This window comes from Sturnira hondurensis, unplaced genomic scaffold (genome assembly GCF_014824575.4).
Source record: "Sturnira hondurensis isolate 20B ecotype Veracruz unplaced genomic scaffold, ASM1482457v3 Scaffold0004338, whole genome shotgun sequence".
Lineage (NCBI taxonomy): Eukaryota > Metazoa > Chordata > Mammalia > Chiroptera > Phyllostomidae > Sturnira > Sturnira hondurensis.
In genome coordinates, this window is record NW_028076969.1 from 4,102,207 (window position 1) to 4,173,580 (window position 71,374).

The following is a 71,374-nucleotide window of genomic DNA, read 5'->3' on the forward strand; positions in this document are numbered from 1 at the left end:
TTAGCATAATGCTCTCCAGTTCCATCCACGCTGTTGCAAAGGGTAGGGGCTCCTTCTTTCTTTTTGCTGCATAGAATTCCATTGTGTAAACGTACCATAGTTTTTTGATACATTCATTTACTGATGGGCCCTCAGGTTGCTTCCAACACTTGACCATTGTAAATTGTGCTACCATGAACATTGGTGCCCATGGGTTCTTTTGGATTGGTGTTTCAGGATTCTTAGGTGACCCAGCAATGGAATCACTAGGTCAAAAGGCAGTTCAATTTTTAGTTTTTTGAGGAAATTCCGTACTGTTTTAACTTCGTACTCAGGAAATTTTGCGATAAGTCCCTTGGGCACATGAAACTCAATCTTTTCAGGCTCCTTCTGTTCTTCCTAAAGCTGTCTGTCTTCCTTTCCTGAAAAGTCTGTATCTCGATTGATGGGGTTGGCGTCTCCCAAGCTAGAAATACTCATAGCCTTCTACTCGAGTCTTTATTTTCATCAGCTAATCTTTCACTAAGCTTTTTCTGTTGTTTCAGGTTGGGTTCCCCCCAAAGTGGACTCTGAGACAAAGATTTGAGTACAAGTCATTTATTTGAGAGGTGATTCCAGGGAGCACTGGTAGGACTGTGGGGAAGTGAGACAGGGAAGGGAGGGGAGACAGTATGAGCAGGTTATTACTATCAACAAGTGAAACTCAGTCCATTTGGCTTCTCTTTGTAAGACACTCCTCACAGTGGTACCACCTGAGGTACCAGCAAACCTGGGTTTGCTTATTTGTCCACCGACTTCCGTCTGACATTGGTCATCCTCATTGCTAAGTTCCTGGTGCTTCTAAGCCTGCCTCTTGTGTAAGCCAAACGTGAATGTCTCAGGTAAAGATCAGAGATGCTTGCAGTGGCAAGCTGTAAGGTGCATGGGAACAGCAAGCAGTATATGTAGGATCCTAACAGAATCTGCTAGATGGTTCTGTCTTCTGAATATCCTTTAAACCTACCACCTCTTTTACCTTCTTGCACCAAGTATTTTTCACTTGGATTTCGGAAATCCAGGCCACTCAGGTATGGGGAGATTCTGCTTCTGGCTATTGTTTGAATTTCCTGGGCATGGCGCTTAACATGTTATTAGTTTGCTGTTGCCTGTTTACTTGCTTTATTCTCTTGAAAGAACTTAGCACACAGAAATATGTAATCAATATATTTTAAATGAGTGTTGTTAATTAGCCTCCTATCTCCAGTCTTGCTTTCTTTGTTACCCCATAGAGTTATCTTTACAAATAACAAATCGGTCATGCTGAACTTCGAAACATGTTCAATGACCACATCGTCCCCTCTCTTAATTTCCTGATGCTCTTTCTTCTCTTTTCTTACTTGGCAAGTTCATACTGATCCTTCCCGCCTCAGCTCGGGTAGACCCTCCTGGGTGAAACCTGCTCTGGTTATTCAGGCTTGTGGCAGCTTTCTCTTTGCTGCACGCACCGCCTTCTGTCCCTACTTCACCACATTGATTCTACTGTGTGGCAATTGTCTTCTAGGGCAACTTCAGGGCTCCTTATGAGGGATTGTGTCTTACTCTCTTTGTGGCCTCTCTGCCTCTCTGTCTCTCCCTGAGAGACATTCAACAAATCTTTAGTCTGGAAGTTCGAGATCTGTTGATGTGAATGTGTTCTACATGCATATCTACCTCTGTTTCCTGTGCCTTCTGCTTCATGATTGCCAGGAGTGACCTGGCCAGGATACGCTGAGAGAGACTGAGAGACTGATGCTTTAGTCATGCCTACGTGCTGGCATGAATGGGACAAGGCTCTCAACTCTGTATTTGAAGCAGGATTCCAGCAAAGGCTTGGGATTTCTCGTTCTTTTATACATAAAGGGAGAAGGAAATCCTGAAGCTCTTTTTCTGGCTCAGAAAACTCTCACACGTATTTATGTATTTCAGAAAAAAAGATGTGTTTTAAGTATTACAAGAAGGATAGCGTGTGCTTCAGCAGGACAAACCAATCAGAATTACAGACTTTTAGGCATGGTGGGTTACAATTCACAGGACATAGTAATAATAATCTGTCAAAATTCAGGTGTCTTAAAAGACTCTTTTGTATTAATATTTTGAGGACAGTTTTAGAATAATAGAAAACAGTATATACATTTTTATATAAGATTCCTGAGCAGACAATTAAGATGGAGACTCTTGGGTCTATTTTCAGTTTCCGACTTGATTAAAGCTGACTTCGTAATGCAGAACACTGTGTTTACCTGTAGCTGTAGAAGAGAAAGCATTTACTTGAGTGTGGGACTTGTTGAGGTGGTTGGATGGTGGTGCTTTGATGTGGTCTGAAAGTGTCCACTGCCAGTGCTGGCTCTATGTCCTCCTGTGAGGTGCAGCCCAAGGTCAGCCACTGCTTGCGGTCTGCCTGGGGCCTCCCGGCATGAGCTACAGAACTATCTGCTGATGGCCACTACTTGTGCTGGGCATGGAGGTGCCCAGGAGAGGCCAAGCTGTGAGCCAAGGCCAGCTACCACTAGCTAAGCCTGGGGCCACTTAGCAAGAGGTCCAGGGCATGCTGAGGACACATGCTGCTTGTTTGAGAGATTTTAGGAATGTCTGAAGCATGAACCAAGATAGGATATTTGCATGGAAAAGCCACTGGAACAGCATATTGGGTGGCGTGGGGCCTTAGGGACTCACCAGGGATGGGGCAACAGTGTGAGAGACTCAGACATGGCACCTGCCCACTACCTCTGTGGAGAAGGCTCAGCAAAGGAACTGTGGACAAAAAGGGGCCACTTGCTAAACCTGACAAGCTTGGGGGAGGCCTGCATTGCTCTCTTACAAACTCGGGGACCTAAAGTCACCACATGGGATGGTCTGAAATTAAACTTTCTAACTAAAAGAAGGTCATGACAGTTAGTCATGTCATAGGCTAAAATCTTCCCTGACAGAAGTCAGTCTGTACCTTAACTGTGCCTGTCTGCTGTGTTTTTGCATCTGTGAGAACATACCTCTGGAATGTCAAGTTTCCTTTTTCTTCTTCTTTTTTATTGTTGTTCAAGTACCGTTGTCTCCATTTTCTCACCACTTTTCCCCATCCCACCCAGCCCTCCCTTCCACCCTCAATCCCACCCACTTTTGGCTTTGTCCGTGGGTCCCTTGTACATGTTCCTTGACGATCCTTTCCCTTCTTTCCACCATTATCCCCTCCCTGCTCCCCCTGGATACTGTCAGTTTGTTTTTTATTTAAATGTCTCTGGGTATATTTTGCTTGCTTGTTTGTTTTGTTGATTAGGTCCCACTTATAGGTGAGGTCATATGGTATTTGCCTTTCACCACCTGGCTTATTTCACATAATGCTCTCTAGTTCCATCCATGCTGTCACAAAGGGTAGAAACTCCTTTCTTTCTGCTGCATAGAATTCCATTGTGTAACTGTACCACAGTTTTTTGATCCAGTCATATACTGATGGGCACTTAGGTTCCTTCCAGCACTTGGCTATTGTACATTGTGCTGCTGTGAACATTAGGGTTCAAATTTCCTTTTTCCAGATTCCTCAAAGCACAGGTACCTCACCAGAGGCAGACCGCATAGATCCTCTCACTGTTACCGTTATCATGTTAATTATTGACTGTTAATGATCCTGTACTTACCTATGTAAAAGAGATATGTGTCTCTCATTTTACTTTTTATCCAATTCCTGATGTTTCCCCATTTTGCTTTTTCCCACCTCCCTAATCTATCACCAATGGATTTCACGTAACCTACTTATGTCTTTTCTTTTGATTGTAATGTATAAAATAGGATGCAAAACTGCCATTTTTCAGAGCATTTTCTCAATCCATTGAGGTTGTTTCCCAGCGATTGTCATCAGTTTAGCTCAAATAAACTCATAAAAATTCTTACACGTTTGAGTATTTCTTATATTGACAGAATAATAACATTTGCCAGCACTTCTGTCTGGGAGAAAGCTACCCGTCCAGCCCTTGCCCTGATGTCAGACATTTCAGTTTCTCCCTGTGTGTCCCTGGTGCCTTTCAAGCTGCGCCCCTGGAGCTTGGGCTCAGAGGGCATCAGTCCGAGTAAGTCCATGACTGGGCCCTTGAAGAGGGACACCTGGGACTCCTGCAGCCCATTGTCTCACTCAGCCACAGTCCCTGCTGGTTTTTACATGGTGGGGCCGTCTCCTCCTGGCACTGAAACCCTGGGGAGCCTGGTGTGGGGCTTGGACCCCTCTCATTTTCAGGGACCTCTGCAGCGGACATATCCCCCTACAGTTTTCATTCACCACGTATGGGTATGGGGTGAATTCTGCATTTCCACCCTCCCTCTCAGTCTGATGTGGCTTCTCCTTTCAGGCAGTTGTAAATGGTGGTTGTACTGTAGTTTAGTTGTAATTGTGATGTGGTTGTGGTACTGCAAGATGTGAGTACTGCGTTTACCTATGCCACCATCTTAACCGGAAGCCCCTTTCTGAGGTTTCTCTTACCAGGAGTTAGCAAAGCCTGCATTTGCAAGGTGGAGCATTTGCCCTTTTCTTTTAGCACAGACCAAGCAGCAGACCCGAGATGCTGAAATTTTACAGTACAGAAAAGGGGAGAGGGTATATTTAACAACTGGAATAGGAGGCATGGCCTGTTTTGTAACTGGTTTGGCAAATGGTCTGATAGGAAGCAAACATGAAGTTATTTTATTTTTCTCCAACTATCACCTTCATGCATACTCTTGAAGCTGCTTTTTCTGTTCCTTGGCATTGTCATGGGAGAAACTCCCAGAAACTCAGTTCTCACTGACACAGTAAAGAACTACACATCAGCAAGCCTACTAGTGTGTAAGCAACGTTTATTAGTGCTAAGTTCTAATGGAAAAGCAACAGCAAGGGCGGCAAGAGTAGGATGGCCAGAGCCCCAGTGGCCAGCACCTGGGTGGCCCAACCCCCATCCCCAGTGTGGCAAAAAGGGCCACGAGAGCAAGTCCTTTGTTCTGAGGACTTATGTGATTGACAGGTAAAGGTGGTGCCAGCTTCCCCCAGGCAGATGTGACTTCCCAAGTATAGGTGTGTTTGGGGTTCTGTTAGCCTGAATTCTTATCTTGCTCTAGACTCTATTCGTTCATTTTGTATACATAATAGGTGGCAGACAGTTAACCAAAGTTGTTTAAAGGCTTTTCTTTGGGCACTGGAGTCCCCCTCTACTTCTCCCTTCCAGGCCTTGGGATGAATACACGGTCTCAAGGTTCTCCTTTTCCCAGCTAGTGGAGATGATACACACTGACTTTCAAGGGCTTCCCCGCTTCCTACACTATCCTGGTGTTTGGAGTGCATGGCAACCTTATTGAACCAGGCTCAGGACAACTGGGTCATGGTAACCTTTTGCTTTTAGCCTCTTGTATTAAGTTCTAGTTAGATTGCAATGGCGAGGGCCCTGCCTTTGTTTCCCCTCTGATCGCTCACTCTACCGTAACAGCATCATCTTGGGTAGATCACACAGTTTTGGGGTTTGGGGCTGGGGGTGAGTATTAGAAACTCAATCTGGTCCATCCCAGTCCAGTATTTTTTTTAAATTTCAGCTTTATTGAGGTATAATTGACATACAAAAATTGTAAGATATTTAGAGTACACCTTGTAGTGATTGGATAGGTGTGTACATTGTGAAAGGATTTCCTCCATCTAATTAATCAACGTGCTCATCGCCTCACATATTTATCCTTCGTGTGTGTGAGAACATTTAAGTTCTACTCTCTCAGCAAATTTCAACTATACGACACAGTGTTATTGATTATGGTCACCTCGTTTTAAGTCAGATCCCTATACCTTGTTTATATTATAGCTGAGAGTTTACCCTTTTGCAAAGTCCTTCCTATTTCCCTGCTCCCCCATGGAAATAATCCATGGATTATTTCACTTAGTATGATGCCCTGAGGTCCATTCATGTTGAAATGTCAGTCTTTCCTTCTTTGTCATGGATGAATTATACACACACACGACAGAGAAATAAAATGTGAGATTATTTTCTTTATCCATTCACCTGTCTAAAACACTGAGGTTTTTTCCATATCTGGGCTACCGTGCGTAATGCTGCAGTGAACGTGGGAGGGCAGATATGTCTTCAAGATCCTGTTTCCATTGCCTTTGGATATACACCCAGAAGTGGGAGTCCCAGTCCTGTTTAATCAGTTCTAAAACTTTAATGTCTTGTCCTCTTTTCTCCCCACCGCAGTCAGTCCTGGGGCCCAGAGATTTAGAGAACAATGGAGACTTGGATGCCTCTTCAATGCCTCTCCTCCCTCTTCTGGGGCTTCTTGCTCCTCTCCATGTTGCCTTGAGTCTGGTCTCATGGGTGGAGGGCTGGTTTGGAAGGCTCAAAGGGGTCCACTCCCCGTGAGGGAACTCATCCTTCCTGGTCACATCCACCTGTGGGAGTGCAGGCTGCCACCTGCCGCTGTCTTTACATTCCTCTCATCCTGCTCACATAGGCCCAGAGGACAGGTCTGGCTGCCCAGTAGATAGCTAACTTGGAAACAGATGCCACCGTCACCTTCACGTGGTCACCCTCAGTCTCAGCTGGCATGCCCTCCCTCATTTGGCTTGAGGGGTAAGAAAGAGCACCACTGTGGACAAAAAGGGGCCACATACTAACCCTGGACAAGCTCGGGGGAGGCCTGTGTAGTGGTGTTACAAACTCAGAGACAGAAAGTAACCACAAAGGATGATCTGAAATGAAAAGCTTTTTAACTAAAAGCATTTTATGGTGGGCAGTCATATCCTCGGCTACAATCTTTCCTGACAAAAGTCAGTCTTGACCTTAATCGAGGCTGTCTCTTGTCTTTTTCATCTATGATAACATACCTTTGGAATATCAAGGTAGCTTCCTTTTTCCAAACTCCTCAGGTGCAACCACCAGAGGAAAGACCACAAAGCCCATCATTGTTATTGTGTTAATAGTTGGTTGATAACTATCCTGCACCCACCTATGTAAAAGAAGTGTGTCTATCATTTTACTTCTTATCCAATTCCAGAGGTCCCCAACCTTTGCTTTCTCCTGCCTCCCTTACCCCTTACACCTCCTCTTTCGACTGAAATGTATAAAACAAGGTACAAAACTGCCATTTCTCATGGCATTTTCTCAACTTGTTGAGGTTTTGCTTCCCAGCAATGGTTGTCAGTTTGGCTCTAATAAACTTGCAAAAATCCTTCAAGTTTGGACTGTTCTTATGTTGACTCCACCTTCCCTACCCATTCAGGGAGGGAAAGGAAAATGCCCCACACAACTGTGACTCAGGAATTTTCTTCCAAATCTGTGGTTTTCAGCTGGTGGGGGTCGGAGGGAGGGAGGTCTAATCACAGAGCAGTTCTGCTTACCTCTAAGTCCTACAGGGATTTGGCTTTCCAAATCCTTCAGTCTTTTCAAAACTTGGTGGGGAATGGGGGCAGGAGGGTCAGGGACTTAGAATTTGTTGTTTTAAGGTGTCAGACTTTAACCATAATTGGAGACTACAGAGAAAGACTCTTTAGAGATCTTACTGTGTTTGCTTTGCAGATTCTCACTCTTCATCACAGGCACACTTCAAAACAAGTTTAGGCTTTCAGACTCCATTTTCTCAAACCTTAAAATTTCTTCCCCCAACTCAACTTGAGCCCTTGTTTCCTATTTCTCTGAGAAAAAGAAAGAAGCAGTCAGAATTGCATGCTCCCATCACCACCTCTGCCCATTCACCTGCCCCTAAGCTCATGGCCTCTGGTTTCTTTCCTGACTGTGAGTGCTGGTGTATGGTATGTGAGTGTGTGGGGGGGGGGGAGGGGAGAAAAGATGGAAAGGGAAAGTAGGAGGGAGGGAGACAAGGTGAAAGGATGAGAATGAACAAGGTGAAAGGATGAGAAGGAGCAGGTAATAAACTTAATTATAAGCACAGTGTGACAAATCAATAAAAATCTGATGCAGAGTATGAATTTATCATGCTTATCAACGTAATATATATAAAGTGAAAAACAGATTAGGTCATGTGTAACATTATGGAGATTAATATTTTTTGATCTGCTATGTGATGATGCTTTATTTGCTCTCTTTGTTACCTGAGATTGTTAGATGTTGTCTAGAAGTCTTGGTAATATATATCCTTTTAAGATCTGCAAAGTTAACTTTGGCCTCATCCACCCTTCTCCAGGCTTCTTCCACCACCATGTTCTCCATTTAGTCTTTTTTTTTTTTAAATCTCTCTAGGGCAAGTAAATGTGCATTTTTTTCTTTTAACAGCCACAGAGCTCCTAGGAGGGTGAGGGAAGGAATGGAGACACTGTTGATTTGCAGCTGATCCAGCCTATAGGGTTAACTCCCAAAGGAGTGGCTGCTGGGGTCTGGTTAGAGATCCAGGGCTCGTCCAGACAGGGCATGGGGGCCCACCTTGCCATCAGGTTTTTCATCTTCGGGGTTTGGTGGTTGGGAAACTGACATCCAGAGAGAAGGTGAGACTCTTTCCATTCAGAGAAGGAAAAAGAAGAGGAGGAAGAAGAGTTGTGTGTCTGGCACTTCAGTAGAAGAAATGTCACCAGTTGTCCACAGTCACTCAGCTGGGATGAGATGGAGCTGGGATCTAAACCCAGGACTGTACATCTCCAAAGGCTTTTTTCTTTGCACACCCTCTACTACCCTCCAGTTAGCTATAATTTGAAACTTTTCCTTAGACAAAGCCAAAATAAAACCCAGGAGTGAGATGATGAAGGCAGCAGCCTGTGCCCTCTTCACACCTTCCCACAACAATGAGGCAAGTTCAAGAGGAAAGCTAGCTGTGGGTTTGAGATCCATGTTTGGGACAAGGGTAGGGAGGGGGCAGAGCTGAGCCCAGGTACAATGGAAACAGACAGAACGTCTTCATTCTCTTCTCCTCTCAAAGAGCCTCCTCTCTCTCTGCCACCAAGGGGACCCCATCCAATGCCTGGGTCATGATGTAGACTTCTCTCCCCACTCTGCTCCATCACACTTGCCTGACTTAAGGTTCCTACTGAAACTGAAAGAGCCTGCATTCATGCTGCCTGTGACCTCTCAGAACCAATAAGCGGAGATAGGGATTGTTTTTTTAAAATATATTTTATTGATTATGCTGTTGCAGTTGTCCCATTTCCCTCCCTTCACTCCTCTCCACCCTGTACACCCCCTCCCACCCATGTTCCCCCCTTTAGTTCATGTCCATGTGTCATAAGTTCTTTAGCTTCTACATTTCCCATACTATTCTTACCCTCCCCCTGTCTATTTTCTACCCACCGTCTATGCTACTTATTCTCTGTACCTTCCTCCCCCTCTCTCCCCCTTCCACTCCCCTGTTGCTAACCCTCCATGTGATCTCCATTTCTATGATTCTGTTCCTGTTCTAGCTGTTTGCTTAGTTTGTTTTTGTTTTATGTGTGGTTGTTAATAATTGTGAGTTTGTGGTCATTTTACTGTACATGTTTTTTATCTTCTTTTTCTTAGATAAGTCTCTCTAACATTTCATGTAATAAGGGCTTGGTGATGATGAACTCCTTTAACTTGACTTTATCTGCCCTTCCATTGTAAATGAAAGCTTTGCTGGATAGAGCAATCTTGGATATAAGTCCTTGCCTTTCATGACTCGAAATACTTATTTCCAGCCCCTTCTTGCCTGTAAGGTTTCTTTTGAGAAATCAGCTGTCAGTCTTATGGGCACTACTTTGTAGGTAACTGCCTCCTTTCCTCTTGCTGCTTCTATGATTCTCTCCTTCTCTTTAATCTTGGTTAATGTAATGATGATGTGCCTTGGTGTGTTCCTCGTTGGGTCCAATTTCTTTGGGACTCTCTGAGCTTCCTGGACTTCCTGAAAGTCTATTTCCTTTTCCAGACTGAGGAAGTTCTCTTTTATTATTTGTTCAAATAACTTTTCCACTTGTTGCTCTTCCTCTTCTCCTCTGGTACTCCTATGATTTGGATGTTGGAACGTTTAAAGATGTCCTGGAGGTTCCTAAGCCTCTCCTCATTTTTTTGAATTTTTGTTTCTTCATTCTGTTCTGGTTGGATGTTTCTTTCTTCCTTCTGGTCCACTCCATTGATTTGAGTCCAAGTTTCCTTCTCATCACTATTGGTTTCCTGTACCAATTTTCCTTTATTTCACTTAGCATAGTCTTCATTTCTTCATCCAATTTGTGACCAAATTCAACCAATTCTGTGAGCATCCTGATGACCAGTGCTTTGAACTGTGTATCTGATAGGTTGGCTATCTCTTCATTGCTTGGTTGTATTTTTTCTGGAGGTTTGATCTGTTCTTTCATTTGGGTCATTTTTTTTTGTCTTGCTATGCCTGTTACATAGTGAGGGTCAGAGCCTTAGGTGTTCACCAGGGCAGGGTAACCCGCATTGCTGTGCTGTGATGCTGTATGTGGGGGCAGGGTCAGAGAGGAAACAATGGCACTTGCTCCTCTTTCTGCCAGATTTAAGTCCCTTCTGCTGCTTCCCCCAAGCAAACTGGGCCTTTCTGGTGCTGATTCCCATATGAATGGGCTTGTGTACATACTAGGACCCTGTGGGTCTCTCTGACGAAATCTCCTGTGAGGCTTGGGGTCTCTCCCGGCACCTCAACCCCCACAGGTGTTTTCAATTGGTGTTTTGAGGCTTCATTTCCCTGTGCTGGGACCCTGTTGTGTGGTCTGTCTCACCCCCAATTCCGCCTGGTTTATCCGCACACAAACGTGGAACTGCCGGTTTCGCAAGCCACCTTGCCTGGCAAGCCCCTCCACAATCCTCCACCTTGCTGGGTCTGGGTCTGCCAGCTGCTGCTTTTTTTTTTTTTCCCCATGACTCCTCTCTGCCTTGACTGCCCCCCTTCTACTGGTCTGGATGAATGCACCTACTTTAACTCCTTGGTTGTCGGACTTCTATACAGTTCAATTTTGTTTATTCTGTTTCTAAAGTTTTGTTGTTTTTATTTTGGTTGTGTGAGGAGGCGCAGTGTGTCTACCTATGCCTCCATCTTGGCCGGAAGTCTGGGATTTAATCTTTATGGGCACTTTATTCAGATGGCTAGTGAAGGTGGCGGGTTATAAACCCTAACAGACCATCTTAAATTCCATTTTAAACTGACCCATTTTATAAGGAGAAGAAAAGTGTAGGTAAAGGGTTTGGAATTCAGCAAAAATGTTAACTAGATAAAAAGCTGTAGTGTTCTTTCATTTGTGTCCTGCGAGATGGTCTTTATCTTTGTCCTGGGTGGTGGGCATCTCACCCTGGAGCACGATGGTTCTGATGGAGTCCACCTGAGGCACAAAGGTGGTGCTGGTCCTGGAGTCAGGGTGGGCCATACTTTCAGTTTCTGAAACAATAGCTTTTTACGTACATTGATTACTAAGCTTACTAGCTATTACCTAAAACGAACATTTTCCAACAATTAAGTCCCCCACCCCATCCCTACTACACCTTTTGGGGCCTCGGTGTCATTATCATCTGTACTAGCTAGGTGGTCTTTGGCTAGTGCCCCCTCTCAGGGTCTCTGGGCTTGGAGCCCCTGGACTTTCCCCTCTCACATCCAAAGAGCAGGAGCCTTAAACGAGGTTGTCTGGAGATTGGGGACAGAGTCAGAAAAAGAACCTTGGGGTTCCCCTGATTTATAGAGCTGCAGATACAGGCTTGTACTTCACTAGTGTTTCCTGTCATTTTGGATGATATGTGGGCAACCACCTCCCATTGTCAGTGCCCCCAGGTGGAAGTCATGTAAATGAAAACTTGGAATATGGATTAGCACAGGTGGTAAGTGGATGTGGCAGGAGTAGGGAAGGTAGAACCTGAATGAATGAAATCGGGAAGCATGACCGTGAGCAAACAGGTGCCTCTCCAGCAGGGTGATTTCCATTGGAGACCACTCTAGTGGAGGCAATATTTGGGCTGAGATGGGATTTCTGCTGTTTGCTATTCCACACCAGCCCTGAATCTAGGAGACTGATGTGCCAAGCCTTCTCTGAGCAAATATTTATTGAGCAACAGCTATGTGGCAGACACTGTGCTAGCCGCTGGGGATACTACAGTGAGAAAATCATCCCAGACTTTTGCCCCCCTGAGGCTGACATTTTCCTTGGGGGAGACAGCATATACACTGAAAATCAATTGGTGTTGTCCTCAGTGTCTGCTGGTAGAAAGGTCTCTATCCTTGAATCCTAAAATATGTCACCCCATTTCCTGTGTTACCCAACTAGAGTGGTTCATTCACCTGTGCGTCTCAAAGTCCAATCAAACACAAACAGGAGTTTGCAGCAAAGAAAGTAAAGGTTTATTTAAAGAAATGGCTCCCAACCTGGAAGTACAGGTGAACAACTGCTCTAAGACCTGCCTGGCTCCCCAATGGCTTCTAAGGAATGAGTTATATAGGGAAGAAATCACTGGTCATGGTAACTAACAGAGTTGGGGTTGTGGTCTTTACTTACTGGCTGGCCCTAGGGTAGGGGTGGTTCATCATTGCCTCTGGTCCTGAAGTCAGCCATGGCATCGCTCTGTCCAGGTTTTCAAGGGTGTGGTCAGTGAGGCCACTCTGCTTTTCTAGGTCTGGACCTGAAACACAAACTGAAGTCTAGGAGTTATCTCAAGTTTGACTGAAACTCTGTCTCTGTGGTCAACAGCCCCAAGGCTTTGTTCCTAAGATTGTTTGATTCTGAACAGAACCTCATTATCCCAAGAGCTTTATGATTAAGGGAGTGGACATGCAAGGGAGAGGGAGGTGGGTGAGTCAGGGTTCTGGACAAGGCCAGTCTGATTCAAAAGGAAAGGAAGGAGAAAAGGTCATATTGGAGAAATGAAGTGCCTGTGTGGTTACACTTGGCTCGCAAGCAGTGTTGCCCAGGCCTCGGGCCTTTCTGAACCCGTTTCCTCACTGGTGAAATGGAAATGGCTACAGTAAGAATTAACAGAAGATGATTGGTCCTAGCATGCATATAATTCTTTGAGGAAGCCTCTGGAACTGCAGAGTCCTGGGCCCAACTCTGAAGATTCTCTTTGGGGATGGATCCAGCAAAGTATTCCAAGCTCCTGGGGGATTCTGAGGCAGGTGGTCATGGATGGGACCACTCCATCCCCAGTTGGAGAGCACGGTAGTAGATGATGAATGTAAAAGAGAAAGTGCTCTCTAAAAGGTCACTGGTATTAATGCCACAGATAAGCAATTGCTAGAATAACTGGCCTGACCTACCAGTTCTGGCCTTGCTGTAGGTGGCCATGAAAATGGCCAGCCCTCAGTCTCCTGCAGTGGGGAGCCTAATCTGGGATGGTCCCAGTTGCTGCTTTTCTGGACTCCCCCGACCCCACCACCCTCATCTTTGTGCTGAAGCTGACCTCTGCTAATGACTCCGTGGGGTGGGGCTGCAAATACAGGCTCATTACTGTAGGACACTAGACAGCTGTAGCAGGAGACTTCAGCTTGAGGATTCCCTGTTGCTGTGGCTGGAACATTCTAGGCACTTTGGGGCAATCTAAGACTCTTTCTGTGTAATTTTCTTTCCTTCCCCCTCTCCTACATCAGGGTCTAAAGGCTCTCCCTGTCTTCTTCACTTCCCTCATGCTTCGCAAGTGTTATCCAATAATTCTCTGGCCCATCTAGTCCTATCTTGGCATCTTCTGCTCTGAGTACCTGAATGAATACACCTGACTTGGTCTCCGACATCAGAACAGCCTCCAGTAGAGCCCCATTTATTGCCATGCTCCTTCCCGGTGATCAGCGGGATCATATGTATGAAGGGAAGCAAGGGCCAGCCCCTCCCAAATCATCTTATTCCCATCTTTGGCAGGCCTGGCACAACCATGCTGGCACAGTGCCAAAGCCTCTTCAGGGACTGTAGCTGTCTGGTACAGTGTTTCAGAGCATGGCCCCCGGGGCTAGCTTGTCCTACTTCACATCTCAAGTCTGCATGACCCTGTGCAGGTTACTTAACTTCTCTGTGCCCTCAGACTGTGTGAAGCATGTTTGTGGACAGGACTCGCTTCATAGAGCTGTTGCCCAGAAACTTTGATGTTGGCCCTGTGGGCAGGTTCTCTGCATCCTATTGCAGTGTTACAATTTAAGGAGCTGGGCAAGTGCCCTGCCCTTCCCCTTCCCCAGGCATGCCTGAACTAGCTGCTTGTGGTTTCTGCCGGTCCTTTGGGTGGGAGAAGCCACAAGGAACACTGGAAATGCCCTGGTTTCAGGCCAGCTCTACGACTTATTGCAATAGGGCCTCTAAAAGGTCATTTTCTTTTTCTACTATTCATTTTATTTGTGAATTCAAGAAGTTGAATGTTTCTTCCTAAATGGTTGAATTTCACTTCTAGCCCCAAGACTCTCTGAAAGACAAGTATCCTCTAGAGGCAAACTTCATCTTCTTTCATTACGCCCATTAAATGTAGCACGCTGAACAGGTGTCATTAGCTCAGCTTGTGGTAGGCGCCGGGGATTCAAAAATGTAAAGAGAAGAGCTTTGCCCTCAAATTGCTTAGAATCTCCTTAAGGAGACAAACACATCCACAGATAATTCCAGTACAATGAGGGTTTTGTAGTTACTTAGAGATGAAAGACTTCTGCTTTGGTTTTTGCTAATGTTTTATAATGGGAAGTGGGAGAGGTGCAGGAAATAGTTTCCTGATGATGTTTGGCTCAGAGAGGAAGGACAATGCGTTTCAATGTCCCTTGCTTTAAAAAAAAAGAAAAGAAAATGAAAAGTGTATTTATTTTTACTGAGAAGAAGAAACAAAAAAACTGTGGTGGTTAAACAATTAGGCAGTTTATTTATTTCTTTTACAGGCCAGAAGGCTGGTTAATTATTAATGAGACCCGAGGAGGTGTTTGGTGTTCAAGAGTGTGAACGTCTGGGCTACGTGATGTCACCCCAGCTCTGAGACTTTCAGCTCAGCCATGTGCCCAGGCCTCTGGGACAGAAGCTTCTTCTGGTCGTGGGGGCTCCTTCTGTGGTTCAGCGTTGGAAATGCAGGTAAATCGGGCTGGGGCGATGGGTGGAATGATTCTGTTTCTCAAAGCACTGCATATGCGGTGCTAACCCTTGGAAGAACCCCTGAAAGCCCTCCCTCCAGAGATGAAGTTACAAGAGGGAGAGCAAGCCCTGCAATCATAATGGCAACGGTGGTAATCAGGGCACTTTCTCAAGTCAGGAAAGTTGAACGTCCCCTAGTTGTTTTACTAATTGTTCTAAAACCCTCCTTATTCATTTTCACCTTGCACAGGTCAGGATGATTGTAAAAAAAATAAAATGTAATTAATTCCAAGATGTTATTCATTTTTACCCGATAAATGTTCACCATTCCAAGATATATCTAATATTAAAACTGAAATTTTCCAAACTAAAGATTTTGTCACTGAGCTTGTCAGAGATCCTTTTTCATATCACTGACTCAACTCAAACTCAGGTTTATCATCCTTCCTGGCAGAACACTGATAACTCACCTCTGCCAATGTTGGGTGATGGTTAAGAGACAACTCCCCTCAGATGCCATTTGCATTCTACGTTTCCCATTAAAAACCCCACCCACTGTGTGCTTGATATAGCAAATCGAAACTCTCCTGTGGCATGGAGATTCTCCAACTAGTGGAAGGCCTTGCGGGTCCTCAGCAGCGGCAACACCCTTGCAAAGCTCCCTTCCCCCTGGTCCCAACTGGGGACTGCTTTTCTGTCATCTCCACAAGACATTTAGTTCTCTTTTCCTGGTTTTAGACTATGGTCTTCCTTCTGCCTGGAGTTTCTCCTCCTAGCTTTTCATTCATTGCAGCCCTTCACAGCTTCCGAGATGCGTATCTCCCTGCAGCACTTCATCCCTCTGCTCAGCACCCCTTCCCTGCTCCAGAGTTCGGTTTGCAGGAGTGTATTTACTATCTGCAACAGTGGGGCACTTTGAAAAGGTGCTGCTGAGTTTCATGTGTCGTTTATTTGTGTATGTGTATAAAATGACCTCCATATATACATATTTGTGTGTGTGTATGTGCATATGTGTGTGTGTGTGTGTGAGAGAGAGATCCTTCCATATAAACACCCACTATCTTGCTTTTTAAAAAATGGCTGTTTATATACTTTATTCTAGATCTGAAAGGACTTACATCTTGTACATTTTTGATAGATGTGAGAAAAACTGCCCTGTAAAGAAGTTATAACTACTTATTAGTATGTGAACATAGCCTTTTCCCTACCTCTCTGCCAGTACTTTGTAATATCAATTGTTTTTCACATCGTTCATCTGGTAGGATAAATACTGTTACATTGCTGCCTTGATTCTTATTATGATTTCTGCTTCTGTTGTCTTGCTTAAGCAATCGTCCTATAAAGATAATCTCTCATATTTTTTCTAAATTCTATGGACTAGTCCAACTAGAGTAACATCACCAGGGTCAAATCCTTTGGTCATGGCATATTTTAAAAATTTTTTAATTTAATTTTTTTGTTTTTTATTTTTTAAAAGATTTTACTTATTTAGTTTTCAGAGAGAGGGGAAGGGAGAGAGAGGGAGAGAAACACCAATGTGAGAGAGAAACATCAGTTGGCTACCTTTTGCATGCCCCCAACCAGGGACCTGGCCCACAACCCAGGCATGTGCCCTGACTGGGAATCAAACCAGTGACCCTTTGGTTCACAGGCTGGCATTCAGTCCACTGAGCCACACCAGCCAGGGCTATTTTATTTATTTATTTATTTATTTATTTATTTATTTATTTATATTTCAAACCATGCTTTTTATTTTTATTTTTTCATTGACTTTATTAGGATGACATTGGTTAATAAAATTATACAGGTTTCAAGTATACAACCCTGTAATACATCATCTGTATATTGCATTGTGTGTTCACCACCCAAAGCAAGTCTCTTTCCATTTTATTTTTTTAATACAATGTTGAATTTGATTTTCCAAAATTTATTTTTATTTTTGTACATATTTATTATTTTTCATATACTTTAACAAAGTATATGAAAATTATGAAATTAACCTATTATTTTCTTTCTTGTATTTCACTTGTTGGTGTTGATACTAAGATTCTTATAACCTCATAAAATAAGTTTCTATTCTATGAAACAGTTTTTTAAAAAAGATTTTATTTATTTATTTTAAGAGAGAGGAGAAGGGAGGGAAACATCAATGTGTGGTGGCCTTTTGCGTGTCCCCCACCATGGACCTGGCCCAAACCCAGGCATGTGCCCTGACCGGGAATCCAACTGGCAACCCTTTGATTCACAGGCCAGTGCTCAGTCCACTGAGCCACACCAGCCAGGGTGAAACAGTTTTTATAAAATAAAGATTATCTGTACTTTAAAGGCTTGGTGGAGTTCTCAAATTAAACCATCTGACACTGGTAGATTTTAGGGTCATAGAAGACTCTTGCTTGCCAATTCCATTTTTTTTAAAAAATTTTATTTATTTATCTTTAGAGGGGAAAGGAAGGAGAGAGGAAGGAAACATCAATGTATGGTTGCTTCTCGTGCATCCCCTGCAGGGAACTGGCCCCTGCCGGAAACTGGCCTGCAACCCAAGCATGTGCCCTGACTGGGAATCGAACCGCGATTGTCTGGTTCGGAGGCCCGCGCTCAATCCACTGAGCTACACCAGCCAGGGCTCCAATTCCATTTTTTTGATGCTAATAGTTTTATTTGGGTTTTCTCTTTCTTAAATAATTTTCAGTAAATTATATTTTTCTAGAAAATTATCCATCTCTTTTTAGTTTCCAAGTGCATTTGTCTGGTAATTTTTAAGAATATCTTTTTATCATTAATGTTCTACAGTTTATACTATAGTCTGCCTAATATAGATTGATTTATTTTTTATCTTGCTCATGATCCTAAGAATAAGTTTTGATTAGTGAATTCATTCTTAGCGATTATCTTTTCAAAATATTGCTGCTTCTCCCATTCTCTTCCTTTAGAGAACAACTGCTAGGTAAATAAATAGTGTTGGAGCCTCTTCACTTATTGTGTACTTTTTAAGTACATTTTTATATTCAAAATGTTTCTTTTATTTCCGTACTGGACATCATAGGGCTGACTTATTTTTTCAATGACTTTCTTATTTATCTCCAATTTTCTAATTAACTTTTTCTTATAAATCTTATTCTATTATTTATGCCTATTTTTGCTTCCATAATTTATTATGCTCTGTATTTTTATTCTTGCATATTTTCAGCATACTTATTTTAAAATCTATGTCAAAGGTTTTTAAACTTTATTTCACCTGGAACAAATTCATGATCCACTTACTAGTTTTATTGACTGTTCTTGAAAACATTTGAACTCTTTGTGTATGTAAGCATTTTGTTTGTAGGCCATTTATTTATTTATTTAGTTGAAAAATCATTATTTTTATTTTTGTTAAATCCCTGAACTTTGACATCAAATGATTCCACTTTGATATGCTTACTCAAAAGTCTATCTATAACAACAAAAGCAGTAAACCATTTTTTAAAATATTTTATTTATTTATCTTTTTAGAGGGGAAGGGAAGGAGAGAGGAAAGAAACATCAATGTATGGTTGCTTCTTATGCATCCCCTGCAGGGAGCTGGCCCCTGCTGGAAACTGGCCTGCAACCCAGGCATGTGCCCTGACTGGGAATCGAACCACAGTCGTCTGGTTCGCAGGCCCACGCTCAATCTACTGAGCTACACCAGCCAGGGCAAGCAGTAAAACATTTTAAGAAAGAATAAGATAATAGTGATGTCAAACTGTCATTAATATACAATGTTTAATATTATTGATTTGATCTTCCCCCCATTACTTAACATAGATGAGAATAGTAGCTCAAAAGAGAAAAATAACACAATAAAACCAAACAAATAAAGCAAAAGACAACTTGCTCAAATTTTTCTTCTATGATTTTTAAGTACAACCATAATCATAATTGCCATTTCCTCAAAAGTTTTTAATGAATACAGAACACAGTTCAAACTGTAAGTATGTTACTCAGTGTTTTCTCTTCACTCGGATCTCAAATTGCCCCTTTAAAGCTTTCTCCTCATAGCCCCACCTGCGATCTCTGGCTGGGGAAACACTGTCTGCACCTGCACATCCGCTGCTGGACTTCGAACACCCTGAAAACCAGAACCACACACCGAACAGCTCTGGGTCCTCCTCAGAGACTGATACAGTGTTTGGCGCATAAGAGATACTGGAAAGGATTTATTAAATTAAAGTAATTTGAGCCATCCTGAAAAAAAGACCCGGAAAATTTTAGATACAAATCGTATAAAAATCAAGTTTTATGCCTTTTTGTGGTCATGACTTATTTTTTTATAAAAATGTAAATATAATTTCAAAACAAATTGAGTGTGCATTACCACTTATTTTCCAGAGTCAATTTTAAGAATAAAAACCTAGGACAGTTCCAGAAAATTAATAATGCTTATCTACTCTTTTAATATTTGGAGGGTTGTAAGAATTCTTTTTGGCTGGTACCATTTGCCTTGATTTTACCCCTATACAATAAAGTTGACCTCTGCTTTCCAGTCATTTCCAACATATAATTATCTCTGTTTCACTAGCCTTAGAAAATACATCATCTTTACACAGCCAGTATACATTTTTAAAAATCAAATTAATGAACACTTTGGGAAGGGAAATGTGGTTATGTTTATATTAACCTCATTTAGGTTCACAACACACCACTTAGACATTCTTTTTTACTTTTATTGTTTATATTATGAATACGCTATGGAACATAGGTCCTGGAGGAAACATCAGTTTAACTAAACAGACATCGGGAATATAAAAATCTGAGTTTGTGAAAAAGTTAGAACTAATGTTTAACAATGAAATAATATCCAAATTAACTCGCTAATATCTAATACTAGATTAGCAAACTAAATAATGGAATCTTAGCTCTGGTAAGAAATATAGACACTTTCAGAATAGAGGTATTGTCTTTACATTGGAAAGACTATAAAAGAACATAAGTTTTATATAAGTAAAGTAGTTATCAATAATGTTTAAAATAAATAAAAAGTAATATAACAGAAAATGTCTACTGAAATATCTGGAAACATTGATGTCTCTCAATGGTGATAAGTCCAGTTGATTACTGACATGAGAAGAACAGTTTTAAATTTCTTATTTTGTAAATTTTGAACATTAAACAATTTCTTCTTTTTAAAAAATTTAATTCTTATTCAAGTACAGTTTTCTGTTTTACATTCCCAGCCCTGTCCCCCCCAGTGCTCCCCACCTCCCTCCCATTTCCACCCCCACCTTAGTTATTGTCCATGTGTCCTTTATACTTGTTCATGTGAGTCCTTCCCCTTTTCCCCTATGATTCTCTCCCCTCTCCCCTCTGAAACAATTTCTTCTAATGTCTCTAATGAAATAATGAAGAAGGATGTTAAAAACTGATTTACCAGACAGAAGAAAAACCAAACAGTGATGGGCTGTGAGGGTAAAAAAATAATATTAATTTCTATGTATGGTTTGAGTAATCATTCTCATTATTTTAAAATGAAATTATTAAAATACAAATTATGGTGTGTGCATTCTTGGAGCTGTGTCAGTATTAGCTGCATATAAACAAAACTGCCAACTACATTATTTTGTAAATTTCCAATATATTTTGGAAGTCATGAATTCTATGATCATAATGACAATATCTACCCCTTTGCATTATTTACTGTTTGGCACACCCCTTTCTCTTTGAAATATTCTTGATCTTAATCAATGTAGATACCTTCTATACAGAGAGGTCAACAAACATTTTCTGTAAATTGACAGATAATAAATATTTTGAACTCTGTGGGCCATGCAGTTCTGTGGCAACTACTTAACTCTACCATCATAGCAGGAAACAGCCATAAAGAATTGGAAAACAAATTAGTGTTGCAATAAAAATGTTATTTATGGACATCCAAATTTGAGTGTCATAGAATTTTTGTGCAATGAGATATTATTGTTCTTTAGATTTTTAATCCATAAAAAATGTAAAAACTGCCCTGGCTGGTGTAGCTCAGTGGATTGAGCGCCAGCCTGCAAACCACATGATCGCGGTTCGATTCCCAGTCAGGGCACATGCCTGGATTGCAGGCCAGTTCCCAGCAGGGGACTCATGAGAGGCAACCATACATTGATGTTTCTCTCTCTCTCTCCTTCCCTTCCCCTCTAAAGATAAATAAAAAAAATCTTTTTAAAAAACCTGAAAAAATGTGAAAACCATTTTTAGCTCCTGAGTGCACAAAAATAAAGTGGCGGGCCTGATCTGGCCTGTGGCCGAGGTCGCCAGTTCCTGACACAGCGTGTAGAGGAGCCCCGCAGCCGTTTCTAGTAGCTGGGTAACAATTGGAAGCCCACTGGTGGTGATCAGACACAGAACAATAATCAGCCTAAGTACATTTCTATACTTAATGCATAAACCATAATAAGTTTTTATAAAGGTACATAGATGCAGTGACACCAACAAAGACAACCAGCCACATTTTTTTCTGAACAGAAAAAAAAAATAGGAAGATTGGGGCACAGAAAATAAAAAAATAAAATTCACAGAGCCACACAAAGTAATCTATCATACTATCTGATTTTCTGTGGGAGAACTATTATAATTGGTTAAATATAGGCACACTATTTTCTGTATTAAAACTACCTAAACCACAAAGCAGAGGCACGCTGGTCCCCTTTGAAAAGATGAAATTTTGATAGGCCACAAGGGGTTTGACAGTGCTTTTCCCTTCACTCCACAAACCTGGGTGACTGATCTCTTTGTGAAGGTAGAGAGAGCACAGCCCATGCAATATAGCTCTCAGAGAGTCTCACGAGAGAGACTGTGGGCAGCGTGGCAGGACGGTTCCAAAACTGAGACTAGCCCTTCGTTACCAAAAACATCAGAGGGAAGTAATAGGCCTGCTGGAGCCATCCTTTTTTATTTATTCATCTAAAAGTACAAGAACACTTGCTAGTGAAATGGATCACACAGGCATTTCTGCAGGCCACAGAGACCTAATGAAAACTGCAATGCTCTTTATGAAGAATTACAGCTTAGAAAGGGAGGCTTTGAGCTTCTTAAGGCTTGTAGCCTTTTGAAAATAAACTTCACTGAAATACAACACATGTCCAGAAAATTACACAGATTATTAATACCCAGATTAATGAATTTTCAGAGTGAATTCACCTGTGTGACCATCACCAAGGTCAACAATTAAACATTCATAGCACCCTAAATCCACTCTCTGTACCCCTTCTCAGTCCCTGCCACCACAAAATATAATGTTACCTTGACCACTAACAGTGAATTAATTTCATCTTACGTTTCAACGAAGAGCTCGTTTCTGGTCTCTGACCCTCCGTCTCACCCATCCTACCGTCGTCAGACATGCTCCTCCTGCCGGGTCCAGACTCAGCTTCCACTAATGGGGCCTTGTCTTTCCATCCTGCCTCCTGATGTAAAGCTAGAGCTGCAAGAAAAAAGTCAATAGCTATTACTTGTTTGTATTGACTTGGTTTTTAGCTTCCTTTCCTGAGCTGGGGAGACCCTTGCACCACTGGCTACCACGGGCGGGCCTGCCTGGAGCAGGTCTTCCACACCTGACGTGCAACGCTTGTGGACCTGACAGTTTGATGCCTACAGCCACCGCCTTCTCCCAGACCTGGCATCCAGGGCCATTTTGCATTTCCATGCTTGTTCTTGTATGGGGATGTTATTTTTATATTTCAGATTGTCTGAGACTTTTTTTTCTTTTGACATTCACCTGTCATTACTCTTTGGTCAGAGTGGTGGTTGGGGGAAGAGGTGGGTGAGCATGATTCAGTGCACCATGTTCCGTTCTCCTGAATGATCCACAGTTTTGTCCTCTGCAGATACTGGCAAATTTTTCTCCCCTTTTCCTTTATTTCTTAGGAAAGAAATTTCACCCCATTATAAATTCATCCCATTTTATTGTCTTGTTTCCCTTCCTAGGACAAGGACTTCCAGTACAATATGTACCAGAAGCAGTGATTGCAAACATGCTCATTTGTTACCAGATCTGAGTGGAATGCTTCTAATATTTCCAATAAGTGTATCAGTGTAGCAATGTGTCAATGTATCAATGTACCAGTAAGTGTAATCATGGCTGCGGGCTTTTGCTAGACATCCTTTTTTAGGTGAAGCACTGCTGGGTGCTGAATTTGGTCATGTTGTGTTTTTTTCCTACATCTGTTAAGATGAGCATATGGTTTTTTTCTTTCATTTACTTATATGTGGATTACATAACACATTTTCTAATGTTAAACCATCTTTTTGTTCCTTGAATTAAGCCTTTCTTGGCCATGATGTGTTTTTGTTCTGTTATCCTTGATCAATTTAGATTTGCTGATAGTTTATCTAGGGTTTTTATGTCTATGTTTAATAGTGAAATAGTGACCTTTAGTGTCTCTTTCTCTTTCTGTTTTTATCTTGCTGTTTTGGTTGGTTTTATAGAATGATTTTTGGATTCTCTCTCCCCCTGTCTATTTTCTGGAACAGTGCGTGTATAAAACAGAAATTAAACGATTGGAAGAATGTCTTTCTAAAACAGTCTGGCCTGGTAGAGTTTTTTTGATAAATAGACTTACAAGTACTGTTCCACTTCAGGCCAAGATGGAGGTGTAGATAGACACACTGTGCCTCCTCGCACAACCAAAAGGACAAAAACAATTTAAAACAAAGAACAGCCAGAACGGAGAGAAAACCAAACTGTATGGAAGTCCAACAACAAGGAGTTAAAGAAGACACATTCATCCAGACCTGTAGGAGGGGCAGAGATGGGCCGGGAGGAGAGGCGGTGCCTGGAGGACCAGGGCAGATGAGGTGGCAGCAGGCGGACCCAGTGAGGTGCTGGGTTGTGGAGCAGGGTGCACAAATCTGCAGCTGGCCAGCAAGGCAGCAGCAGGTGGACTGGCCAGTCAGCGGATTGTAGACCTGGCAGTTCCACATTCACGTGCAGATACATCAGCAGAAACAACTGGGGAGTAAGACAGACGGTGCAACCCAGGGCTCCTGCATGGGGAAATAAAGCCTCAAACCACGGACTGAAAACACCTGTGGGGATTGAGGCGCCAGCAAGAGAAACTCCCAGCCTCACAGGAGAGTTTGTTAAAGAGACCCACAGGGTCCTGGAACATATACAAACCCACCCACAAAAGAATCAGCATCAGAAGGGCCCAATTTGCTTGTAGGAAGTGGGGAAGTGACTGAAACCCAGCAGAGAGCAGAGCAAGCACCATTGTTCCCTGTCAGACCCCTCTCCCACATATAGCATCACAATACAGCAATGTGGGTTACCCTGCCCTGGTGAACACCTAAGGCTCTGCCCCTCACTATGTAACAGGCATAGCAAGACAAAAAAAAAAAGGCCCAAATGAAGAACAGATCAAACCTCCAGAAAAAATACAACCAAATGATGAAGAGATAGCCAACCTATCAGATACACAGTTCAAAGCACTGGTCATCAGGATGCTCACAGAATTGGTTGAATTTGGTCACAAATTAGATGAAGAAATGAAGACTACGCTGAGTGAAATAAAGGAAAATTGGTGCAGGGAACCAATAGTGATGAGAAGGAAACTTGGACTCAAATCAATGGAGTGGACCAGAAGGAAGAAAGAAACATCCAACCAGAACAGAATGAAGAAACAAAAATTCAAAAAAATGAGGAGAGGCTTAGGAACCTCCAGGACATCTTTAAACGTTCCAAAATCCGAATTATAGGGATACCAGAAGGAGAAAAGAAAGAGCAACAAGTGGAAAACTTATTTGAACAAATAATAAAAGAGAACTTCCTCAGTCTGGCAAAGGAAATAGACTTTCAGGAAGTCCAGGAAGCTAAGAGAGTCCCAAAGAAGTTGAACCCAAGGAGGAACACACCAAGGCACATCATAATTACATTAACCAAGATTAAAATGAAGGAGAGAATTGTAGAAGCAGCATGAGAAAAGGGGACAGTCACCTACAAAGGAGTGCCCATCAGACTGTCAGCTGATTTCTCAAAAGAGACCTTACAGGCAAGAAGGGGCTGAAAAGAAGTATTTCAAGTCATGAAAGACAAGGACCTACATCCAAGATTGCTCTATCCTGCAAAGCTTTCATTTACAATGGAAGGGCAGATAAAGTCAAGTTAAAGGAGTTCATCATCACGAATCCCTTAGTATATGAAATGTTAAAGGGACTTACCTAAGAAAAAAGATAAAAAATATGAACAGTAAAATGACCACAAACTCACAATTATTAGCAACCACACCTAATAACAACAACAACAACAAAAGCAAACTAAGCACAAAACTGGACCAGGAACAGAACCATAGAAATGGAGACCACATGGAGGGTTAGCAACAGGGGAGTGGGAGGAGAAGAAGGGGGGAAAAGGTACCGAGAATAGGTAACATAGATGGTAGGTAGAAAATAGACAGGGGGAGGGTAAGAATAGTATGGGAAAAGTAAAAGCTAAAGAACTTAAATGTATGACCCATGGACATGAACTAAAGCGGGGGGTGGGGAATGTGGGTGGGAGGGGGTGTACAGGACAGAGGGGAGTGAGGGGGGAAATGGGACAACTGTGATAGCAGAATCAATAAAATATTTTGATTGATATATTTTTTAAAAAGTATTCTTTCAGCCCTGGCTGGTGTAAGTCAGTGGATTGAGCGCGGGCCTGTGAACCAGATGATTGCGGTTCGATTCCCAGTCAGGGCACATGCCTGGGTTGCAGGCCAGTTCCCAGAAGGGGATGAACGAAAGGCACCATACATTGATATTTCTCTCCTTCTCTCCTTTCCTTCCCCTCTAAAGATTAAAAAAAAAGTACTCTTTCAATTCCTGTGTGCTACACTTTCACATTTGACTTGTAGTTCTTTCTTGAATATGCTTCAGTAAGCCATATTTTTAAGACATTATTCATTTTCTAGGAAAAAGTATTTTAAACTTTGGGGTGGGTATATAAACATGCTTTTTCATGGTTTCAAAGTCTAATGTATTTATATCCCATTTTTCTATGTTGTTTACTTGTGAATTTCCTTTTTTTCTTTGCCTTATCAAAAGTACATCTAGTTTATTATTCTTTTCAAAGAACTAGCTCTTGGTGTTTATTGTCTCTGGCAGGTACTATTCTAGGCAGTAGAGTGGAAAAAACATGGATAAGAATTTCTGCCTTTTCTGAAGGTATATCCTAATGTGGGGAAATCAGTATACAAAAGCTTAGCAGTAAACTAATACATTTCATAATATATTAGAAGGTGATTGTTACAATAAAAATAAATAAGTCAAGATAAGGAAAATTGAAAGAACTGGGTTGAAGCATATAGACAGATTGCAATTTAAATAGAGTGGTGGGAAGAGGTGAGATGCAGTTTGACATCAAAAACTTGGAGGAGAAAGAATTAGCCATGTGGATGTCTGCAGAGAGACACTTCAGGCTGGGAGGAAGAGCTAAGAAGACCTTTTAAGGCTTTAATCCTTAGTTACAGTTTTGGATTTCATTCTAAATGAAATGTCTTGGAGGTTTTGCACATAGATACGATACAATTTGACTTACTTTTTTGGCTACTGTGTTGCAAATAGTGAAGAGGGAAGAGGGCCCCGAGAGGGAAGGCAGGAAAAGCAGCTGCAGACCATGGCGGTAATTTCGAGATGATGGTGGCTTGGACCAAGGAGGTAACAGTGCGTGGGAGTCCCCCACTTATCCATGGTTTCACTGTCTGTAGTTTCAGCCAGTCTTTATCAACTGCAATTAGAAAATATCAAATGAAAAATTTCATAAATAAACAATTCATAAGTTTTAAATCGTCCCCCGTCTTGGCAGCTCACTTCATCTCATCCCACAGGCGTACCATCTCACATCCTCACAAGAAGGAGGGTGAGTAAAGGACAGGAAGACATTTTGAGAGAGAGAACATACTCACAGAACTTTTATTATGGCCTATTGTCAAAATTGTTCTATTTTATTATTGGTTGTTGTTGTTAATCTCTTACTCTGCTTGTAAACTAAGCTTTATTGTAAGTTAGAAACAAACACGTGTACGTAGTGGGCTTGGTACTGGCACGCGCTGGGGACCATGGTATTCCCCATGGATAAGGGGGGCTACTGCAGCCACTGAGAATGGTTTGACTCTGCATGTCTCCCTCCAGCAAGTGGGCAGTCGACAGGATTTATTCAGCATCTGCAGGGAGGTGTGGGACAGAGAGGTGTGGAACAGAGAGGTGTGAGACAGGGAGGTGTCAGACAGGGAGGGGTCAGACAGGGAGGGATCAGACAGGGAGGGATCAGACAGGGAGGGATCAGACAGGGAGGTGTGGGACAGGGAGGGGTCAGACAGGGAGGGATCAGACAGGGAGGTGTGGGACAGGGAGGAGTCAGACAGGGAGGGATCAGACAGGGAGGTGTGAGACAGGGAGGTGTCAGACAGGTGTGCAGGAGGTTTGGCTTGAGCAACTGTGATCTAATGTTATTTACATTCCAATGTTTTCTTTAATTTCAACTACTTCCTTCACAGTTCTTTTTCTATATTTTATTGGGAGTTGTTGTATTGTTCTTCTTCAACTTTCTGAGTTACTAAATTCAGTTACCTAATCCATGTCTTTCCCTTGATTCCCCTAAAATTTGCATTCAAGGCTCTGCATATCTCCCTTGAGCTCTTCACTCAAGTTTTTTTATATGTATTTGTTTTATTGTCATTTAGTTTGTAATGTTTTGTAGTCTCCATTGTGATTATTCTTCAACCCAAAGGGTTTTTTAAATCTCCAAATATATTTTAAAATAATTTTATTACATTTTATTTAGATAATCTCTGGATAATATTGATTCTTTGATGTTTGTTGGGCCTTGCTTCAAGATATACAATGTTCTTTTTTTTTAATGTTAGGGTTTAAAAAAAATATTTATTTATCTTTAGAGGGGAAGGGAAGGAGAGAAGGAGAGAAATATCAATGTATGGTTGCCCCTCATGAGTCCCCTGCTGGGAACTGGCCTGCAACCCAGGCATGTGCCCTGACTGGGAATCGAACCGAGATAGTGTGGTTCACAGGCCTGCGCTCAGTCCACTGAGCTACACCAGCCAGGGCTATACAATGTTCTTTTAATGGGACTCCTAATTCTCTGATGGAAGCGGGTTTCCCCATATGACCAATAGAGCAATTTATGCTGTTCGAGTCAAGTGCTCAAGCAGAGTCCTTTCATCTTTTCATTAAAAAGGCAGAGGCCAAGGAAGGTAGATGAAGTTGCAGAGGCAGGAAGGCATCTTCCTTGTTTACTGTGGGAACTCAAGTCGTGGGCTGAGGGGCATGGTGACCACAGGCCAGGGTATCCAAGAAGGGCCATGCAAGAGCTCGTGAAGACCAGGTCTGGGGCTGACACAGAGGTAGTGAAACCACTGGTGTCCCTCAGTGCCCTTTAAGGGTGGGGTTCCCACAATCCGCTCATGGTACCATATCCCAGTGTACCCCAGATCCACGTAATTCTTGAATATGTGCTCCCCAGTTATCTCAGAAGACAGATAACCGTTTCAGAAAACTGAAATTGCTGTCTTGTCCACGAAGGCGCATGCACAAACCCAGCTGCAGTCTGGCCTCTCTAATTCTGTAGATGCCTTTGTCCCAGGGCAGCAATGTGAGGTGGGCCCTAACAGTGCCCTGGCTGGGCCGGTGTGTGCCTGCTGCAACTGCTGGCCCATCCCTCTGAGCCGTGCTGGGAGCAGGGTGCCACACCTCTTCCCCTTAGACATGGGGCGGGATGCTGGGTATTGAAGATGGGCCAGATTTTCACCTTGCTGGGAAGGGAGAGATTCATGCTGCATTTTTTTCGTTTAGTATTTTAAAAGGCCCTTCAATAACCTTAACTGTAAAATATGCCATTTAAATGGATCTGTTGTGAGGTGCTGTAGAGTAGGTACAACTTGTTCAAGTTCTCCTCTGACACCTGGCTAGGAGCCACGGGCCAGGTGCAGGAGGCTCAGAGTGGCTGGGGATTGCTCTTAAGGGTGAGAAGTAATGAGGCTGCTCTGGGGTGTTGAGGCCAGACTGAGCCTAGTGCCAGTGCAACTGCTTATTTTGTTGCCCAGGGGTTCTGTTTTGTTTTATAAATCTCTGTTAGTTTGCTAGAGCTGCCATAACAAAATGCCACAGACTGGGTGGCTTAAACAACGGATGTTTATCAACACACTGTTCTGGAGGCTAGAAATCTGGGATCAAGGTGGCAGTGGGGTTTTTCCTTCTGGGGCTGTGAGGGAAGGATCTCTTCTTGGCCTCTCTCCTTGGCTTGTAAATGGCCATCGCTTCATGTGTCTTCTCACGGTCTTTGTTTTGTGCCTGAGTCCAAATTTCCTCTTTTTATAAGAAGAGCAGTCATGTTGGATTAGAGCCCACTCCAATGGTCTCCTTTACTTCTGTAAAGATCCTTTCTCCAAGTAGAGTCACAGTCTGAGGCACTGGATGGTAGGTCTCCTACATATGGACATGTAGGGGGACTCAGTGTAGTCTGCAATGGTATCCATCTCGCTGTGGCCTTTAATCTCCTATAGAAGAGCAATATTCACATTCACTTCTGGCACTTTATCTTTAGACATGAAAAATATTAACAGATTTTGATGTCAGAAATGATGAAGCTTTTAATAAATGAGTCTGATTATATGTAGAAATATATATATATAATATACTTGTATTATTTTGTTATACTTGTAATTACGTATAATATACAAGTATATTTAGCTGATATAAATGCTTGTAAGACCCTGTTTCTTTCTCCCTTTCAAAAACGTCACTCTTTCTTTTTCTCTTTTAAAATTATACATTATAGTTTATGCTATTACAGTTATTCCAATTTCCCCCCCTCTACTCCCTCAGGCAATCCTCACACTGTTGTCCACATCCATGGATAAGAATACCTTTCTTTCTTTTGAGAACAGATGACCTCACCTTGGATTGCTCCTGTTTTGTTTTGTTTGTTTTGTTTTCCTCCAGGAGATACACCTCCCACCCAACAACCAAAGTGCACTGACTTCCAAAATGCTGATCTCCTCCGAGGCACCAACCTCAGAGTCCAGTTCCTTCTCTTCACCCCTTCAGATCCCAGCTGTGGGAAGCTAGTTGAAGAAAGCAGAGACCTCCAAAACTCGGGGTTCAATGTCACTCTGGGAACCAAGCTACTTATCCATGGATTCAGGTGGGAGCAAACCAGTCACAGGATTGCTTGTGCTGAGAAGTAGAAAGTGACCACAGGAAGTAGTGGGGAGTGAGAAGAGAAGTAAATTTATTGGCAGTCACATGTCGATTCCTCACCCCCTGCTGTCTGTAAAGGTGTCTCATATCAATGTGAACACATAGTATGTTCCTCGTTCTCATTGGTCATATATGTTACTCCTTCCCTCGGTCCTTGTCTACACCCTATTGAACCATAAATATGTGTGATCTTGGACAGATCACTCCAGCACATGGAGCCTGGTTTCCATATGGAATAAAAGTAAGGCTATAGAGATGACCTCAGGGATCCTGTCCTCCCCGAGGCGTTGTTATGATTCACCTAACCCAGTGAAGTCATGGGATTCGTACAGTCACTCAGGGGTAACAGCTGGTTTTTGTTTCTGTTTTTGTCCAGAACTTTATTTTACTTCCTCCTTTCTCTCCTGGTTTTATGACCTAAGAAACTTTCCACCTATGGAGGCTACTTTTATCATACCCAGAAGCTAGACACTTCTTCGATTTCTTTGGTGACCTGCAGTCTAAATTTTGTTGTGATATATAGTCACTGAGTCTATTTGGTAGATAATTTTTCTACCCTGCCTTGGCCCCATGTCTAGGGCTTTAGGAACAAAGCCTTCCTGGATTGAGAAGTTCATCAGTGCCCTTCTGAGGGCAACAGACACGAACGTCATTGCCGTGGACTGGGTGTATGGCTCTACAGCTGTCTACTTCTCAGCTGTGGAAAATGTGGTTAAGCTGGGAATTGAGATCTCCCGTTTCCTCAGTAAACTCCTGGTAGGTGCAGAAGCACCTAGGGCTGCTTATGGAGGGCCGAGGGGTTAGAAGGGAAGAAGTAACAAACACATGAGGAGGAGCTCTAGGGTGGAAGCAGAACCACCTAGTGACTTATCAGTCTCTTCTGAGCCTCCTCTCCTCCTCTCTAAATTGGGTCCCTAAATTGATGTCCGAGAGGGGAGCTGGTGGCTGACTTTAGTCACCCCTCAGAGGAAATGGCCGAGGTCATGACTCACACTGGACACCAAAGAAAAAAGTAAGGAGATTGCTAATGTGGCGAGCCCAGGAAGAAGGCAAGGGATTCCTGGGGTGAGAATTCTGCCCTGCTCCCCAGACCACGTATGTGTGGTCTCTGTGTCATGCTCAGGGTCCTCTGCTGCTAAAGCCTCAGGGAAAGTATGACCCCGTGAGGCCAGGGGTTGCTGGGGCCCAGACGCAACTGTAAACGTCCGTTGTAGGTGCTGGGTGTGTCGAAGTCCTCCATCCACATCATTGGAGTCAGCCTGGGGGCCCATGTTGGGGGCATGGTGGGACATTTCTACAAAGGCCAGTTGGGACGGATCACAGGTAACATTCTTGCCCACCCATCCTCCCAGGTTTAAAGAAAGAGCGAGAGAATGTCCTGGAAATGACTTTGCCAAGGCAAGCAGAGGCGGGGGAGGGGGGGTGCTGAACCTTTCAGTATTATGATTAAGTCATCTATGACCAGTAAAATTCATTTATTGTAGCCCCTTTTGCATAAAATGGTGTTGTGTTATTATTGCATGATCTCTAACATCAGCGTTAGGAGTCGTGAGGTTCTTCCTAAGCCTCAGTTTCTACATCTGTAATGTAAAAAATTAGTAAATGGAGCCGTTTTAAAATGGAGCCAGAACTGATATCCCAGAAGACCTGCCTTGTACCTCTTATGCCCACAACCTTTGGAATGTTAAAACAGGGCAAAACAACCTTTGGACTGGGCCTAAAGCAACACTGTGTCCCAAAGAACTGTTTGTAAGGATAACAGGAAAGCGGATATTATGATTACCAGACTGATCACTACCCAACCGAAAATTAAAAACAGTGTTTAAAATTAGTGTCACAAGCCCTGACTGGTGTAGCTCAGTGGATTAAGCATGGGCCTTCGAACCAGATGATTGCGGTTCGATTCCCAGTCAGGGCACATGCCTGGGTTACAGGCCAGTTCCCGGCAGGGGACACACCAGAGGCAACCATACATTGATATTTCTCTGCCTCTCTCCTTCCCTTCCCCTCTAAAGTAAATAAAGTCTTTAAAATAATAATAAAAAATAATAATGTTTACAAAAATTAGTCTGACAATGTTAGCTCATCTGCACCAATAGACATGCCTTTTTTCTCCTGAGGTAATAGTTCCCTTTCCCTTTCCCATAAATGCCCTTTGCCTTTGTCTCCTAAGTGGAAGACGAATTGGGTTTCTGCCTGAATCAATGACTGGGTCAGTGCCTCTCACTTGGAAGGCCTTTTATTTTTCGGTTGATAGTAAGATGGTTTGTACAAACTCCTATTAGGATATCTTCTTGACCCACTGTGGAAATCACCTTTAAATGGTATGCTAAATACTTGCAAAACTGCGGTGTGCTTATGTTTTAGAAGCTATCCTCAGTTAATCAGGGGCTACAGTTGTGTGGCAATTACCCTGCAATAGGACACCCCTGAGTTATGTTCCCAGAGCCCCTCAGAGGAGTCCCAGCGGGGTGGGACCTGCTTGCCCAAAGCAGTACTCCATTCATTAAAAATGTCCTTCAACCTATGACTCAGTTTTCCACTCCTTCACTGTGCTTTCTGTGATCTCCCAAACAAGCTACTTGCATTTTGAATCCTTGTCTCAGGGTTTACTTCTGGGAAGGAGATGGGAAGGGCTCCGAACTAAGACATGAAGGTAGTAATATTTCTTTCACGGTGTGTTCTGAGGACTAGAGTGTGTAAAACTGCCTGGCATCATGCCTGGCACATACCTGCTCAAAAAATTAAAGCTCTTGTTACTACAACTTGAGGATTAATATCACCCACATTAAGCCTTACCAAGTCATTGGTGTTACTGAGCTCATTGGAGAGCCAGAGAAGCCAGGTCATTGGGAAGTTACAGACAGTAGAGTGGGGGGTTCCTGGGTATGGGGGTTCTGAGTTAGTTTTCCACCCTTGGGGTCCTTGTTGAGGGACACTGAACCAGAATGGCTGCCAAGGTAGGTGTGCTGTGGATCCATGAGGGCTCCTGTGGCTGAGAGGAAAGGGGCCCTTGACATCAGCCTGTCCTTCTAGGCCTGGACCCTGCTGGGCCAGAGTACACCAGAGCCAGCCTGGAGGAGCGCCTGGATGCTGGAGATGCCCTCTTTGTGGAAGCCATCCACACAGACACCGACAGTGAGCTGGGAGGGCCTTCCTGGGCTGGGGCAATGAGCACGGGGCGGGGGGGGGGGAGGGGGTGCGCAGCTGTAGCTCTGTGGCCCTGGGCAGATTCCCCCTCCTTCTGAGGTTCTATTGCACAGCGAGGCATTCCCCAGCATCTTGGAGCTCTGTCATTTTCTTTTCTTAAATGCTACTTATTTTACGATTTTATTTTTTATTTTTCACTCTGTCATTTTCTTAGTGAGACGAATGGTTCTGTTTTTAGCTAGCAGCAGGAAGGAGATTTCTCATTTGTGGAGCAGTCTCTCTCTGATCCAGCACTAACCCTTGTGCTGAGCTAGTGCCAGGGCAGGGACTACTGCCTGGCTGGTGTACGGGGAGGTCATGCTGCTTTTTCAGGGTGACTGTGCCTTTGCCCTGGGGGATCGGGACACTCTACTCCTGGGGTCTATTCTTGGGCCTCCTGGGGGACTAACGCAGTTTGTTCAGTCCAGCAAAGAATGAAAATTCCCCCCTTCAGCAATGACAGGCATAGGAAAGACCCTCAACTCTGAATCCACCACGGCCAAATCAAGCTCTTCTGACCAGCTGGGAAAAGGGGTTGGGCCTTTCTCCTCATTTCAACTCCCTAACAAATGCCCATGAGTCTGTGCCAGGCTCAGTGCTTAGCGTGACGGGTATGGGAAGAAGTAACTTCAGTCCGCACTGAAAGTGTTTGCAGTTCAAGTGAGAGTTGTCCATGCTTCACTCCCTTCGGTCAGAAGCCTTCTTTTAGCATCCAACATTCACAGATTGATGATTCTGGAAGAAGCTCATGCAATCCTATTGGTCAAACCTCTCTTTCCTTCATCTCACAGACAGGAAACTCAAGCCCGTAGGCTTCTGCCAAGCAGCTGGGTTAATTAACCATGTCAATAAGCAAAATTAATCCCTTTTGTGCCTAAATTTGTTAACTAGGTGACTTTTAGGTCCCTATTTACCTGAGCTAGGCCTCTTAGTGCCCTTCAAAGTTGAAGCCTCTTCTTAATGGGACCAAAGGAAGAAAGACGGATTCCATTCATCTCAGTCTTTACTGAGCTATGCAGCAGATGCTGGAAACAGACATCTGATAAAAGGTCCCTGCTCACGTGGAGCCCACAGGCTAACTGGGCAAGCATCCATTCATTTATTCCTTCAGTGAATATTTATTAGGTACTCACGTGTGCCAGGTCCTGTGCTGGTATCGGGGATATAGCAGAAAATAGACAGGAAGGCCCTGCTGTTGTGGAGTTCACAAACAAGTAACCAGACCTGCTAATTACACATTGTGATTATGATAAGGGAGCATATGAGGTCGAGGGTGACCTAGGTCAGAGGTCTACTTTAAGTAGAATTATTGAGGAAAGTCTATCTGAAGACATGGTATGTGAGATGAGACTTTGCAGCTGTGAGTGAGTCAATCCTGAGAAGAGCTGGGAGAAAGACATTCTATAGCCAAAGTGAGAGCCTGGACACGGGTGGGGACAGAGCAGAGTGCACTGTGTGAGTGAGGCACTGAGTGATGTGGGGGAAGAGGGCTCAGGACCAGAATGGCCATGGCAGGGGGTTTAAATTTTACTGTATGATCAGTGACAACAGGGCAGTGATGCAGATTTTCTTAAGAGATTGCTGTGGCTGTCATGCAGAGAACGGACTTCAGGAAACACTATGGGAAGATGAGAGGCACATTAGAAGAATGAGAGGTGATGGTGAGAGATCATGGCGGCTTGGGCAAGTAGAGGCAGAAAAAAGTAGAAAGATTCAAAATATATTTTGGAGGCAGAGCTGACCAGAGAGGTGATATAGGGAGTGAGGAAAAGAGAGGAATCAAGGATAACTTCTAGCTTCTGGGATCAGACAAGATCTGGCAAGTTCAAGGTGGTATGGCGGTAGACTCAAGGATAACTTCTAGGTCATTGCTTAATCCCTGGATAGATGGTATTAAACAAATAACACAGTCAATTGCTTATGCTAATGATAAATGATATGAAGGAGAAAATCAGTGTCTTTGGCAGCTGGATCTGACCCAGACTCAAGCGCAGGTATGATCGTGATGACGAAATGAGGTCTGCAGTCTCTCACACACATCTCATTGTAGACAGGTTGCATTTCCCTTGTCAGGAGAGCACAGAAATATGTGGGAGAATGTGTAAGTGTTGGTCCCAAGCACACACATCTGAACTATTGCTTGAAACAAAATAGAAACCATTACACAAGGAAATTTACCAAACACATAACATTTACTGATTTATTAAAACTTACGTTAAGGGACATTTTTCTTGGTTTTATTAGGTAACTATGAGCATGTTCTTATGAATTTATTCTGTGCTTCCTTTCAGCAAACCGTTTTTAGAAAACTAAGGGCTAGTGCTGCTTTCNTGTGTAAGTGTGGTCCCAAACACACACATCTGAACTATTGCTTGAAACAAAATAGAAACCATTACACAAGGAAATTTACCAAACACATAACATTTACTGATTTATTAAAACTTACGTTAAGGGACATTTTTCTTGGTTTTATTAGGTAACTATGAGCATGTTCTTATGAATTTATTCTGTGCTTCCTTTCAGCAAACCGTTTTTAGAAAACTAAGGGCTAGTGCTGCTTTCTCAGAGCACATAGGAGCGTGGGGACGTTTTCAGCACTGAGAGTGGGTGGGCTCATAAGGTCACACCTCAGGCCCTGCTGCCAGTGGGCTCTGCTGTGGGACCTAGACAATATGCCCCTGTAGTAAGAACAGGTAACGGGGTTCTGTCTTCTTTCAGATTTGGGTATTCGGATTCCTGTTGGACATGTGGACTACTTCGTCAATGGAGGCCAAGACCAACCTGGGTGTCCCACCTCCATTTACGCAGGTCAGAAAGCCAGAGAGAGTTGGTTTTTGGCTTCCCCAGAGACCAGAATTCTCCAACAGTCTTTATGTTGAGTCAGCTGGTCTGGGCCACAGAAGGTCTTCCTTCTTGCATCCTTTACTATGTCCACGATGCCTTACTTAGCACTTATTAAACGAATGTCTTTGGAGTCTAGGGATTCTGGGGGGAAGTGACTGAAATTAAAAGCCCACACCATATGTGTGATGCCCTCTCCACTTCTTAGGCCCTAACATGATATAACATCACTCCAGGCAATAGTCTCCTGTCTTCTTGGGCCCTGCTTTGTGGCGAAGTCCACACTAGCTAAATCCTCGGCAGAGCCTAGTTGTGGCAGAAGTAGACCAACATGCCCAAAGCTAGGTAGCCAAAGGATCAATTCACTGCATGACCATATCCCCAAATTCACTAAATTTAACAACTCTCCAAACCTGTTTTCAAGATCATCTTCTTGAGCACATTTAATATATATACATTTCTTTTCTTTTTAAAGTATTTTTTATTGGTTTTTATTTTTTATTGGTTATCCAAATTTTCCTCCCTTTATCCCCCATCCACCCTACCCCCAACCCTTCAGCATTTCCCCCCTTAGTTCATGTCCATGGGTTGTACATATAAGTTCTTTGAGTCCTCTGTTTCCTATACCATTTTTTATATCTCCCTGTCACTTTTATGCCTACTAATTATGCTTGTTCTTCCCTGTACCTCCCACCCCATTCCTCCTTTCTCCCTCCCCATTGAAATCCCTCTGTGTGCTGTCCATTTCTCTGATTCTGTTCCTATTCTGGTTGTTTGCTTGGCTTTTGTTTTCATTGTTTTTCTTTGCTTTTAGGTTCATTTGTTGATAGTTGTGAGTTTGTGTCATTTTATTGTTCATATTTGTATCTTCTTTGTTTTATTAGATAAGTCCCTTTAACATTTCATATAATAATGGCTTGGTGATGATGAACTTTAACTTGACCTTATCTGAGAAGCACTTGATCTGCCCTTCCATTCTAAATGAAAGTTTTGCTGGATAGAACAATCTTGGATATAGGTCCTTGCCTTTCATGACTTGGAATACTTCTTTGCAGCCCCTTCTTGCCTGCAAGGTTTCTTTTGAGAAATCAGCTGATATCCTAATGGGCACCCCTTTGTAGGTGACTCTCTCCTTTCCCCTTGCTGCTCTTGGGATTTTCTCTTTGTCTTTAATCTTGGGTAACTTAGTGATGATGTGCCTTGGTGTGTTCCTCTTTGGGTCCAACTTCTTTGGGACTCTCTGGGCTTCCTGGACTTCCTGGAAGTCTATTTCCTTCACCACATTGGGGAAGTTTTCCTTCATTATTTGTTCAAATAAGTTTTCAGTTTCTTGCTATTTCTTTTCTACTTCTAGCACTCCTATAATTTGGCTATTGGAATGTTTCAGGTTGTCCCAGAGAGTCCTCAGCCTCTCTTCATTTTTGTGGATTCTTGTTTCTTCGTTCTGATTGGGTTGGATGTTAATTTCTTCCTTTTGTTCCAAATTGTTGCTGAGTCCTGGTTTCCTTTCTGTCACTGTTGGTTCCCTGAATATTTTGCTTTTATTTCATTTTGGGTATCTTTCATTTTTTGAGTGAGCTCCATCAGAAGGATTTAAATTCTCCATCAGATAGGTTGACGATCTCCTCTCTTAGTTCTCTTTCTGAGGCTTTGCTCTGTTCTTTCATTTGGGCCATAGTTCTTTGTCTCAGCACAGCTGATAGGTTGTAAGGGGGCAGGGCCTTAGGTATTCACCCCAGAAGGGCAAGCCTCTTTGCTGCCTGTGGGGGAGGGTCCAGAGAGGGAACAGTGTGGCTCACCTGCTCATCTCTAGTGCACTTTTCAACAAATTCTCGTATGAAACTGGGTGTTTCTCCCACTGCAGCAACCCCAGCCATAGCCACAGTCAGCTCTGAGTCTCAGTTTTCCCCTTAGGTCAGCCCCTCCCAAGCAGCCCACCAAGCTCAGCAGCCAGCCCCACCCCCATGGTCTGCTGAGTTCTGCGGTTTTTCTGATTGGCTCCACCACCTTATCGGTCTGGTTTTTCTGGCTGATTTTTTTCTTTAATTTCTTGATTGTCGGCATTCCATGCAGTTTGATTTTCTGGTGCTTTTGGTTGTTTATTGATTTTAGATTGGTTGTTATCCTCCTTTTGGTTGTGCAAGGAAGCTAAGGGTTTCTACCTATGCCTCCATCTTGGCTGGACCATTTCTTTTCTTCTAAATGTTTCTGAATGTTCTGTATGAATATACACATACTCATTGAATATATTCTTAGCATCATTTTTAAACACCAAATTTTTCAAAAGTTAAGTATTAAGGATTATTTAATCTTCTTATATTCTTCTTATGAATATAGGTAAACTATCAACATTTTATGTAGAAAGTTTATCCTGATTTTTGGTCTTTTAGTCTCTGTCTTTTTAGTCTCTTCCTATTTAACCAAACTTTTGACGTTTTAAGGATTCTTTCCACAACTGTATTAAATAACCACTAATCAAATTTAGCAAATTTACTGATTTTATGAAAACACGTTCCTTTTGACAATTTATAGGTTTTTCCAGCAATTTTGACCAGATAGGCTAGTGTGATTTTAATGGCTTTTGAAAATTTCTGTGGCATTCAGTTGGCCACTCCTCATTTTTTTCTTCATAACACAGTTTGAGAAAGGTTTAGTTTGTGTCTCCCAGTTCCCTGTTGCAGCTGGATGGAGCACGGCCATCGAATGTCCCAGCCACGAAGGGACAGCAACATCAACACACAGCTCAGATGTGGTTGCTGATTTCAGAATTGAAGGGCGGGGCTTGTCCTGAGGTGAAGTTCAGGAGAGTCTGAAGATGCCAGAATCCTAGAGCTGTGGCTCACTATAGACCTCCTAGCCCCGGCCAATTTATCCAGTGTGAGTTATTGCAAAAATTTAATTAGCGAACAAAAACGATAAGAAGAAAACCAAGTTTTTGTTGAATTGGGGCATGTGGCAAGTAGAGCTTGCCAGTCACCTGGCCAGGTGAGCCCCAGCGCACTGGCTTTGAGGGGCTGACTATGAAGTAACTGCTTGCTGCGGACTCCTTTCATGGGCTCCTTCCTGGGCTGGGTATAATGAGATTGTAAAACAAATTTTTTTTTTGGTAAAAAATTGCCTATGTGAGGGATGATGAAGAAGGTAAAATGTGTGGACAGGTATCCATTTTAATCACTGGAGTCAGAATCACCAAGTCAGGATGCTCCCATTTTCTGAAAGAGAGTTTGCGTGATCATGGAAGAATGGGTCTCAAATTCAGCCATTTTCTTCATAGATTACCATATTTTTCGGGCTATAAGATACACTGGACCATAAGACACACCTAGGTTTTAGAGGAAGAAAATAGGAAAAAAATGTTTGAAGCAAAAAAATGTGGTAAAATATTGAATAACATAAATAACATAACATTTTCCCCTTGTAAATGTAAACTACATTTACTAGTCAGGTGAGCTACACTTGGACTATAAGACATCCCCCCATTTCTTCCCAAATTTGGCGGTAGGGTGCATCTTATCAAAAAATACGGTAAATGTAGGGTTACTATGGGAAATGAAAATGAAAAGAAAGAATGCAGTAACCATATCTATTCACATTCTTTCAATGTGGCTCAGGGGACATCCCGCCTATCTGTAGCTGGTGGACGTGTCAACTTCGGAGTTTCCCTTTGGCTGGAACTGAAACCTCGGTTGTGCTTCCCTCCCTGTTCAGGCTACAGCTACCTGATCTGTGATCACATGCGGGCTGTGCACCTCTACATCAGTGCCCTGGAGAATTCCTGCCCCTTGACGGCCTTTCCCTGCGCCAGCTACAAAGCCTTCCTTGCTGGACGCTGCCTGGATTGTTTCAACCCTTTTCTGCTCTCCTGTCCAAGGATTGGTAAATGCTACCTCTTTGCCTCCTTTGATCATTTTGGGGAAGTTCAAGTCTTGCTGGTTGTCACCTCTTGAAGTCCTGATCTCCTACAATCAAGAAATCTACCCAACTGGGATTTAAAAAATGTAATCAAGAACGTGTTCAGCCTGTTCTAACCTGGGTGATGGCATTTGGCCCTCTGTGTTCCACCCTCACTCTCTGTACTGCTGCCTGATGCCATACGCACCCTGCGCATACCCTTCACACACACAGCCCACCCCTGCAAGCCCAGCCTCAGGACATTCTCTCGAAATGTTGGTATGGTCCAGAGTCCCTGACCCCACTTGCAAACTAGAGGCTTGACATAGACCTTTTTAGCTGAGCCAGTCATTCTTGAGCTCCTGATAGTCCCCAAATCAAGGTGTTGTGGAGAAGTCCCCAAGAGTGGCACATGCGGACCACTTTAAAGGTGTGCAGCTGTGGTGGCCACGTAGCAGCTGGAGGGATGCCTGACTGCTGGTCAGCTCAGGCACAGTCCTGGGTGATCCAGGCCAGTCTGAGGAGAAGGACATGAGTAAGGCTGAGGGATCTGATGTCGACTCGCCAGTCAGACCACTGCTGGGAATATCCTGGAGTTATACAGAATGAAGGGCTCCAAGGAAAACTCTGGGAAATGTTCTTTCTTCTCCTTCCTTCTCTCACTTCCCATTCCTGACTGCCACTCAGCTATAGCAGCCTGCCACTGCTTACGTGAATGAAATGGATTTCTGCTTGACAAAATGGTAGAGTAGGGCTAACTCCCCACAGCAAAGCAGGTCAACATTACTTCCTACTCGCTGGGCATAGGTCATGATTTCCCCCAGATGTGACAGACTGGCTGGTGTAACAACCACTTCACACAGCGCCCAGCCTCATCTCTCACTACACTTTCACTGAAACCGAACACCCTGGGGATGCTGACTACTTGTACTCCCAAGAGTACTTCATGTTTGCTTACCCTTTGTGCATGTACCCACACTGTACTCTCTGCCCAGACTGCCCTTCCCAACTTGCCAACCACCATTCAGGTCAAACACTTCTTGCACTTTTACTACACAGAAGATAAGTGCCCTTAAACAACTGTCATGGATATTATTTTGCAGTTTGGAGGCATAATTTCAGATTTCTTAGAAATACCTCCTGAGAATGGGCCAGGTGATCTACAGAATGTATTTCCTGTTTACTTGTGTGTTTATCCCCCAACTGGACTGAGTTGTATGTGTCCCGGGACTCACCATAGGGCATGGCGTATAACCAGCATGCAGTGTAGCTGTTTGCAGATGAGTGGGTGTGGGAGTTAATTACTGTGTGGCTGGGTACCATGGACCCTGAAATGGCTCCCTCAGGACTCTGCTGTCTTTGCTTCTTGACTTCCAGGGCTGGTGGAGCAAGATGGTGTCAAGATAGAGCCACTTCCCAAGGAAGTGAGTGTTTACCTCCTAACTACTTCCGAGGCTCCATACTGTGGTGAGTTGGGGCAGAGAGGCATGGCTCAGCTCTGCCAGTGTGCTGCCCAGCAGGGTCCAGGGCTCCCTAGCTTGGGTTGTATCCAGCCCAGCGTGGTAGCCAAGGTAGAAGGTGAAGGACTGGGGCGAAGACGTCATGAGGGGTGGGACACAGCCACTAGTGGTCTGAAAACCAGAACTTTCAGAGCTGGTTCAGTCCATTACTCTATCAAGGGTGAGGACTTGGGAGCATATTCCTGTCTATATACAGTCCTAGTTCCTCCCTACCCCTCACAGAAATCTGCCCTCCAATGTGAGCTCTCTCAGGACAGTCTTTGGGTGTATCTCTGCCCTCTTCCCTCCTGCATACTCGTTTTTTTAAAGATTTTATTTATTTACCTTTAGAGGGGAAGGGAAGGAGAGAAGGAGAGAAATATCAATGTATGGTTGCCTTTTGTGAGTCCCCATCTGGGAACTGGCCTGCAACCCAGGCATGTGCCCTGACTGGGAATCGAACTGCGTGCATACTGTTTTTTACCCCTTCCTTGGTGCCCACCCTGTGTGTCTCCCACTCTGGCTGCCCTCCTGAGTCAGGGTCTGTGAGGAATACAGAACCTCGTTCTCTGCCTTCCTTCCCCTTCACATATTTTAACTCTTCTCCATTGCTTCTAACTACTACATTTCACTAAAGCTAAGGTGCCAGTGATTATAAAGTGATGCTAAATGGGAAAGAAAAATGTGTCACAGAGTCTACAAACTACATTACAGGCTGAAACGTCATCTTTCCCCATGCGATGTGTACCTTAACTAGGGTGACTCTACTTCTGGTTTATGGTGGTTATCCCGGGACCCCCTCTGGTGCACACTGGTCAGGAACATACATTATATGGCCATGCTAATTCTAACTGATTTTCTGATCAACTTGTGTCCGATTGCTGGAGGGGTCTCTTTGGCCCTCCTTCCTAGCACTAGAAGGCCCAGTGCAGTGTGTTAGGGAGCCTAGAGCTCACACTCTGTGGCCACACAGGCTGGAATTTGAATCTCAGCTTCTCCACTCACCAGCTGTGTGGTCAGGAGCAAGTTACTCAACCTTTCTGAACTTCTATATCCTTATGCAGAAAATGGAAAAATAGTAGTACCTACTTCAAAGAACCAATTGTGGAGATAAAGTAAAATAGTATACAGGAAATCACTGGCACGGTGACCAGAACCCAATAATGAACAATTCCTTTCCCTTTATTAATCAGAGAATTTGGGAAACTAGATGCACATCTTTCCAACTTCACGCCAGAGAGATCATGGCTATGTATTAGGAGCAAAATGGGTTATAAGAATTAACTGTAGGCTTTTCACGTGTATCAGCTTCCTGGATAACCCAGCTCTGAGAGTTGGGTGCGAAGAAAGGGAGGCTCTGAGAGACTGAGTGATGTGCCCATAGCTGGGCAAAAAGTCGGGATTCAACCCCAGGGCTTCTTACTCCCAAATCTGCAGTCTTCCCATGCCACCACCTGCCTCCACCCTCACTTCTTTGCTTCTCTTGTGAGAACGTGCTCTTTACGGCTGTATTTCAGGTTATTCCTCCGTCCTCGCTGCCCCTTCGAGGTCAGCCTGAGGAGGATGCTGCTTCCGGGGGTGGAAGCAGTGCCGTGGGGAGCAGGGGTTGGGTTCTGTTTCCAGCTCCTGGGCAGCTTTGGGCGACCTAAATTAGCGCCTCCCCATCCACACAGCTAGGAACGTGCCACCAGGAGCCCAGGGGAGCATTTGAAGATGACAAGCATTTTAAGGCCGATTCATGTAACCATAATTTTTCTGTGTTACATTCATTGAGAGACCCCTCTCCCTATGCCCCAGAAGCGTGGTCCTGTCTGTTCAAAAGAAATAAGCCAGCATGAGCCCCTGTTTGCCTGCATGCTTTGAGGCTTCTGTTCTGAACATCCAACCTGGAACCCTCTGTGTCCCAGAAATACGGCCTTCCACCTGGCAGTTCATGGGGTGCCGGCAGCTGGCAGGTCCCCACCCTCACCCACTCCCAGGCTATCGCAGCCCCGGGCTGGACTTCAGCCCTGCCGACCAGGACGGGGGTCACCCTATGCCCCTGCCAGGCACGCACCAGCAGAGCAGAGAATCTTCCCCAAATATTCCACACAAAGCACCTTTTCTCTGTCACCTCATTTAATTCCCACCATGTTCTGTGAGGCGATCCCAGAGTTATTGTTCATGGATGAAGGAACTGAGGCGCAGAGAGTTTCAGTGACTCAGACGAGGCACCGCAGCGGGTGAGCAGCAGAGCTGGGCCTTGGACCCAGGCCTCCTGGCCGGTTAACCACCCAGGGTCTGTGGGCTGCTTCCTATGTCACGCTCCTGCGCAAGTCAGATCCCACTGCCAGTTCCCACGGACCCAGCCTTGTTGGTAGACCTGGCCCTCTTGGGGCTTCCAGATAATGTGGAGAAGGGGGAAGCAGAACCTTAGGAAACTTTCTTGATCAGTAATACCTTCTGGCAAAGAAGAAGTGATATGATATATCAAATTCAGCCCAGAGAATGAAATTCCTAAAGCTTCTGTAAGTCAACTTCTTATTTCCACATTGCAATTATCCACTTCAGTTCAACCTTGTCCTTCACCGGAACCATCTGCATCCCATAGTAAGCAAATGAGAACGAGAGACGGAAGGCATGTGACACTTTCTCGCTGTGTGTGTAGGGGGCACACATAGAGTGTTCTCTTTCCTTTTGGTGATTTCTTGGCATCGTGCATCTGTCCTGAGTCTTGTTGTTAACTCCATGAGCCCGGAAGGACCACATTTAGGGAAAAGGTGGAGGATTGCCTCTCCAGCTATGCTCCAGTCACCAAAGGAGTCTGTGAGATGCTCCAGGGCCAAAGTTACTGAAAAATGCCACCAGAGGGGCCTGGCCCTTAATAAGAAAAGGATGGGGGTGTTAGGGAGGCTGTGCTTCTTTACTCCTCTTGCCAGAGGGACAGCCGGTTCCAGGGGTTTCGCCCTGAGACAGGCTGCCCACCCAGTCCACGTCGATGACAGCAGCTTTGAGAGTCCCAGTGTCCATGTTGCCTAGGAGGGTACAGATGTCACATAGGCACTTGTCTGCCACAGGGAGGGGAGCAGTCACCTACTGCACACAAGTGTCCCTTGACACTGTGTGTCGGGTGGGGTGGGGGAGGGGCACTGCTCTATTTGGTGATTTAATTGTCTAGTATAAGAGAACCTCTTAAGTCCTTTCAAAACCACACTACCAAGATAATGTCACCAACCAGGGACACATGGGACATTCTAGTGTTACAAGTAATAATACAAACTAACATGTATCAAATGTTTCTTAGGTACAGGAACTGTCTACGGACTTTTTATACATGGTAACTCATCTAATTCTCACTCAGATCTGTGGTATCTATTTTTACTTTCCCTAATTTGTATTTGCGAAGCTGAGGATCTGCAATGACAAGTAATCTGTTCCAGGCCCTACACCTACTGAGAAGTAGAGCTGAGCTTCCTCATCACACTCCTCCTCCCGCTCCCCCTCTGGAGCTTTTTGGGCCCTGCACCCACCAACCTCTGGCTCCGTTGTCTGCTCTGCTTTGATTTCCTAGTGCATCACAGTCTTGTGGAGTTTCATTTGCAGAAGCCGAGAAACAAGGACACCAACATTGTGGTCACCTTCTTTAGCAGCAATGTCACCTCCTCAGCCCAGATCACCATGTAAGTAAGTGTCCCTCACCGCTGGCCTCTCTCCTTAGGAGATAGTTCTATTTTACACACAAATTCCTGGACAGGCCCTGCTGTGTCAACACTGATGGGTGAGCTGAGTCCAATGGGCTAGGGCTGGGGGTGAGGGCAGAATCTACCACAGACGTACCCACAGGCACATACTGGGCAACTGTCCCGGGTTCAGGGTCAGTACTGAGTCTGAGTATAGTGTATTCAGATAAGAGCAGATGAGGCAGGCAGGTAGGCAAGCAGGCAGCAGTGCTGGGGTGTCCCAACAGGTGATGAAAACCTAGAAATTGAGTCCCTGAGAGGAAACAGTGCTCAGGAATGTAGGGCTGGGGGCATCAGGGATGTCAGCATGTAGGAGAGCCTCAGCCACTAGCCCAGGAAGGGCTGGCCAGAGCCTGGGAAGCACCCACTCCTGGGTGGGGGAGTAGTACTGGGTGAGTTACCAGGACAGAACTGCAGGCAGAGTGTCAGCCAGCAAATGAGTGCAAGGTGAGGGCTGGCAGGCTTGGTGCTGGATGGTGCCCATTCCCGGAACTAGGGCTGAGCGTTTCCTTCACTTTTTTTTAAGCTACACTTAAAAAAAAAACCTCAACTTTTTATTTTTCAATTACAGTTGTCATGCGATATTATATATGACAAGTGTGCAACCCAGTGATTTGACATTTATGTAACTTACTAAGTGACCACCCTGATAAATGTAGTACCTGCTTGACACCACACATAGGTGTCAGTTACAATATTACAGACCACCTCCCAACAGCTATCCTTTCAAAGACCCCCTGAGTGACTCCCACGGACACCCACAGAGGCCTTCCTCCCTCTCCCAAGAGACTGGCATTACTCTTCTGAAGGAGGCTCTCAGAACATCATTGCCTTCAATTCCTTGTTTTTGTTTTCATTTTTCTTCCACAGTACAGAAACTGATAAAAAAAGGGGGGGAGAGGGAGGTTTGTGGGCGGTGTTTCCCCTACTTTCCATCACTTTGTGAAGCCCCCAAGTTTCCTTCTGGTAAGAAAATTCACCCAGTCCAAGTCCCCAGGCCACTCACAGCCTCCTTCAGACTCCTAGTTTGCAAGCTCCACCACCCAAGCAGTTTCTTACAGTAAACAATTTTCTTTTCAAATATTTCAGAAACACTTCCAACGTGTAAAATAAAAGGAACAGTTTAAGTAATGGCTTTTACTTAAGTGATTATACTTATGTTTAAAGTAGAGCTTAATGGAAGTACATTATCAGGATAGTATTTTGTAAATAAAGATAATTTCAATGTGAATAAATTATTTACATTGTATTTCATTCTGCATAATTATTTTCATTTGATTAATGAATCCACTATCATATACACAATAATGAGAGTTTCCTCTATGTACTCTTGCAGTTGGGGATGTTCTAAATTCCAAAGTCTATGTTTCTATGTAAAGAACTATATTTACTATGGTTGTAGACAAATGTGAAAGTACCTTTGTGCTTAATTCAATAAATTTTAATTTATTTAACAATTTGGTTGGCATTGATGATACCAATAGAATCAGCTAGCTTTTTCATTAAAAAAAATAAAATAAAACAGAGTGGACTAGTCTTCACACACAATCCTTTGACCTGGCTGCCCCGAAGAGGGCTCTGCTTCAAAGCTGGTGGATCGGAAGTGAGGTCTTTTCCAACTGGGAGGCTAAGAATGAGGGACATTTTTCCAGATGTGAAAGCCCAAGAGCTACTGTTTCGCTGCAGTGCCCTTTTGTTTACTTTCAAAAATACAATTATTTTCCGAGTCATGTTCAAAGTTGTGGGCATGTGGGCAGAGGGGTAGTTGGGGTGATACAAAGGACTGTGGTCCCCCCCCCCCCCAAGGAGCTGACTTTTGTGCCTGACAGCTAACCAGTGCCACCAGCAGAGCCCCGTAGGGACCAAGGGGAAGCAAAGGGCAGAAGCGCTACATGACTTACTCTCCCTTTCCCTTGCAGACCTAGAGGGGAAGCAAAGGGCAGAAGCGCTACATGACTTACTCTCCCTTTCCCTTGCAGACCTAGACAGCAACTGCAGGGGAGAGGAGTCCTAGCTCATCCCGACCCTCAGTGCCAGGTGCACCAAGTGAATCTCAAGTTCCAGGCTTCCCACTGGGTTTGGAGAAAAGATCGGACCACCATTGTTGGGAAGTTCTGCACTGCTCCGTTGCCTGTCAATGACAAGTAAGCCCAGTATCCACTCCATCCCAGAGACACCCATAAGAACCAATCCTAAACTTAGATGCTTGTTGAAATTCAATCTCATCATGAGTGATTAGCTTCTTTGATGCAGAGATGACAGCAACCCAGGGTTCTCTTGATATTTTTGCAAGGCCATCTTGTGTTGGGAATGTTAGGAGTCCAAAGAGGATGAACTCTTAAATCCTTGTTTTTACTTCAATATAAGAAACCCCTTTTTACCTGTTCTTTCTATGTAATCAATATCTATCTATCTATCTATGTTTTATTTGGATTCTGCATAAGATTTTATTGGAATAAAGATTTCTAGTTACACTCTCTTCCTCCTTAGTGTCCACTAGTCACATTCATGGGTGTGGACCGAGACTCCCTAACCACCTTACACCCTGCCTCTAGCAGGCCTTTATATTATTAGTCTTAACACCTGGACCCTTTGAGGACAGTAGGCTCCTGTAGTATATGACTATGGACTTCTTTCACCTGACATCATGAAAACACAAGACCCTCTAGCCCTCCCTCCTGAGCAAAAGGAACATGCCCTGAGCGTATACCCTCTTGTTGCTCTTCTCTTGCAGTAAAAAGACGGTCTGCTTACCTGAACCAGTGAACTTACAACCAGGTGTGACTGTTTGTCGTGACCTGAAAATTGCATGTGCATAGTATAACCCTGGGCAGGACACATCTCCCTGGATTTTGGAGAAGAGGGGTTCAACTTTCTCTAGGCCATTACTACTAAAAAGAAAGATGAAATGGTTATTGGTTATTTTCCCCGTAATTCATCGCCTTAGAAGGAAAATATAACTCATTTTACAGAACTTGATCTCTATTGTCCATTTGAAGAGTCTTGCATAGATATCATGTCAGCTTTCTTACTCATACTTAACAGCAATTGCATCACATCCTTGGGTAGCTATACCTAGGATTCAGTAGAAACATATATAGGAAAAGTGCTTTTTATCAAAAATAAATCTCCACGGAATACCTGAGTCATGTATTGTTTTATTGGAATGGAATTCTCTTACATACAAAAAGTGTGATTTACAGTCTGGGATTGGAGACAACAGTAGATGCTGAAGTCTCTGTGTGAAAGAGCAATTGGAAAGAAGTGCTTGGAACAAGAGAGTGAATGAAGGGTGGGGCAGGAGGTGATGCCATTCACCTCCCTTACCCTTGTCCCTTCCTGATATCTGGAAGTTCTGAGGGATCAGAGAGTTCTTTGGGGAATATAGGTAGATTTTCTTTGTGTCAGTGTTTCCCAAACTGTGATCTTTGTAAATATCCTTGCATCAGCCACAATCCAGCAAGAAGCAGGTGGTGCACTGAAATTGAGCCATTTGGGGGGAATTTAATAAAAGGACTATTTACAAAGGTTTTAGTAGGGAGTGGGAAAAATGACACAGGATAGTGCAGTTCCAAGGCTAGTAGCAGTGGCAGCTGCTACTGCCCCAGGTCTGAAGAGGTCAGTAGAAGGAGCCCCAGAACCTGGGGCCAGCGTGAACTGGGGGCCTTCAGTCAGAGGATACAGTCACGAGGCAGCAATATTGCAAGGAGGGAGCCAGGGAAACAGAGTCTCCAACCTCATTCTTTCCTCCTTCCTTCTCCTGTTAGTGCTCCCCACTGAGCAACTGCGCCTAGAAGCTGAAAGGCAAGAGGCACAGTGATGGGGCTCAGGACAGGAAACAGGGCAGAGGAGGGCGGAGAATGTATGGCTGGGGGTGGGGAGCAAACAGAGAAGCATGGCCCACACCTTTACCCCTTTCTCCACAGCCAGGTACCCCCTGGATTCTTCTAAGCTTAATGGTTTCCTTTAAATTCTTTTAAAAATCATTTTAATCACATCTTCTAAGTGAGCGATCCAGTGGTATTAAGTATATTCACATTTTTGTGCAACCATCACCATGCTCCATCTCCAGAACTTTTCGTTAACACAGACTGAAGCTCTGTGCCCACCAAATAACAACTCCCCACTCACCCTCCACCTAGGCCCTGGTACCCGCCTTTCTGCTTTCTGTCTCCACGCATTCTACTACTCTAGGTACCTTATACAATCATACAATGTTTGTCCCTTTGTGACTGATGTGTATCGCTTAGGATAATGCTTTCAGTATTTATCCATGTGGTAGCATGTGTTGGAATCTACATCCTCTTTAAGGGTGGCTGATATTGTACTGTTCACATATGAGAGGGCACCCCCAGAGACTAAAATTTATTTATAAAAAATTGTGTGTTTATTCTTATGTGTTTAAACTTCAGTCACCTTCAAAGTACTCTCCATCTGATGCGATATACCTTTCCTGACAGTTTTCTCCACTGCACAAAACCGTTTTTGAACTCATCGATGCCGATGCCTTTTAGTGCTTCTGCCATTGTTGGTTTCACCTCTTCTACATCGGCAAAATATTTCCCTTTGAGGACTTTTTTCATCTGAGGAAATAAACAAACAAACAAAAAACAGTTTCCTGACGCCAGGTCAGGTGAATAGGAAAGGTGGGGATGTGGGGCTCGTGCCTTCTTGGTCAAAACCTGCTGAACACTCAGTGCAGTATGGTAGGTGTGCTCATAGATCGCCCATCGTGAAAGGGGCACAAGTGTTGAAAAAGTCTTCAAAAAAATTCACGGAAGCCAAACACAGCCTCTCACAACACCAGGGGGTACACTGATACAGATGGGTTCTTAGAACACTCACCTAGCAGGGAAGACTGTACTACAAGGGGACCACCCTCCAGAAGATAACTCTGTTTTTTTTTAGGTCCCCCCTTGAATACCATATTTAGATGGGTTTTTTTGAAATTTAATCTTTATTGTGTTTTTTCCAATACCATTTAGTCCCATTATATCCCCTACCCCAGCAATCACCACACTGTTTCCATGTCCATGAGTCTTTTATCTTTTTTGTTCCATCCCTCCACCTCTAAGCTCCCCCCAGCTGTTATCCTGCTCTCCATCTATGAGACTGTCCCCTCATTTTCCTTGTTAGTTCAGTTTGCTCATTAGATTCCATTCATGAGTGAAATCACATGTTATTTGTCTCTCTCTGGGTTATTTCACTTAGCATAATGTCCTCTAGGTCCACCCATGGTCTTGCAAAGGGTACAATTTTCTTCTTTTTTATGGTTGAGTAAAACTCCATTGTGTAAATGTCCGATAGTTTTTTATCCACTCTTCTACTGATGGAAACTTGGACTGCTTCCATATCTTGGCTATTGTAAATAACATTGCAATGAACATAGGGGTGCTGCCCTGGCTTGTGTGGCACAGTGGATTGATTGAGTGCTGGCCTGTGAACCAAGGGGTCACTGGTTCAATTCTCAGTCGGTGCACATGCCTGGGTTGCAGGTCAGGTTCCCAGTAGGGGGTGTCTGAAAGGCAACCACCCACTGATGTTTCTTTCCCTCTCTCTCTCCCTCCCCTCTCTCTAAAAATAAATTTAAAAAATAGGGGTGTTTATGTTCTTTTAAATTAGTATTTTCATTCCTTCAGATATATTTCCAGAAGTGGGGATCACTGGGTCAAAAGGCAGATCCATTTTTTAAAGATTTTATTTGTTTATATTTAGAGAGGAAGAGAAGGAGAGAAGGAGAGAAATATTAATGTATGGTTACCTCTCATGAGTCCCCTGCTGGGAACTGGCCTGCAACCCAGGCATGTACCCTGACTGGGAATCGAACTGCGATCGTTTGGTTCGCAACCCGCGCTCAATCCACTGAGCTACACCAGCCAGGGCAAGGTAGATCCATTTTTAATTTTCTGCTTTCTACAGTGGCTACACCAATCCGCATTACCACCAATAATGTAGGTGTCCCCTTTCACCACATCCAGCCAGCACTTGTTGTTTATTGATTTATTGATGATAACCATTCTGATAAGTATGAAATGATATCTCATTGTGGTTTTAATTTGCATTTCTCTGATGGTTAGTGTTGTTGTGCATATTTTCACAGGTCTATTGGCCACTTGAATGTCCTCTTTGAAGAAGTGTCTATTCAGGTCCTTTGCCCATTTTTTAATTGGGTTGTTTGGACATTAAGCCCTTATCAGATGTATCATTGGTTGTCCCATTCTGTGGGTTGTCTTTTTATTTTGTTGATGATTTCCTTTGCTGTGCAAAACTTTTTAGTTTGATGTAGTTTAATTTATTTATTTTTTCTTTTGTTTCCCTTGCCTGGGGAAATATATCTGATAAAATCTTGCTACAAGCAATGTCTGAGATTTTACTGCCTATGTTTTCCTCTAGAATTTTTATGGTTTCTGCTCTAAATTTAAGTCTTCGGTCCATTTTGAATTTATTCTAGTGTGTGGTATAAGAAGGTGGTCTAGTTTCATTATTCTGCACATATCTGTCTGATTTTCCAAACACCATTTATTGAATAAACTATCATTAGCCCATTGTATGTGCTTGCTTCCTCTGTCAAATATTAATTGACTATAATGGTGTGGTTTATTTCTGGGCTCTCTATTCTGTTCCATTGATCTGCATGTTTGTTTGTGTGTTTTTTTTGCCAGTACCAGGCTGTTTTGATTACTATGGTCTTATAGTAATACATAGTTTGATATTAGGGAGTGTGATTCCTACAACTTTGTTTTTCTTTCTCAGTATAACTATTGCTATGTGAGCCCTTTTGTGGTTCCACATAAATTTTTGAAATATTTGTTCTAGTTCTGTGAAATATGTCACTGGAATCTTGATAGGAATTGCATTAAACCTATACATTGCTTTGGGTAGTATGAACATTTTAATGATGTGAATTTGTCCTACCCATGAACATGGTATGTGCTTCCACTTATTTGTAACTTCTTCACTTTCTTTCTTCAGTGTCTTATAATTTTCTGAGTACAGGTCTTTTACATTCTTGGTTAGGTTTATTCCTAGGAGTTTTATTCTTTGAATAAAGAATTTATTCTTGAATCTAAAGATTGAATCTAAAGATTCAGGAATCTTTATTCTTGAAGTAATTGTGAATGGGATTGTTTTTCTTAATTTCCCTTTCTGTTAGTGTGTTATTAGCATATAAAAATGCAGGTGATTCCTAGATATTAATTTTGTATCCTGCTACTTCACTGATTCATTTAGCAGTTCTAATAGTTTAGAATCTTTGGGGTTCTCTAAGTACAGTATCATGTCATTTGCGAATAAATGCAGATTTACTTCTTCCTTTCCAAATTGGATGCTTTTTATTTCTTCTTCTTGTCTGATTGCTATGGCTGGGACTTTCAGTCCTATGTTGAATAAGAGAGGTGAAAGTGGCTATTCCTGTCTTGTTCCCAATCTTAAGGGGAATGTGAGTAGTTTTTCGCCCTTTGAGTTTGATGCTGGCAGTGGGTTTGTCATAGATGGCCTTTATTATGTTTAGGCATGTTCTCTACTTTGCTGAGAGTTTTTTTTTTAAATCATAAATGGGTGCTAGATTTCATCAGACACCTCTTCTGCATCTATTGATGTGACTATGCAGTTTTATCCTTTATTTTTGTGGTGAATCACATTTACTGATTTGCAAATGTTGTACCAACCTTGCATTCCTAGAAGGAATCTCACTTGATCATGGTGTATGATCTTTTAGATGCGTTGCTATATTTGGTTTGCTATATTTTGTTGAGGATTTTAGCATTGAAGTTCATAAAGGATACTGGCCTATAATTTTCTTTCTTTGTGGTGTCTTTATCTGGTTTTAGAAGTAAGATAATGTTGGTCTCGTAAAGTGAATTTGGGAGCCATCCCTCCTCTTGAAGTTTATGAAATAGTTTGAGAAGGGGAGGTATTAGTTCTTCTTGGAATGTTTGGTAAAATTCACCTGTGAATCCATCTGGTCCAGGGCTTTTGTTTGTTGAGAGTTTTTTGATTACTGCTTCAATTTCACTATGTATAATCTGTCCATTCTGATTCTCTGATTCTTCCTGATTTAGTTTTGGAAGATTGTATGTTTCTAGGAATTTATTCATTTTATCTAGGTTGTCCTTTTTTTGGCATATAGTTGTTGATAATATTTTCTTGCAATGCTTTGCATTTCTTTGGTGTCAGTTGTTTGTTCTCCTTTTTCACTTCTGATGTTATTTATCTGGGTATTCTCTCTCTTTTTTGATGAGCCTGGTTAGAGGTTTGTCAATCTTATTTATCTTTCAAGAGAACAAGCTCTTGGGTTCACTGATCTTTTGTATCTTTCTTTTTTAGACTCCATTTCATATATTTCTTCTCGATCTTTATTATTTCTTTCCTTCTACTCACTTTGGGCTATGTTTGTTATTCTTTTTAAAGTTCCTTTAGGTGTAAAGTTAGAATGTTTGTTTGAGCTTTTTCTTGTTTGCGGGGGATAGGCCCATAAGGCTATGAATTACCCTCTTAACCTTGCTTTTCTAGTGTCCCACAGATTTTGGATTGTTGTGTCCATATTTTCATTTGTTTCAAGGTCCCTTTTGATTTCTTCCATGATCTTGTTGACTCATTCATTTTTTAAAGACTTTATTTAACTTTAGAGAAAGGAGAAGGGGGGAGAAAGAAAGGAAGAGAAACACTGATGTGTGAGAGATACATTGATCGGTTGCTTCTCAGATTCCCCCAACTGGGGACCCAGCTTGCAACCCAGGCATATGCCCTGACCAGGAATTGAATCAGTGACTTTCGTGTTTGCAGGCTGGCACTCGATCCACTGAGCAACACCAGCCATGGCCCATCCTTTGTTGAATAACTTGTAATTTTTAAAAACATATTTTATTGATTATGCTATTATAGTCATCCATTCCCCCCTTCACTCCTCTCTGCCCTGCACAACCCCTCCCACCCACATTCCTCCTCTTTAGTTCATGTCCATGGGTCATACATATAAGTTCTTTAGCTTTTACATTTCCCATACTATGCTTAACCTCCCCCTGTCTATTTTCTACCTACCATCTCTGCTACTTATTCTCTGTACCTTCTCCCACCCTCCCCCTCCCACTCCCCCTGTTGTTAACCCTCAACATGATCTCCATTTCTGTGGTTCTGTTCCTGTTCTAGTTGTTTGCTTAGTTTGTTTTGTTTTTGTTTTAGGTGTGGTTAATAATTGTGAGTTTGTTATCATTTTACTGTTCATATATTTTTTAAACAAATACTTATTTTTTAAATATTTTATTTTTTCATTTTTAGAGAGAGGGGATGGGAAGGACAAAGAGTGGGAGAGAAATATCAATGTGTGGTTGCCTCTCATATATCCCCTACTGAGGGCCTGGCTCGCAACCCAGGCATGTGCCCTGACTGGGAATCGAGCCGGCAACCCTTTGCTTTGCAGGCCTGCACTCAATCCTCTGGGCTACACCAGCCAGGGATTTTACTGTTCATATTTTTAATCTTTTTTCTTAGATAAGTCCCTTTAACATTTCATATATTAAGGGCTTGGTGATGATGAACTCCTTTAACTTGACCTTATCTGAGAAACACTTTATCTGTCCTTCCATTCTAAATGAAAGCTTTGCTGGATAAAGTCATCCTGGATGTAGGTCCTTGCCTTTCATGACTTGGAATACTTCTTTCCAGCCCCTTCTTGCCTGTAAGGTCTCTTTTGAGAAATCAGCTGACAGTCTGATGGGAAGTCCTTTGTAGGTGACTGTCCCCTTATCTCTTGCTAATTCTAGAATTCTCTCCTTCATTTTAATCTTGGCTAATGTAATTATGATGTGCCTTGGTGTGTTCCTTCTTGGGTCCAACTTCTTTGGCACTCTCTGAGCTTCCTGGATTTCCTGGAAGTCTATTTCCTTTGCCAGACTGGGGAAGTTCTCCTTTATAATTTGTTCAAATAAGCTTTCCACTCGTGGCTGTTTCTTTCCCCCTTCTGGTACCCCTTTGATTTGGATGTTGGAATGTTTAAAGATGTCCTGAAGGTTCCTAAGCCTCTCCTCATTTTTTTGAATTCTTGATTCTTCATTCTTTTCTGGTTGGATGTTTCTTTCTTCCACCTGGTCCACTCCCTTGATTCGAGTCCCAGTTTCCTTCCCATTATTCTTGGTTCCCTGTATATTTTCCTTTATTTCACTTAGCATAGCCTTCACTTTTTCACCTAATTTGGCAACCAAATTCAACCAATTCTGTGAGCATCCTGATGACCAGTGCTTTGAACTGTGCATCTGATAGGTTGGCTATCTCTTCGTCGCTTATTTGTATTTTTTCTGGAGCTTTGATCAGTTCTTTCACTTGGGCCATTTTTTTGTCTTGACGCACCAGTTATGTAGTGAGGGTGTTCACCAGGGTGGGTCAACCCAATCACTGGGTTGTGATGCTGTATGTGGAGCAGGGGTCTGAGAGGCAACAATGGCACTTGTTCTGCTCTCTACTGAATTTCAGTCTCTTTCGCTGCTTCCCCCAGGCAAGTTGGGCCCTTCTGGTGCTGATTCCTGTGTGGGTGGGTTTGTGTACATTCTAGGACCCTGTGGGTCTCTCCAACAAACTCTCCTGTGAGGCTGGGAGTTTCTCCCACTGCCTCAACCCCCACAGGTGTTTTCAATGAGTGGTTTGAAGCTTTATATTCTCATGATGGAACCCTGGGTTGTGCAGTCCACCCCACTCCCCACTTGTTTCTTCTGGTTTATCTGTGTGTGAATATGGGACCACCTGGTCTGCCAGCCACTGCCTTGCTGGCCAGCTGCAGCCTTGCAAGACTGCCCCACAGTATGCTGCCTCACTGGTTCTCCAGTCATCGCCTTGCCCTGGGTCTTCTTTTCTGGCTGCCTGTCTCCACCCCTCCTACCGGTCTGGATGAATGTGTCTTCTTTAACTTCTTGGTTGTTGGACTTCCATTCAGTTTGGTTTTCTGTCAATTCTGTTTTTTTTTAAATTGTTGTTGTCTTTCTTTTGGTTGTGCAAGGAGGCACAGTGTGTTTACCTATGCCTCCATCTTGGCCAGAAGTCTAATAACATGTCATTTAGCTTCCATGTCTTTGCCTGTTTTTCAGTATTCTTTTTGTGATTATTTCTAGTTTCACAGCATTGTGTTCAGAGAAGATGCCTGACATAATTTCAATCTTTTTAAACGCATTAGATCTGTTTTGTATCCTAGCACGTGGTCTATCCTAGAAAAAGTTCTGTGTGCACTTGAAAAGTACGTATATTCTAACTCTTTGGGGTGAAATGCTTGGAAGCAATCAATGAAATCCATTTGATCTAGTGTATCATTTAAGGCCACTATTTCCTCATTGATTTTCTGTTTGGAAGATCTACCCATTGAAGTCAATGGGGTGTTCAAATCCCCAACTATGACTGTATTATTGTCAATCTCTTCTTTTATGTCCATCAAGATTTGCTTCACATATTTAGATGCCTTTATATTGGGTGCATAAGTGTTCAGTAGGGTTACATCCTCTCATTGAATTGTTCCCTTTATCTTTATATAGTGTCCTTCTTTGTCTCTCACTATAACCTTGGTTTTAAAGTGTATTTTGTCAAACACAAGTACTGATACCCCAGCTTTTTTTTCTTTTCTATTTGCATGAAATATCTCTTTCCATCCCTTTATTTTCAGCCTGTGTTTGTCTTTCAATCTGAGATGGGTGTCTTGGAGGTAGTATGTATATGGGTCTTGTGTTCTTATCCATTCTGTTACTGTATGTCGTTTTGTTAGAGCATTTAAGCCATTTACATTTAAGGTGATTATTGATAGATATGTATGAAGTGCCATTTTATTGTTAGACTGTTTTCCTCTGTTGTTTTTTCTTTCTTTTTTTCTCCTTGAGGCAAGCCCTTTAACATTTGTTTCAGTACTGGTTTAGTGTTAAGAAACTCATTTAGCTTTTCCTTGTCTGGGAAACTCTTTATTACTTCTTCAATTTTAAATTATAGCCTTGCTGGGTAAAGTAGCCTTGGTTGTAGGTCCTTGCTTTTCATCACCTTGAATATTTCACACCACTTTCTTCTGGCCTGAAATATTTCTGTTGAGAAATCAAATGATGGTCTAGTTGGTGCTCCCTTGTATGTAACTACCTGTTTTTCTCTTGTGGCTTTTAGGATTCTCTCCTTGTCTTTAAGCCTTCTCATTTTCATTATGATATGTCTCAGTGTAGGCCTCTTTGGGCCTGAATTGTTTGAGATCCTCTGAGCTTCCTGGACTTGTGTGTCTTTTTTCTTCACCAGATTAGGGAAGTTTTTGGTCATTATTTCTGCAAATAGGTTCTCAATCCCTTGCTCCTCTTTTCTTTTTCTGATATTAACATGATGTGTATGCTTTTACACTTCATGTTGTCCCCAACATGTTTCTTAAGCTCTCCTCATTTTAAAAAATTCTTTTTTTCCTTTTTGCTTCTCTGACTCAGTGTTTTTTTCTACATTCTCTTCCAAGTCACTGGTTTGTTCCTCTGCTTCATCTAACCTACTATTTATTGTTTCCAGTGTATTATTTACTTCAGCTATTGCATTTTTTATTTCAGACTGTCCTTTTCTATGGGTTCTATGTATTTTTTCATGCTGTTGAGTACCCTTATAATCAGTATTCTAACCACTCTATCTGATAAATTGCTTCCTTCCATTTTATCTAGCTCTTCTCCTGGAGAATTTTTTGTTCTTTCATTTCGGGTTTGTTCCTTCGTCTTCCCATTTTGGCTGCTTCTTTGTGTTTGTTTCTGTGTATTAGGTGGATCTGCAAAGAGTCTGATGTAGGCCTTTGTCAGATGCTGCCTGTGACTGGCCCTGGGCAACCCAGGGCATAGCTCCCTCTGCTGGGCCTGTTTGTATGCAGAGAGAACCAGTTTGCACACCAAGCCAGTTTGGCTTTTTTTATGCACTGGGCCCTGGGAAGGGTCAGCTGAAGTCTCATAGAGCTCCCCCAAATCCACCTTGGTTGTTAAACCAATCAGGGATATGGCCTCAAGCTGTAATCAGCATCCTGGCTTAAGCTACACAGGGTGGGGCAGAGTAAGCACTCCTGTGGGTGAAGCTATTGCTTCCCCTCAGACTGATGTCATTCAAAGAGGAGTGCTCTGCCTGAAAAAGATAGTTTCTTCAGTACGGGGAATCACTCATTCAAGTGTCTCTAATTCATCCTGCCTCATCTCTGCCAGAACCCAGGGTTAGTGGCTGCATATTAAATTTTGTGTAGTGACCCTGTTAGAGTCTCTCCAAGTCTCCAGCTGTCTCTCCCTGGAAGACAGAAACCCTGCTGCTTTTCACAGCTGGATGTTACCTCGGTTCCTTTCCGGCTCTGGTGCTATAGGCTGCAGAGCCTAGGTTCAGGTTTGGACCCCACTCTTCTCAGGAGGAGCCCCCTGGCCACTGAAATATCCCTCTGGATCTCCAGCCACCATCTGTGGGACCCCAGCCAGCCTCCTCTTGCCTCCTCTGCACTCCCTACCAGTCTCATCATAGCGAAGCGGTTTCTTCTATCTCAACAGCTAGTGTTCAGTTGGTTATTCAGGATGATTTCTCTAGAATTTAGTCATAATTCCAGATTGTTCTTGGGAGGAGGTTAGTATAGCTTCCATTTACTCCTCTGCCATCTTGCAAGGTCCTCATTCAATCTCCACTTTTATTTTTATTGATTCATCCATCAGTGGACATTGGGTTGCTTCTACCTTTTAGCAACCCAATCAATGTGAATAATGTTGTGAATAATGCTGGTATGTAAATGGATGTGAAAATATCACTTCAAGACTTTTTTAAAAATAAAAACCTGCATAATTGTGCTTTGAAAGGAAACTTCTGGTTTCCTGACTCACTCTCTATAGTACAGGCAGGGCAACTGATGTAAGCAACTGGCTACAATTGCTATTTTTGGACCAAGTTACCCAGGACACCAGGAAAGAAAGCTTTGGCCTTTATCCAGGCTGTGGAAATGGAACCAAAGAAACAGGTGATGTAATATGAATACTGTTGATCTAAAATAAAAACCAAAGTGAGAGGCAACAAGCATTTATTTGAGATCCAACAGAATAGCTATTCAGGAAACAGGGATTCGGGCATAAACCCAAATCATGTTCTGTTTAGGTGATGAATGCAAGGGTTATTTATGAGAAAGGGAAAGAGAAAAATTACAGGAGGAAAGAATTTCTATAAATGCATGTAAGCTAACACAATGATGCTAATTCTAAAGAATGTCTTTTGGTCATTTTGTCTGCTTTCTTTTTTCTAAAGTATTTTTATTATTATGCTATTATAGTTTTCCCAAAATTTCCCCCTTTACCCCCCCTCCACCCTGTCCCCAACCCTCCAGCATCCCCCCTCTTTAGTTCATGTCCATGGATTGTACATATAAGTTCTTTGAGTCCTCTGTTTTCTATACCATTTTTAATCTTTCCCCATCTATTTTATGCTTCTTCTTCCCTGTACCTTCTCCCTTCTATTACTCCCTTCCCCCTCCCCAATGAAATCTCTCCATGTGGTGTCCATTTCTCTGATTCTGTTCCTGTTCTGTTTGCTTAATTTTTGCTTTCATTTCTTTTAGGTTCATTTGTTGNTTTTTTCTAAAGTATTTTTATTATTATGCTATTATAGTTTTCCCAAAATTTCCCCCTTTATCCCCCCTCCACCCTGTCCCCAACCCTCCAGCATCCCCCCTTTTTAGTTCATGTCCATGGATTGTACATATAAGTTCTTTGAGTCCTCTGTTTTCTATACCATTTTTAATCTTTCCCCGTCTATTTTATGCTTCTTCTTCCCTGTACCTTCTCCCTTCTATTACTCCCTTCCCCCTCCCCAATGAAATCTCTCCATGTGGTGTCCATTTCTCTGATTCTGTTCCTGTTCTGTTTGCTTAATTTTTGCTTTCATTTCTTTTAGGTTCATTTGTTGATAGTTGTGAGTTTGTTGTCATTTTATTGTTCATATTTTTAATCTTTTTTCTTAGATAAGTCTCTTTAACATTTCATATAGTAAGCGCTTGGTGATGATGAACTCCTTTAACTTGACCTTATCTGAGAAGCACTTGATCTGCCTTTCCATTCTAAATGAAAGCTTTGCTGGATAGAGCAATCTTGGATGAAGGTCATTGCCTTTCATGACTTGGAATACTTCTTCCCAGCCCCTTCTTTCCTGCAAAGTCTCTTTTCAGAAATCAGCTGATATCCTAATGGCACCCCTTTGTAGGTAACTCTCTCCTTTCCCCTTGCTGCTCTTGGGATTTTCTCTTTGTCTTTAATCTTGGGTAACTTAGTGATGATGTGTCTTGATGTGTTCCTCTTTGGGTCCAACTTCTTTGGGACTCTGGGCTTTCTGGACTTCCTGGAAGTCTATTTCCTTCACCACACTGGGGAAGTTTTCCTTCATTATTTGTTCAAATAAATTTTCAGTTTCTTGCTATTGCTTTTCTACTTCTAGCACCCCTATAATTTGGCTATTAGAATGTTTCAGGTTGTCCCAGAGAGTCCTCAGCCTCTCTTCATTTTTTTTGGAGTCTTGTTTCTTCATTCTGATCAGGTTAGATGTTCATTTCTTCCTTTTGTTCCAAATTGTTGCTTTGAATCCTGGTTTCTCTCTTGTCACTGTTGGTTCCCTGAATATTTTGCTTTTATTTCATTTTGGGTATCTTTCATTTGTTCTTTCATTTTTTGACCAAGTTCAATCAGTTCTGTGAGCATTTTGATTACTATGGCTTTAAATTCTCCATCAGATAGGTTGGCAATGTCCTCATTGGCTAGTTCTGAGGCTTTGCTCTATTCTTTCATTTGGGCCATATTTCTTGGTCTTGGTAAGTTGTGAGGGGGCGGTGCCTTAGGTATTCACCCCGGAAGGGCAACCCTCTTTGCTGCCTGTGGGGGAGGGTCCCAAGGGGGAACAGTGTGGCTTGCCTGTTGTCTCTAGTGCACTTTCCAACAGACTCTTGAGTCAGACTGGAAGTATCTCTCACAGGGGCAACCCCAACCATAGCTCACAGTCAGCTCTGAGTCTGTTTTCCTGTTAAGTCAGTCCCTCTGGGGCAGCTCTTTGTACCTCGGCAGTCAGCCCCACCCCACCCCTCAACCACCTCCCCTCGGTTCTTCTGAGTAGCCTGCCCCAAGGGGCCTGCCTTACTGGTCTGATTGTTCTGGTCGATTTTTTCTTTAATTCCTTGGTTTTCGGAGTTCCATGCAGTTTGATTACCTGGTGCTTCCGGTTGTTTATTTATTTTAGATTGGTCGTTATCCTTCTTTTGGTTGTGAGAGGAAGCAAGGGGTTTCTACCTATGCCTCCATCTTGGCTGGAACTCATAATGTGTGCCTTCATGTTATGTTTCCAAACAGTTGTTTGGGGTACAGTGTTGCTTTAGGCCCAGTTCAAAGGTTATTTTTTCCAGTTTTAACATTCCAAAGGTTTGAAGATGAAGAGGTGCATCCTGGGTGCATCTCCAGTTGCCAATGGAGATGGCAAGTCCAACTCCATTTTAAAGTGGTTCCATTTCTACTATTTTTCACAATACTGACATAAATGCTTTATTTTCTGTACTATCCACCATGGTCAGCAGGAGACTAATGTGTCTGATGAAGATAAATATTCTTTAATATGCAGGCTTAGAATTCTTTTTCTTTTTCAAACCAAAACTCCCTTTACTTTTTTTTCCCTCTGCCTTTACTCACGCAGGTTCTCGGAAGAACCTCCCTAGAGAACTGAGAACTTTCACCCTGAATTATATTTGGCAGCATTTTCCATTTCCTCAACTTCATGTTATTGTAAGGTTGCCATCCTACGAGACATAGTTTAGCACAGAGTTCTTCCTTAGTTTTCCTGGTTGCTTATTGCTTCCAAGTGTGTGAGTGATATTATGCTTCTGTGATCAAGACTGTGTTCTGTGGTGTTGATACTGATTGCTGATCACTGAGTTGACCTGCTGTTTTTCTGTCTTCACACTTTCAGTTTTGCTTTTGGGCACAGCCTTGTGTTTCTTTGCTAATACATTCTTATTTTGAAGAACTTTTAGACTCTCTCACATTTTTTGCCCATCAGAAACTTTAGAATTACCATAAATGGTAAACCAGTTTTCCTTCTCATAAATTAATCCTAAAAATAACTACACTGAGAACATAGCAATGTTCAGCCTCCCAACTAGATGTGGCTGGCTGAAGGCTGTGCTTGTTTTGTCCTGGTTAGGGTTCACCGTAGCTCTTCAACTTTACAGTGTTTGTATTCTTCTTAATCCAGTTTGCCTTCCTTCTTGTGGAGCTGATTTTTGTTTGAACCCGATTTAGCCTTCCATGTCACCCAATTTTATTCAATATTATTGTCATAGTCTCTCCAGCCTGCCAGGGATTTTCTGTGTCTTGATTTAATCCTCAAGAATACGTAGCTTTCTCTTCAAGCTTTTTGTCATTTTGTATAATATATTTTTTTACATATAAGATATATGTATATTTATATGTGGCATTTAAAAATATAATTGATTTTAGTGAGAGAGAGAGAGAGAGGATAGGGAGGGAAGGGGAGAGAGAGAGAGAATATGAATAATTTAGCTTTACCATGACTTCATTTCCAGAAACCCATGCAGTCTTGTAATAATTTCCACTTTATTTTCTAAATATATACAAGTAATATTTTTAATGATGTATACCTGGAATTTGCTGGAAACCAACATCAAACTTCTTGATCTGTGATTTCAGGAATCTCTAGTTTCTCTAGAGCATATGTATCTACCGACCCTCTTCTAACTCTTCTCTTTGGGGTTATTGAATGATTATTGAAAAAAGACCTCAGTTAGCCCATGAGGTCATTCCTTCTTTTCTGTTCTATTTTAAAATCTTGATGGTGTTTATTTTATTTTATTTGTATGAAGTCTTTCTAAAACAAGATTTTAATTCAGGGTCTGGGTACTAGGATTCATTTAAAGCAGCTCAGTGATTTCTTCTCAATCTTGGTCTTTATATTAATTTCCCCTACCAAATTCACCCCACCTTACTATATATATTTTTTAAATTACGAAAGCAATACATGTTGATTTTAACAAATCAAACTGTAGACATATAGTTGCCATGGCTCTAGACATTTTTGCATTTTAATATAAATATATACACCCAAACTTGTTTTTTGTTTTGGGGTTTTTTAAACAAAAATGAAGTCATAGCATACATATCACTGCAATTTTCCTTTGCTACTTAACAATATATCATGAATAACCCTTCTGGTACTACTATTATATATAGATCTGATTTATTCACTGGGTGTCAAATATCCCACAGTAAGGATATGCTATAATTTAGCCAACCATTTTCTTTGTAATGCATACATATTAAGGGTTTTTTTCAGTATTTTCAATTACAAATGATGCTGCAATAAATATTTGTGTACATCTATTCTTATACCAGTGACTTCATTTCTATATGGTAGATATCTTTGGTGAGACTTACTAGGTCAATAGATGTATCAAAATGTTAGTCATGTTGGATTACTTTCCAGAAACGTCATACCAGGTCACATACACTCTGATAATGGTTGAAAGAAATTGTTTCCTTGCAATTATTTATTCAAGTATTTTTCCCCCTAAGAGAAATAACCCAAATCGCCAAATTTCTCCTCTGAAATTACCATGTAGTGTTCAGGTGATTCCAAGTTGGCTGAACAGTTACTCATTTGTGAAACTGACATGACCTTCTTTCCTTCAAAATTATAGGGGCCTGAAATTGTATTACCTTTTTAAATTGAGCATTCATTCAGACATGAGTCTTAAGAGCACTTAAACTCCCTAGGGGTGAGCTATGAACTTTTAGAGATAAAGCTATACTTTTTTATGATTATAAAATTCCACTCATCTAAAAATTTTCAGCCAATACAGAAAGTTATTAGAGAAAGTGAAGAGCTAGAGCTAACACTTTCTGAGCATTTGGTATGTGTCAGGTAGCATTCTAATCCCTTCGTATAAATTATCTTATGTAGTCCTCCCAACAATTGCATGTATTACCTCAGTTTGTATATGAGGAAACTGAGGGTGAGGGGAATTGAGCAATTGCCCATTGTCATACAGCTAGCAATGGGTGAAATCAGTATTCACATGAAGCCATCTGACTCTAGAATCTGGGCTCTAATGGTCGTGTTAAATAGGTTAGCCTGCTAAAATTGGTTTCCAGTATTAGATGTCTTAAGCAAAATGTCTTATCTAAATAGAGATCTCCTCAGTCTAGCCCCATTCTAAGGAACTGAAATTACCTGCCATTTCCCCTAGTGTGCTGAAGCCAGTATGTTACCATAAATCATACTGTGTGTGGACAATGCCGCCCCTGTGCCTTTGCACCTTCTGCCTGCACCACCCACTTTCAGATTCTACTAGTCATTCAGAGTCCACCTTCCATTCTATCTCTTCCAAGAAGCCTGGCCCTTATTACGTCATTTTAGTTGGTTTCTGTGCTTCCTTGCAATGGTCATTACTAGCTCATTGCATGTCTGTCGGGTTTCTGTGATAAGGTTGTAAGGGCCTTAAATTTAGGCAAGGACTGTGTTTTCTCATTCTCTGCGTCTCCCACATTGTAAGCATGCAATAAAACCTCCTCAAATTGAATTAAAGACAGTGCTCTAGAGATAGAGATAAAGGAAAAGAGAAGATGAGTCACAGACAGGTTTAACTCTAAAGAAAGGGTTGGTGTCTTTTCATTTGGAATGGTATTCATTTATGCATCTTGTTTTCAAATTTCACCTGCCAGTGTTGCATTTTAACCTTAAAAAATCTCTATAGGAGGAAGCTCTGATTGTGTACAAAGAAAATTATGTTGAAACATAAATCTTCCCAACTTGCTGAATTCTCATTTACCCCTTGATCTTTTTGTTGAGTGGTCCCAAGTGACATTCTGAAAGTGTCATACACTGCTTCCCCAGCCTCAAACATACCTGTAAACTCTTTCTTGGTCACACCCAGGCCCGGGATGATTATCATAGCCCTGCCTCTATCCCTAAGGAGGTTGGTTTCTTCAACTTAAAGGAGAGCTGGGATGTGATTCAAATACTGCTTCCTTGCCTCTATGAAGGCCCAGAAATCCCCTGGACCCACAGTATCTACTCTGCCATTTATGAAACCACAACTGTTTGTTTTATGTAGCTATTCAGTATTGTGACAACAACCCAAGCTCAATCCATCCAAAATTAAGTCAACACCTTCCCCAAAGTTGTTCCTCCTCTCCTTACAGTAATAGTCACCACCATCAGTCAGTATCCAGGCTTGAAGCCTAAGTCATTCTTGACACAGAGAATCATTGTGCTCAAAAGAAAGGAAGAAGGAAATCAGGCAAGTAGGGAGAGGGAGGGAGGGACAGAGGGAGGAAGGAAGGAAGGAAGGAAAAAGGACTTTCGGTCAAGATGGTGGTGTAGGTAAACATGGCTTGCCTCCTTGCACAACCAAATCAAAATTACAACTAAACTATAGAAAAACCATCATTTAGTACCACCAGAAATTGAGCTGAATGGAAGTCCTACAACTGCGGAATTAAAGAAAAAAAACACATTGAGACTAGTAAGAGGGGCTGAAATGCTGAACTGGCTTGTCCAGCACCCATGTGTGACGAATAAAAAGTAGGAGAGATATCTTAGGATTGAGGGATCCCAGTCCCACACCAGGTCCCTCAGCCCAGAGTTTGAGTGCCAGGAAGATAAGTCTCCATAATTTTTGGCTATTAAAACCACTTGGAATTGAGGTTGTGAAAGACAGGAAATGCTAGTATCCCAGTCAGTTCCTCTTAAAGGGCCCCCACACAGACTTATCTGGACTCACTCCCTCTGAGCTTCATTGCAGGGGCATCAGATTGAAAGGCATCAGAGACATATGGGGAGAAACTGAATTGTGTAGAATTAGGGCAAATGTTGAGGGGGCAGCTTTGTCCCAGACCAAAGGGCTAGCAGAGGCCATTTTTCTTTTTCTGAGCCCTCTCCCAATAGAGCCACACAGATGGCAGGTGGGTACCCATATCTATACTCCATCAACCTGGCTACACTATTCACCCCACCCCAGTGATTCCCTGAGGCCTTGAAACATGCAACTTTTGGGCCCACCCAAACTGATTTCAGTGGTTTTCCCATATGAATGGCTTGTCTTGGCCCAGGCTTCAGATTTTCCTAAATTCTCTCAAACAAGCAGCATGTGGCTTCAGCAAGTCCTGTACCTTTCACTCAGTTGCCCCAGGCCTGGCATTAGCAGCAGCTGGCCTTGTTTCACATTTGGCCTTGCCTAGGCATCTCTAATCCCAGTACAAGTAGCAGCCATCTGCAGGTTGCTTTGTAGTTAATGCTGTGTGACCCCAGAGAGAACACAGTGGGTGGGTGACCTTGAATGTGCCAATAGCAATCAAGGCTCAACTACAGCATGAGGGTATACACAGCCCACACAATAAGTGCACCTTGAGTAACCAGCTTGGGTTATAGGGGAGGCTGTGCCACTGGCCCCTACAGGACACCTACTACATTAGGCCACTCTATCAAACCTGAGAGACGTAGCAGCTCTACCTAATACATAGAAACAAAAACAGGGAGGCTTCCAAAATGAAGAGACAAAAAACTTCTTTCATAGCCCAAATGAAGGGACAAAACTCCAGAAAAAGGAGTTTTGTCGATGGAGTAAAAGTAAATGGAGACCAGAAACCTACTAATGCAGAATTCAAAACACTTGTTATAAGGATGCTCGATGACCTTTTTTATGCTGTTGAAGTGCCATACTGAGGACCTCAGCAGCATAAAATTGACACAGTCAGAAATGAAGGATACACTAACTGAAATTAAGAACAATTTACAGGGAATCAACAGTAGAGTGGATGAAGCTGAGAATCAAATCAGAGATTTGGAATATAAGGAAGCAAAAGACAACCAATCATAATAGCAAGAAGAAAAAAGAATGCAAAATATGAGGACTGTGTAAGGAGCCTCTGGAACAATTTCAAACATACCAACATTTGTGTGATGGGTGTGCCGGAGGGAGAAGAAAGAGAGCAAGAAATTGAAAACTTATTTGAAAAAAAAAAATGACAGAAAACTTCCTTAACGTGGTGAATTAAATAGACATAAAAGTCCAGGAAACACAGAGTGTCTCAAGAAAGATGAATTCAAAGAGGTCCACACCAAGACACATCATAATTAAAATGCCAAAGTTTCAAGACAAGGAGAGAATCTTAAAAGTAGCAAGAGAAAAGCAGTTAATTAACTATAAAGAAGCTCCCATAAGACTGTTAGATGACTTCAAAAGAAACTTTGCAGGCTAAAAAGGATTGGCAAGAAGTATTCAATATGATGAAGTGAAAGGACTGACAACAAAGGCTACTTTACCCAGGAAAGCTATCCTTTAAAATCAAAATACAGATAAAAGCTTCCTAAACAAGAAAAAGCTAAAGGAGTTCATCACCACCTAACCAGTATTATATGAAATGTTAAAGAATCTTCTTTAAGAAGAAGAAGATAAAAAATACTAACAATAAAATGGCAATAAATACACATCTATCAGTAATTGACTCTAAAAAGCAAAATAAATGAACAAGCAGGAATGGGCAGAACAGAAACAGAATCACAGATATAGAGAATATATTGATGGTTGCCAGATGGGAGGGAGTCAGGGGCCTGGGTGAAAAAGGTTAAGGCATTAAGAATTATAATAAGGGACTTCCAGCCAAGATGGAGGCATATGTAGATATACTTTGTCTCCTTGCACAACCAAAAGAAGGACAGCAACACATATAAAAAAAAACTGGAACTGCTAGATAATTAAACTATAAGGAGTCTGACAACCAAGGAGTTAAAGAAGAAACATTCATCCAAACTGGTAGGAGGGGCAGAGACAGGCACCCAGGGTGGAGAGGACTCATGGGAAAGTGGCAGCTGGTGGACCAGGCAAGGTGGCGGCTGGTGGAGCAGTCAGTCTCACATTTACATGCTGATAAACCAGGAGGAAGAACTGGGGAGCGAGACAGACTACACAACCCTGGGTTCCAGCATGGGGAAATAAAGCCTCAAAACCTCTGATTGAAAAAATCTGTGGAAGTTGAGAGTATGCGAGAAACTCCCAGCCTCACAGGAGACTTCAGTGGAGAGACCCCAAAGGTCCTAGAATGTACATAAAACCACTCACCTTGGAATCAGCACCAAAGGGGCACAATATATTTGTGGGAAGGAGAGGAAGCGACTGAAAGCCAGCCAAGAGCCAAGAAAGCAACATTGTTCCCTCTCAGACCCCTCCCCCACGTACAGGGCTACAATGCAGTGATGTGGGGCATTTTTTGCCCAGGTGAATAACTACAGCTCCACCCCTTACTACGCAACACATGCATCAAGACAAAAAAAAAATTGGCCCAAATGAAAGAACAGATCAAAGCTCCAGAAAAAATACAATGAAGTGACGAAGACATAGCCAACCTATCAGATGCACAGTTCAAAACACTGGTAATCAGAATGCTCACAGAATTGGTTGAGTATGGTCATAAAATAGAGGAAAAAGTGAAGGTTATGAAAAGTGAAATAAAGAAAAATGAAGGGGGAACTAACAGTGACAGGAAGGAAACTGGTTTGGGCAGAAGGAAGAAATAAAAATTCAACCAGAACAGAATAAAGAAACAAGAATTCAAAAAAATGAGGAGAGGCTTAGGAACCTCTGGGACAACCTCTGGGAGTGTTAAGCATTCCAACATCCGAATCGTATGGCTGCCAGAAGGAGAAGAGGAAGACCAAGAAATGGAAAACCGATTTGAAAACATAGTAAAGGAGAACTTTCCTAATCTGGCAAAGGAAATAGACTTCCAGAAGGTCCAGGAAGCTCCGAGAGTCCCAAAGAAGTTGGATCCAAAAAAGAACACACCAAGGCACATCATCATTACATTAGCCAAGATTAAAGAGGAGAGAATCTGAAAAGCAGCAAGAGAAAAGGAGACAGTTACCTACAAAGGAGTTCCCATCGGACTGTCAATTGATCTCTCAAAAGAAACCTTACAGGCAAGAAGGGGCTGGAAAGAAGTATTTCAAGTCACAAAAGGCAAGGACCTACATCCAAGATTATTCTATCCAGCAAAACTTTCATTTACAATGAAAAGGCAGATCAAGTGCTTTCCAAACATACTAAAAGTAAAGGAGTTCATCATCACCAAGCCCTTATTATATGAAATGTTAAAGGGATTTATCTAAGAAAAAGATCAAAACTATGAACAGTAAAATGACAGCAAACTCACAACTATCAACAACTGTACCTAAAAAGAACAAAAACAAAAACAAACTAATCAAACACCCAGAATAGGAACAGAATCACAGGAATGAAGATCACATGGAGGGTTATCAGCCGGGAAGGGGAGGGTGGGAATGGGGGGAAAGGTACAGGGAATAAGTAGGTAGCATAGATGGTAGGTAAAAAATAGACAGGGGGAGGTTAAGAACAGTATAGGAAACGGAGAAGCCAAAGAACTTATATGTATGACTCATGGCCATGAACTAAGGGGAGAGGAATGTGAATAGGAAGGGGTGTGCAGGGTGGAAAGGAATAAAGAGAGGAAAATGGGACAACTGTAATAGCATAATCAAAAAAACATATTTTTAAAGAAGAAAAGAAAAGAATTACAAATAGGTAGTTGCAGAATAGTCATGGGGATATAAAGTACAGCCTAGGGATTAGAGTAGCCAAAGAACACACATATGCATGATCCATGGGCATGAACAATGGTGGGGAGATTGCCTGAGGGAGTGGGGGAGGGGCTGGTTGGAGGAAGGTGAATGGGAAATATTTGGACAATTATAATAGTATAAACTACAAAATACAATGGAAAAAAAAACAAGGAAGAAAGGAAGGAATTTTTTTCCTCCTGGTACTTGATTTACACTTAGACGCTGTGTCTCAATTTTTTCAAAATGCGTCTGATATCTTTCTTTTACTGTCTATTGCCTTGGACACATAATAAGGCCTTGGATTTGGCTGGAAACTTTGAACTATTGTCTTTTTTCCAGCTTCTTTCCACATTAGTTCACTCTGTTGATCTGTGCCAGATAATTCTCTCTACAAACTCTTTAATATAAGACTTTCTCATCCTAAAATTTTCACCAGATTCTCCTGATGTACTTAGAATAAGAGATTTTCTTAACTTATTAACCTAGAATTCAAGAACTTCTGTGGCTACTTCCTTCTCTCACTTACTTGATTTCTCTCTTAGTGTTTCATGAAAGAAACTTAGACACCACTATGTTGATTTACTGTAATTATTAGTATTATGTCCTTTAAACAGTGCATTTACATTAGTCATCAAACCATATAGGGAACCTATCTAAGCAGCATGGTGAATGTAGCCCAGCCCCTGACTCGGAAAACTGGTAGGGAGCGAGTTGGCACACAGGACCCGAGCTCACAAATCAGTTTTCCCGTGAGGAATCAAGCCTGCATTGTACCTAGGCTACTGTGAGGCTTGCTTTTTGCTAAAACTCCCTCACCCTGAATTGAGGTAGCAAATGTTTAGTGCATATCTTTAAAGTAACTTCCTAAAATCTATGCTAAACCTCCAGAGGATGGAGTGTAACCGGTTCAACCACTTTTCCTTTGTACTCGCAAATATCCTTTTTCTTTGTAGTAATTAGCAATTTCCTCTCCTTTGGTGTCTGTAAAAGGTAACTACCTAAAGCAAACCTGCTTTTATAACTACAGATTCTAAGGTCAGGGCCCCAGAAATTCAGTTTTAACTGCTTTGCTATGGGCCCTGTTTTATTACTATACATAAAATAAGATATATGTAATATATATAGGTATTTATATAAAGATATAAAAAGTATAGTTCATATATTTTCTTTTTAAACTTTTTATTATACAACAATTTAAATGCATACAAAGTTGGAGAGATGACTTAATGAATCTCCATATACCATCCTCCAGCTTCAATAATATCAGTTTTCATGGCTGTCTTGTTTTATCTATGGCATTAGTGTATTTTTTTAATTTCCCAGTTTACTTTAGGATGCAACCAGAGCTCAGAATCATTGCTCTAAAGAAATAATTACAGTGGCAACCTAAGCACCCATCAGTAAATGAATGGATCAAAAAACTATGGTACATTTACACAATGGAATTCTATGCAGCAGAAAGAAAAAAGGAGCTCCTACCCTTTGCAACACCTTGGATG

The 71,374-nt window shown here is 42.5% G+C and overlaps 1 protein-coding gene across 2 annotated transcripts; it reads left to right on the top strand.

Moving 5' to 3' along the window:
• Positions 1-12,210: 12,210 nt before the first annotated feature.
• Positions 12,211-48,399, top strand: PLA1A (phospholipase A1 member A). 2 transcript variants are annotated; one of them, XM_037045563.1, is made up of 12 exons: positions 12,211-12,273; positions 14,734-14,920; positions 29,858-30,059; positions 30,694-30,871; positions 31,330-31,438; positions 33,152-33,253; positions 36,023-36,112; positions 39,854-40,021; positions 41,414-41,503; positions 45,086-45,194; positions 47,234-47,398; positions 47,989-48,399. In XM_037045563.1, the coding sequence occupies exons 2-12, from the start codon at positions 14,845-14,847 to the stop codon at positions 48,071-48,073; spliced, it is 1,374 nt and encodes a 457-aa protein (XP_036901458.1). In that variant the 5' UTR covers positions 12,211-12,273; positions 14,734-14,844; the 3' UTR covers positions 48,074-48,399. The 2 variants fall into 2 exon arrangements, with proteins under 2 accessions (XP_036901458.1, XP_036901459.1); XM_037045564.1 differs by lacking the exon at positions 47,989-48,399 and having other exon boundaries at positions 45,086-45,198; positions 47,234-47,324.
• Positions 48,400-71,374: the final 22,975 nt, after the last annotated feature.

Excerpts from the sequence above, each read along its gene's own strand:
- PLA1A (XM_037045563.1), top strand. The coding sequence starts at position 14,845 with ATGTGCCCAGGCCTCTGGGACAGAAGCTTCTTCTGGTCGTGGGGGCTC. Across the intron at positions 30,060-30,693 it reads CTACTTATCCATGGATTCAG|GGCTTTAGGAACAAAGCCTT; the intron begins GTGGGAGCAAAC and ends CCCCATGTCTAG. Across the intron at positions 45,195-47,233 it reads TCCTCAGCCCAGATCACCAT|ACCTAGACAGCAACTGCAGG; the intron begins GTAAGTAAGTGT and ends TTTCCCTTGCAG.